Source organism: Oncorhynchus gorbuscha, linkage group LG03, assembly GCF_021184085.1.
Source record: "Oncorhynchus gorbuscha isolate QuinsamMale2020 ecotype Even-year linkage group LG03, OgorEven_v1.0, whole genome shotgun sequence".
Taxonomy (NCBI): Eukaryota; Metazoa; Chordata; class Actinopteri; order Salmoniformes; family Salmonidae; genus Oncorhynchus; species Oncorhynchus gorbuscha.
In genome coordinates this window covers 28,884,012-28,956,100 of record NC_060175.1, presented here as the reverse complement: position 1 = coordinate 28,956,100, position 72,089 = coordinate 28,884,012, and the positions used below count along the sequence as shown (strand labels likewise).

The following is a 72,089-nucleotide window of genomic DNA, read 5'->3' as shown; positions in this document are numbered from 1 at the left end:
CTGATACAGAGGCTGATACAGAGATAGATACAGAGGCTGATACAGAGGCTGATACACAGGTATATACAGAGGCTGATACAGAGGCTGATACAGAGGTAGCTTTACAGAGGTAGATACAGAGGTAGATACAGAGGCTGATACAGAGGCTGATACAGAGGCTGATACAGAGGTATATACAGAGGCGGATACAGAGGCTGATACAGAGGTATATACAGAGGCTGACACAGAGGCTGATACAGAGATAGATACAGAGGCTGATACAGAGGCTGATACATAGGTAGATACAGAGGCTGATACAGAGGCTGATACAGAGGTATATACAGAGGCTGATACAGAGGCTGATACAGTGGTAGTTACAGAGGTTGATACAGAGGCTGATACAGAGGTATATACAGAGGCTGATACAGAGGCTGATACAGAGATAGATACAGAGGCTGATACAGAGGCTGATACACAGGTATATACAGAGGCTGATACAGAGGCTGATACAGAGGTAGCTTTACAGAGGTAGATACAGAGGTAGATACAGAGGCTGATACAGAGGCTGATACAGAGGCTGATACAGAGGTATATACAGAGGCGGATACAGAGGCTGATACAGAGGTATATACAGAGGCTGACACAGAGGCTGATACAGAGATAGATACAGAGGCTGATACAGAGGCTGATACATAGGTAGATACAGAGGCTGATACAGAGGCTGATACAGAGGTATATACAGAGGCTGATACAGAGGCTGATACAGTGGTAGTTACAGAGGCTGATACAGAGGCTGATACAGAGGTATATACAGAGGCTGATACAGAGTCTGAAACAGAGGTAGATACAGAGGCTGATACAGAGGCTGTAACAGGCTTATACAGAGGTAGATATAGAGGCTGATACTGAGGCTGATTCAGAGGCTGATTGAGAGGGTAGCTACAGAGGCTGATACAAAGTCAAGTATGCACGTGTTTTTTCTAAGATGTGCGTGTTGTCACTTTATAAATCATGAGAGGTAGAAATGCTACAAACATGCTGAGAAGGGGAAAATAACGTATTCTCAGTGAGATCTAGCAAGACATAAAGAAAGACAGAAGTGAAGCTATAGCCAGAAAGGGAAATGGAAAAATAGAAAGAGAAAGAAATTAAGCCTAAGTAACAGAAACAAAAACTCTAAAGTCCTGTTTATATCTGGTGTTAACTTTGTCCTGATCTTGTCCACATTCTGATAGTGGCCATATTTAAACAGGTGCAGACGATTAAAATATGCATTGGGATCTGATCTTCCTGACCACCTCGGGAGGTAGACAGGAGATAATGGGGACAAATGGGAGACACCTGGTGGAGGTGGAGACAAGCACAAGACAGGTGAAACAGATCAGGGTGTGACATGTAGAGCTTGATGATGAAGATTTTTTTTAATCCAAAATTATACTTTTGTTACATTGTTTGGTAGTTCAGCTGGTTAGCTAGCACTCAGTCTCATTGAACACAAAAAATAGCTAACACTAGCTAGCCACTTAATATAACTTGTTTTCTCAAAATGTATGTTAGCTAAGTTAGCAATATTATGAATACAACTCAAAAAGCTGTCGACAACAGAATACGATTTGAAAGCACTAGTTAGCTCCAAAGTGGTTATTATAGCTTTTACTGCATGCTGACAAATTCTGAACCATTCAGTGGCTAACTACACTACAAACATAATTTTACCAAGTTCCCATGAAGCAAATGTAATGTCAGTCCACCATAACATACCCAAGTTTCCTTATTAGCAAGGGGTAGTCTGTATTTAATTTATTTGTGTATTAGAAACACAGTTTGGGATAATTGTGGGGGGATTTCGCCAGTGGTTGAATGGAGAATAGGTCTTCCCAGGAAAATGTTGTGCGAGATTGCAACATTAATCAAGGGCGGCGGAGGGTCAATTGGTGGAATAAGCTTCCATTTCAACTTTTACTGTAGGTGGAGTGGTTCATCTCAATAGACCTCCATCCCCACCTTCATTCTCTCCTTTTCTTCTGTACCCTCTACTAAAGTTTGATTTGATTTGACAATCTTTGTCAATGTATAAACAGCTTATTCAGAAGCTGGTGCTCATTCAGAAGTCCCCGAGACACGAATTATATATCCAGGGCCCATCCAGCCCACTGTGATAAAGATTAAGCCAGCAATACTAGCAGGTACTAGGTTAACATTATCGCTAACATTGTAAGAACACTAAGGAACCAAAATCACACAGGGAATCACAATGCACATCACTTGTTTTGTTAATGTTGTTGTCAGTCAGTCACGACACCACCTCACACCTCAGGTACCCATGCCCCACGGATCCCCATTACCCTCCCCATGTCCCTCCCTATCGACCTGAGAGTGTTTTTGTGTGTCCACTTTACGTTATAGAGACATTAGACCTCCTCCCTCCTTCTCTGTGAACTTGCTCTCCTGCTCTCTCCTCTTTGGCACAGGGCTCCACATGAATAAATGTCTCCATATCTCAGAGTGACAGCGTGCCGACCCCTACTGCGAGGGAAGCCGAGCGTGACCCCCCCAGCCAGGGCCCCAGCAGGGTGCCCATTATCAAACGCAGGCAGCTGTCCCTCACTACGGCTGCCCTAATCCTGCCTGACATTTTTTAGAGTCAAATGTTACACAACACAACCAATACGAGAGGAAAATAACAAATTAATCTTTCAGAAGGACCCTATCAGGAAAAAACAAAATGTAATTCTATCAATGTGGTTTTGGGTGACTTTCCTATGGTTGATTAGGAAAGGGCATCTATTTTTCTGGATTGGCACGAATGCTACAGTACGTTACACCATTAAATTAGGATGTGGTTATACATGTACAGATGCACTAGGGGGTTTCATGCAAACTCTGGGCATTAGTTCCTGTATGGATTTAAGCATCAACATTTAATGGTATATTTGGATGGTTGTTATTTTACAGTAGCTGAATACAGTAACAACCACTTAATATGAATTTTGAGGCGTAAGAACAAATCTTCCTCCTCTTCAGATTTTCATTATCACAATCTTCATCATCACCATCACCACCACCAACACCACCACTTTAAATTGAATTCAACATGTCATGATAAATGAAAATATAAAGAAAAATTTGAGGGGAGATTTGTGGAGTTGTGTGTGGCATGTGTCTGGTCTGGGGCTCGATCGTGAACCTGGCTGGTGATTTAGCTCCAATCAAAGGAAAAAGAGGTGGAAAGTGTGAGGAGGTGGGTCGGGCTGAATGTGTCAGACAGGGATCTCCCCTGAGAGGGCACGCCAGTCACGTAATCAGAGAAGCAGACCTGTCGAAACAAGGAAGCGGGTGAGGTGAGACGGGGTGAATCTTGGTGTTATGTAAAAGACACTTCGGATCACCCTGGCGTCTCCCGAGGCCTGCCAGACGAATGGGGCCTTTTCCGGATTAGGGCTGGATCAGAGTGGGTCTCTGGGCCTGTCTCCTGGACAAGAAGAGTATGGCGGAGTTACCATGCCAATGAGGTCAGCTTGGTGCTCTGCTAGCTACGACAAGCCCAAGGACAGGGCAGAGAGAGGGTGCCAGGCCAGCCAAACCTACTGTAGCCTAGCCCAGCCCGCCCCCAGGCACCTGTGTGTGTGTGTGTGTGTGTGTGTGTGTGTGTGTGTGTGTGTGTGTGTGTGTGTGTGTGTGTGTGTGTGTGTGTGTGTGTGTGTGTGTGTGTGTGTGTGTGTGTGTGTGTGTGTGTGTGTGTGTGTGTGTGTGTGTGTGTGTGTGTGTGTGTGTTGTCTAGCATACAGCAAAGGATTACCCTCAGGGTGTCCGACAGCAGTGCTAATCTGGAATAATCTGCAGACTAGTTTGTGCTGTACAACACACAGGGAATCAACAAGAGCTGAGTGGTTTAGTGTTACACACCGCTGAGTGATACCCAAACAGAGCATCAGGGCGTAATCAGCCCAGTCAAATACCAATAAATAAAATCCCTATATGTCCCTGTGGTGGCCACCCGGACTAAACCCTAGTACACTGAATGAAATAGTTTAGATTCGTGAGGATCTCAGGTCAGCAAAATTAAGTAGATTTAGATTGCATGGTAGATGTTTGTTTTATTTTGTTCGGTTAGGTTAGTATGTGTGAAAACACAGCAAAGTACAATATGGGTGACAGATGTGTCTGAAAGCCTTATGGGTGTGTGTGTGTGTGTGTGTGTGTGTGTGTGTGTGTGTGTGTGTGTGTGTGTGTGTGTGTGTGTGTGTGTGTGTGTGTGTGTGTGTGTGTGTGTGTGTGTGTGTGTGTGTGTGTGTGTGTGTGTGTGTGTGTGTGTGTGTGTGTGTGTGTGTGTGTGTGTGTGTGTGTGTGTGCGTGTGTGTGTGTCAGCGTCTGTGTGGACAGGACATACATACATAAGCATGTGCAAATGGGTTGTCCACCTTCATTCTCCCCCCTATTCATCTGGACCCCCAGTGGAGAGACTGGCAGGCAAGCTACCAATTAGTGCCAATTGTCATTGAGGCAGCTTGGTGAGGCTGCCGACTGACTAGGCCAACAACTGGCCTGGGACAGACTGGTGGGCCTTCTGTCTGCTACTCACCAAGCCAACTCCCTGGCCCTGCCTTCTACCTTGGGTGTGTTCAGAGTTACAAGGTTGTGTCATTTCTGTCATTTGAAATGACACAATGTCCCATGGGTTGTAGATGTATAACATGATGTCAAGTGTGATCAAATGCACATCCTTTAGTGGGGTGCAGGGCCCCAAAAAATAATAAATAGAGCGTGCACACTCATAAGGTGCAGGATCTAAACATGATTTGTTTGTGAATAAAGGTAGGCTGTCGAGGTGATGAGTGTGTGAGCTCTATTCCCTTTATAACATGTTTGAACACTTTTTAGTATTTACAACAACCCTGTCTGTTCTACTTGGTGTGTGTTCAGAGGCGCAAAAGTATTTTTCCTTTGAATAACATTTCAGAACACTTGTCAACATCCAACACATTTGCCATTCATTCCAGTTTCATGTATGTGTCACGGATGTTTGGACTGTGTGGTGGCTGCCTGTGATAGTTAGTGATCTGGTCCATAAAATACAATCACTCCTCCATCGGCCCTTTTTAACTTCAACCATGCATCAGTGCAGACAGCTAGCACTGTTTTAATTCTATAAGTCACATGAACTGCAATAGTGAAAATCCATGTTTACGTCCCAAATGGCACTCTACTTCCAGAGTGCACTACCTTTCACCGGAACCCTAGGGAAGCTCTGGTCAAAAGTAACTCCCACGTAAACTGTCCATAAATGCAGATCCCTCGTTCTACACTGATGATCTCCTGTTTCACACAGGGTGAGTATTGCTGCACCACTCATATTAATGTGACTCATTAGCATAAAATGTGTGTGCACTCTGCCGGCCTCCACTCATTATACAGCATTTCTCTCCATTGACCATCTCCTGGAATTACCTCGATCTGCTTAATTGTGTATATATGATATTGCATGCTCTCCCCCCTCCTCTCCACCAAAAGGAAGGGAAAGTGGATACCTAGTCAGTTGCACAACTGAAATGTGTCTTACACATTTAACCCAACCCTCTGAATTAGAGAGGTGCGGGGGGCTGTGCTAATCGACATCGGTTACTGGCCCAACGCTCTTAACGGCTAGGATCCCTGCCGACCCCGATCCAATGACTCCACCTCCAATGATTGTCAAACTACTCAGGTTTGCTGATGACACCACCCTAGTCGGTCTCATCTCTGACGACGATGAATTTGTGGAAAGGTTGACCGCCTGGTGCTGTCGCAACAACTTGGAACTCAACACAGTCTAAACCGTGGTTATGGTGGTTGACTACAGGAAATGCCCCTTACCATCTCTCCCCCCCGAGATTGATGGCTCAGCTGTCAGCACGGCCAAGTCATTCAAATTCCTGGGCAGCATCTCTCACAACATCACAGCGGTCACCAAGAAGGATCACCAGAGGATGCACTATCTGCACCAGCTGAGAAAACTCAAACTCTCCCTAACAATACTTGTTCGGTTCTACACGTCTATCATTGAGTCCATTCTTACCTCTTCTATCACCATTTGGTTTGAATCTGTGTCTGCCTGCTACAAGTGCAAACTGCAGCTCATCGTCTGGTCATCAGAGAAGGTCATTGGCTGTCACCTGCCCTCCATCAAGGACCTGCACGCCTCCATGACAAAGAAGTGTGCATGTAAGTTCATCGCAGACCGTGCCCACCCCGGACACCGCTTATTTCAAAGACTCTGCTCTGGCAGACGTTTTAGGTTCATCAAAACCGCCCGCCACCTGAACAGTTTCTTCCCACATGCTGTGGTCCTCATCAACTGGCCATCGGGCTCACAGGGATTAAGTGACTGCATTGGGCAGATTACTGCACCCTGTCATCAAAGACCTCAATACTAATCTGCACCACAGGAGACTGCTAAGGGGAGGACGGCTCATAATAATGTCTGGATTGGAGCAAATGGAATGGCATTAAACACATGGAAAGCATGTGCTTGATCTATTCAATACCATTCCACTAAATCCGCTCCAGCCATTACCACGAGCTCGTCCTCCCCAATTAAAGTGCCACCAACCTCTTGTGATCTGCACGAGGTACAACACTGTATATATTTGCTTCAGCAGCATCCCTCCATCTGCTTATACTTTACCCTTCAAAAGTTTGTGGTCACTTAGAAATGTCCTTGTTTTCCATGAAAACATACATGAAATTAGTTGCAAAATAAATAGGAAATATATTCAAGATGTTGACAAGGTTATACATAATGATTTTTAATTGAAATAATAATTGTGTCCAAACTTTGCTTTCATCAAAAAAATCCTTCATTTGCAGCAATTACAGCCCTGCAGACCATTGACATTCTAGTTATCAATTTGTTGAGGTAATCTGAAGAGATTTCACCCCATGTTTCCTGAAGCACCTCCCACAAGCTGGATTGGCTTGATGGGTACTTCTTACATACCATACGGTCAAGCTGCTCCCACAACAGCTCAATTATCATGGCACAAGGCGAGACCCAAATGAAGACACAGGAGGCAGATAGTTGGTCTTACAATGTTTGTTAATCCAAAGAGGTAGGCAAGATAATGGTCATGGACAGGCAAAAAGGTCCAAACCAGGTCCAGGAGTTACAGAGTGGCAGACAGGCTCATGGTCAAGGCAGGCAGAATGGTCAGGCAGGCGGGTACAAAGTCCAGAAACAGGCAAGGGTCAAAACCGGGAGGACTAGAAAAAGGAGAGTGCAAAAGTAGGAGAACAGGAAAAACACTGGTTGACTTGGAAACATACAAGACGAACTGGCACAGAGAGACAGGAAACACCGGGATAAATACACTGTGGAAAATAAGCGACACCTGGAGGGGGTGGAGACAATCACAAGGACAGGTGAAACAAATCAGTGCGTGACATCAATAGGGTTTAGATCCGGTGACTGTGCTAGTCACTCCATTATAGACAGCTGACTACTTATTTTTTTTATAAATATATTTTTTAAACTTCTTATGAGCAGTAGTGTCCCACCTGACCAACATATGGTGAAATTGCAGTGTGCGAAATTCAAACTACAGAATTATCAATATTTAACTGTCATAAAATCACAAGTGTAATACAGTGTAATACATCAAAATAAAGCTTAACTTCTTGTTAATCCAGCCACTGTGTCAGATTTCAAAAAGGCTTTATGGCAAAAGCACACCAAGCGATTATCTGAGGACAGCGCCCTGCATAGAGCAGCCAGAGCTGCCAGTCTGCATGGAGCAGCCAGAGCTGTCAGCCTGCATGGAGCAGCCAGAGCTGTCAGCCTGCATGGAGCAGCCTGAGCTGTCAGTCTGCATGGAGCAGCCTGAGCTGTCAGCCTGCATGGAGCAGCCAGAGCTGTCAGTCTGCATGGAGCAGCCAGAGCTGTCAGCCTGCATGGAGCAGCCAGAGCTGTCAGCCTGCATGGAGCAGCCTGAGCTGTCAGTCTGCATGGAGCAGCCTGAGCTGTCAGCCTGCATGGAGCAGCCAGAGCTGTCAGTCTGCATGGAGCAGCCTGAGCTGCCAATCTACATGGAGCAGCCAGAGCTGTCAGTCTGCACAAAGCTGCCAGTCTGCATGGAGCAGCCTGAGCTGTCAATCTGCATGGAGCAGCCAGAGCTGCCAGTCTACATGGAGCAGCCAGAGCTGTCATTCTGCACAAAGCTGCCATTCTGCATGGAGCAGCCAGAGCTGTCAGTCTGCATGGAGCAGCCAGAGCTGTCAGTCTGCATGGAGCAGCCAGAGCAGCTAGATCCGCCAGTCAGCCATGATCTTCCAGATCTGCCAGTCAACCAGACTCTTCCAGATCTGCCAGTCAACCAGAATCTTCCAGATCCGCCAGCCAGCCAGGATCTACCGGAGCCAACTACCTGCCTGAGCTTCATCTCAGTACTGGGCTTCCTCTCAGTACTGGGCTTCCTCTCAGTACTGGGCTTCTCGTCAGTACTGGGCTTCCCCTCAGTCCCGGGCTTCCCCTCAGTCCCGGGCTTCCCCTCAGTCCCGAGCTGCCCCTCAGTCCCGAGCTTCCCCTCAGTCCCGAGCTTCCCCTCAGTCCCGAGCTTCCCCTCAGTCCCGAGCTGCCTCAGTCCCGAGCTGCCCCTCAGTCCCGAGCTGCCCCTCAGTCCCGAGCTGCCCCTCAGTCACGACCTGCCCCTCAGGCCAGTGGGGTTCTGGGTGAGGACTATTAGGCCATGGTCGGCGGCGAGGGTGGATTATCCCAGGACGCGTAGGGGAGGAACTATGACATTAATGGGTTGGGGTCCACGTCCCGAGCCGGAGCCGCCACCATGGACAGACGCCCACCCGGACCCTCTCTATGGTTGTGAGGTGTGTCCGGGAGTCGTGTGTTTCGTATTGGGGTTTTGTAGGCATTGGGATTGCGGCTGAGTAGGGGTGTAGCATAGGTTTGGCTGCCTGAGGCGGTTCTCAATCAGAGTCAGGTGATTCTCGTTGTCTCTGATTGGGAACCATATTTAGGTAGCCGGGGTTTCACTGTGTATTTTGTGGGTGATTGTTCCTGTCTCTGTGTAGTTGTTCACCAGACAGGCTGTATAGGTTTTCACGTTCCGTTTGTTGTTTTTGTATATATATAGTTATTTCATGTATCGTTTATTCTTTATTAAAGAACATGAGTAACCACCACGCTGCATTTTGTTCTGCTTCTCCTTCAACAGACGAACGCCGTTACACACAGTATCCAAAGAAGGGAGGTGTGTAGAGGTGGATCAGAAAATCACCAGCAACAAGAGCAACATCATTGATATATACAGAAAAACGAGTCGGCCTGAGAATTGAACCCTGTGGCACCCCCATAGAGACTGCCAGAGGTCCGGCCCTCCGATTTGACAGACTGAACTCTAGTTCAGGTCTAGTCCAAGTTGCTGTGGGGGGTGCAGAGCTCTTGGCCAGGATAGGGGTAGCCAGGTGTTAAGCATGTCTTTCTGCCCCTGAACAGGCAGTTAACCCACTGTTCCCAGGCCGTCATTGAAAATAAGAATTTGTTCTTAACTGACTTGCCTGGTTAAATAAAGGTAACATTTTTAAAATGAAATGGCCGGCAATAGAAAAATGCTTATTTAAATTCTCGATTATCATAGATTTATCAGTGGTGACAGTGTTTCCTAGCCTCAGTGCAGCGGGCAGCCATTCTCCATGGACTTCACAGTGTCCCAAAACTTTTTGGAATTAGTACTACAGGATGTAAATTTTTGCTTGAGAAAGCTAGCCTTTGCTTTCCTAACTGACTGTGTATATAGGTTCCTGACTTCCCTGAAAAGTTACATATCGCGGGGGCTATTCGATGCTAATACGATACTCCACAGGATGTTTTTGTGCCGGTCAAGGGCAGTCAGGTCTGGAGTGAACCAAAGGCTATATCTGTTCTTAGTTCTACATGCTTATTTAGGATGGTGAGGGAAACACTTTTAAAGAACAACCAGGCATCCTCTACTGACGGAATGAGGTCAATATCTTTCCAGGACACCTGCATTGTTTGCTGTTTGGGGTTTTAGGCTGGGTTTCTGTACAGCACTTTGAGATATCAGCTGATGTACGAAGGGCTATATAAATACATTTGATTTGATTTTGATTTGATTTGAGGCCAGGTCGATTAGAAAGGCCTGCTCGATTAAGTTTTTTTTCGGAAGCGTTTGACAGTGATGAGTGGTGGTCGTTTGACCGCGGACCTATTACGGACACAGGCAATGAGGCAGTGATCGCTGAGATCCTGGTTGAAGAAGGCAGAGGTGTATTTAGAGGGCAAGTTGGGCAGGATGATATCTATGAGGGTGCCAATGTTTACGAATTTAGGGTTGTACCTGGTAGGTTTCTTGATAATTTGTGTGAGAATGAAGGCATCTATCTAAAATAGTAGGATGGCCGGGGTGTTAAGCATATCTCAGTTTAGGTCACCTAACAGCAAGTGCTCTGAAGACATATGGTGTCCAGGGCACCACTGGTGGCTGAGGGGGGTCTACAACAAGCGGCAACAGTGAGAGACTTATTTCTGTAAAGGTGGATTTTTAAAAGTAGAAGCTCGAACTGTTTGGGCACAGACCTGGATAGTATAACAGAACTCTGCAGGCTATCTCTGCAGTAGATTGTAACTCCGCCCCCTTTGGCAGTGCTATCTTGATGGAAAATGTTGTAGTTGGATAATTTTTGGTGGCCTTCCTAAGCCAGGATTCAGACATGGCAAAAACATCAGGGTTGGCGGAGTGTGCTAAAGCAGTGAATAAAACAAACTTAAGGTGGAGGCTTCTGATGTTAACATGCATGAAATTACATATTCCATCCAGTTTGCTTTATTTTTGTAATAGATTACATTAGATCGTTCTTGAATAAGTTCCTTAAGTTCTTTATGTTTTTCCTCAAACTTATTTTGTATCTCTGTTCTATTGTTTTTATTGCTATCTACCTGCACTATTAGTTCATGGATTTCCCTTGTTAGTCTGGCCTCTTTAGCCAGAAACTGCTTTTTTTAAATGATTGATTCATTTTGAATTGAATGACCTGTGAAGGTAGATTTAAAGGTATCCCAATCAATAGGTGGATTTTCTGTTCCTATATTATACTTGAAAAATTCAGTTGTAAATTATTTTGTCTAAGTTAAAGATAAGTTGTCTTCCAGTAAACTTTGATTAAATTTCCAATATCCCCATCCACGTGAAAATGTATAAGAGTTATGTGAAGGACAATTAGATGATGATGCGATCGCATTCTGTCTCCTATTGAAACTTTTTTAACCTTTGATGCAAGAGAGAAAGAGACAAGAAAGTAGTCAAAACAACTGGCTTGAGTCTCCTCCATGTATATCTCACTAGGTCAGGATATTAAACCTCCTCCATGTATATCTCACTAGGTCAGGATATTAAACCTCCTCCATGTATATCTCACTAGGTCAGGATATTAAACCTCCTCCATGTATATCTCACTAGGTCAGGATATTAAACCTCCTCCATGTATATCTCACTAGGTCAGGATATTAAACCTCCTCCATGTATATCTCACTAGGTCAGGATATTAAACCTCCTCCATGTATATCTCACTAGGTCAGGATATTAAACCTCCTCCATGTATATCTCACTAGGTCAGGATATTAAACCTCCTCCATGTATATCTCACTAGGTCAGGATATTAAACCTCCTCCATGTATATCTCACTAGGTCAGGATATTAAACCTCCTCCATGTATATCTCACTAGGTCAGGATATTAAACCTCCTCCATGTATATCTCACTAGGTCAGGATATTAAACCTCCTCCATGTATATCTCACTAGGTCAGGATTTTTTTTGTCTCCAAATATCCACTATTTCTGATGTGTCCATAATATTTGTGATTTCCTTAAGGGCACGGTGATGATAGTTTGTAGAGTGATTTACTTTACGGTTCATTGAGGTACTTAACACTGTGTTATAGTTTCCTACCACAATGATTTGATCTTTTGTTGCCTGTAGGTTGAATAAATTGGTATAAATATTTTCAAAGAAGTATGGATCATCCTGATTTGGACCATATAGATTAATGAGCCAAATCTCTTTTTCGTATTCCACTTTCATATTCAAAAAGATCCCCCTTCCTTGTGAATCATTCCTGACTATTTGCACATTCAGATGGAAATGTTTGTTAATTAATATCATCACACCTTTTGAGTTCGTTTGACACACAGTATAGAGAGAGTACATTTTCATAGAGAACAAAGCAATTCCTTCCACCTCACAGAACTTGAGATACAAAGAAATTTCATGTTCAGGAGAAAGTATAAAAGGTCGGTGAAGAATCCAGCTACGAACTGGTCCGTTTGTCACAACTTGGGGAAGCTCATGGGAGACGGTGTGGCCACATTACCATAACATGGTTTATAATAGCCTCATGTTTATATGTGTGTGTGTGTGTGTGTGTGTGTGTGTGTGTGTGTGTGTGTGTGTGTGTGTGTGTGTGTGTGTGTGTGTGTGTGTGTGTGTGTGTGTGTGTGTGTGTGTGTGTGTGTGTGTGTGTGTGTGTGTGTGTGTGTGTGTGTGTGTGTGTGTGTGTGTGTGTGTGTGTGTGTGTGTGTGTGTGTGGCTTCACAGTGCAAGGACATGCTGCCAAACTGGTGTTTGGGGAGCTAAAAGGAAAGACGTGTGTTTGCATGCAGGGCCGTTTCCACATGTATGAGGGACACTCACTCTGTAAGGTCAGTACCATATCAGTAGGTCAGTACCATATCACAGCGATCAGTAACAATGAAAAAAGTGTTAACGCACATCCCAATTTGCACAAATAGATGAAAAATAACAGCTGTTACTGTCCACTCAGGGAGCAAATATTACTACCAAGACACACACAATATAAGGAACTTCCTCATTCCTCATCAACCCTCACCCTTCCCCTGGTCATTTCTCAATCATGCACTAATCAAGCGTCACCCCTCCTCAGTGTGTGTATATATATATATATATATATATATATATATATATATATATATATATATATATATATATATATATATATATATATATAGATATAGATATAGATATAGATATATATAGACAGGTGTTCCCAAGGGTTTGACTGGTATGTATATATATATATAAGTTTGTGTAATATATACGTTTGTGTAGGTGTGTCCAAGGGTTTGACTGGTATGTATATATATATATATATATATATATATATATATATATACACACCTACTAATTCAAGGGTTTTCCTTTATTTTTTATTATTTTCTATATTGTAGAATAATACTGAAGACTTCAAAACTTTGAAATAACATGTATGGAATCATGTCGTAACCAAAAAAGTGCTAAACAAATGAAAATGCATTTTATATGTGAGATTCTTCAAAGTAGCCATCCTTGCCTTGATGACAACTTTGCACACTCTTGGCATTCTCTGAACCAGCTTCATGAGGTAAACACCTGCAATGCATTTCAATTAACAGGTGTGCCTTGTTAAAAGTAAATGTGCATAATTTCTTTCCTACTTAATGCATTTGAGCCAATCAGTAGTGTTGCGACAAGGAAGGGGTGGTATACAGAAGATAGCCATATTTGGTAAAAGACCAAGTCCATATTGTGGCAAGAACAGCTCAAAAACAAGAGTCCATCATTACTTTAAGACATGAAGGTCAGACAATGCAGAACATTTCAAGATCTTTGAAAGTATCTTCAAGTGCAGTTGCAAAAACCACCAAGTACTATGATGAAACTGGCTCTCATGAGGACTGCCACAGGAAAGGAAGACCCAGAGTTACCTCTGCTACAGAGGATAAGTTCATTAGAGTAACCAGCCTCAGACATTGCAGCCCAAATAAATGCTTCACAGAGTTCAAGTAACAGACACATCTCAACATCAGCTCTTCAGAGGAGACTGTGTGAATCAGGCCTTCGTGGTTGAATTACTGCAAAGAAACGACTACAAAAGGACACCAATAAGAAGATGAGACTTGCTTGGGCCAAGAAACACAAGCAATGGACATTAAACCGAGGGAAATCTTTCCTTTAGTCTGATGAGTCCAAATTAGATTTTTGGTTCGAAGCGCCTTGTAAGACGCAGAGTAGGTGAACGGATGATCACCGCATGTGTGGTTCCCACCGTGAAGCATGGAGGAGGAGGTATGATGTGTGGGGGTGCTTTGCTGGTGACACTGTCAGTGATTTATTTAGAATTCAAGGCACACTTAACCAGCATGGCTACCACAGCGTTCTGCAGCGATACTCTACCCCATTTGGTTTGCACTTAGTGGGACTATCATTTGTTTTTCAACAGGACAATGACCCAACACACATGCAGGCTGTGTAAGGACTATTTGACTAAGAAGGAGAGTGATGGAGTGCTGCATCAGATGACCTGGCCTTCACAATCACCTGACCTCAACCAAATTGAGATGGTTTGGGCTGAGTCGGACCGCAGAGTGAATGAAAAGCAGCCAACAAGTGCTCAGCATATGTGGGAACTCTTTCAAGACTGTTGGAAAAGCATTCCAGGTGAAGCTAGTTGAGAGAATGCCAAGAGTGTGCAAATCTGTCATCAAGGCAAAGGGTGGCTACTTTGAAGAATCTCAAATATAAATGTAACGGGTGTCGTCGTCGGATGAGAAGGAATCGGACCAAAGCGCAGCGTAGAAAGTGTTCATGACTTTTATTTAACTGAACACTGAAACAAAAAGAACAAAGTGCAAACCGGAACAGTTCTGTCAGGTGCAGAAAACACTAAACAAAAAACAACTACCCACAAAACATAGGTGGGAAAAAGCTACCTAAGTGTGGTTCCCAATCAGAGACAACGATACATAGTCAGCTGTCCCTAATTGAGAACCATACCCGGCCAAAACAAAGAAATACAAAACATAGAAAAGGGAACAGAATGCCCACCCCAAATCACACCCTGACCAAACCAAAATAGAGCCATAAAAAGCTCTCTAAGGTCAGGGCGTGACAATAAAATATGTTTGAATTAGTTTAACACTTTTTTGGTTTCTACAGGATTCCAAATATGTTATTTAATAGTGTTGATGTGTTCACTATTATTATACAATGTAGAAAATAGTAAAAATAAAGAAAAACCCTTGAATGAATAGGTGTGTTCAAACTTTTGAGTGGTACTGAACAAAAATATAAATGCAACATACAACAATTTCAAAGACTTGACTGAGTTACAGTTCATATAAGGAAATCAGTCAATTGAAATAAATTCATTAGGCCCTAATCTATGGATTTCACATGACTGGGAATACAGTTATGCATCTGTTGGTCACAAAAAAGTAGGGGCGTGGATCAGAAAACCAGTCAGTATCTGATGTGACCACCATTTGTCTGATGCAGCGTGACAAATCTGCTTCACATAGAGTTGATCAGGCTATTGATTGTGGCCCGTGGAATGTTGTCCCACTCTGCTTCAATGGGTGTGCGCAGTTGCTGGAAATTGTCGGGAACTGGAACACGCTGTCGTACACGTCCATCCAGAACATCCCAAACATGCCCAATGGGTGACATGTCTGGTGAGGATGCAGGCCATGGAAGAACTGGGACATTTTCAGCTTCCAATAATTGTGTACAGATCCTAGCGACATGGGGCTGTGCATTATCATGCTGAAACATTGTGATGGCGGTGGATGAATGGCACGACAATGGGCCTCAGGATCTCGTTACGGTATCTCTGCGCATTCAAATTGCCATCGATAAAATGCAATTGTGTTCGTTGTCCGTAGCTTATGCCTGCCCATACCATAACCCCACCGCCACCATGGGGCACTCTGTTCACAATGGTAACATCAGTAAACTGCTCACCAACACAACGCCATTGAAACCGAGATTCATCCGTAAATAGCACACTTCAGCCATCGAAGGAGAGCATTTGCCTTCCGACAGATGTCGGCAAAATGAGTTCTGTTCTAGGCCGAACAGGCCGTGGCTCAGGTCCTTGATGATCTTCTTGGCCTTCCTGTGACACTGGGTACTGTAGATGTCCTGGAGGGCAGGCACTGTGCCCCCAGTGATGCGTTGGGCTGACCTCACCACCCTCTGGAGAGCCCTGCGGTTGCGGTCGGTGCAATTGCCGTACTAGGCGGTGATACAACCCAACAGAACGCTCTCGATGGTGCATGAGGGTCTTAGGTGCCAAGCTAAATTTCTTCAGCGTCCTGAGGTTAAAGAGGCGCTGTTGCGCCCTCTTCACCACACTGTCTATGTAGAAGGACCATTTCAGGTCCTCAGTGATGTGCACGCAGAGGAACTTGAATTTTTTCCCCTCTCCACTTTGATGTGGATGAGGGTATGCTCTCTCTGCTGTCTCCTGTAGTCCACAATCACCTCCTCGTTTACAATCAAGAGAGAGGTTATTTTACACCATTCTGCCAGGGCTCTCACCTCAGCCCTGTAGGCTGTCTCGTCGTTGTTGGTAATCAGGGCTACCATTGGTTGTGTCATCAGCAAACTTAATGATAACGTGCGTGGCTATGCAGTCATGGATGAACAGAGTACAAGAGGGAGCTGAGCATGCACCCTGTGGGTCCACCGTGTTGAGGATCAGCGTGGTAGAGCAGTGGTTGTTGCCTACCTTCATCAACTTAGGGTTGGCCTGTCAGGAAGTCTAGGATCCAGTTGCACAGGGCATGGATCAGATCTAGGGCCCTGAGCTTGGAGGGAACTATGTGCAACTGGGTTTTTGACTGGACTTTACATGCTTATTCGACGCTAGCTACATGCTTTGTTATTGTGGACATCATGCATTTAGCTAGCTTGCTAATGTCGAGTAATAGTCGATCCGATGCTCCTGCCAATGTGAATAATCATTGTAATGTAGCCTACAGCTGAATGAGCCAAAAACTTATGCAAGTGCAGTTTTGATCATACTATACAGGCTTGTTAACATGCCTATTAGTATTTTAAATATAATAATAAATGACATTTAGCAGACGCTTTTATCCAAAGCGACTTATAGTCATGTGTGCATACATTCTACGTATGGGTGGTCCCGGGGATCGAACCCACAACCCTGGCGTTACAAGCGCCATGCTCTACCAACTGAGCTACCTTTATGGGTTTTCCATCTCAAATTGGTAGTTTTAGTTTATTCACTTCTTGATCAGAGTCTTGATCGAAAAGCCATGAGCAAAGTAGTCTCACGGAAGCTCTACCATTCCCGTAATGTTGTTTCAATATGGCTGTGTCCACATCTCTCTCAACTTGTGTGAGGCGCTCGAAAAACGTATAACATAATGTTCTAAAAGCATTTTCATAACATCACGTTCAACAAGGTAACCTAACAATGACATGTAAAACAATGTTGTTGGTTGATTTGAGTGTTTTAGTTCCACTTAAAATTGCACCACTTTTCTTTTCTTGAGGAGGAATGTTAGTGGAGGCTTGACAGAGTTCCTAATATGTATGCTTTATTGCAGGCCTTTAAATGGTATGATTCTAGAGCATTATTAGAGAAAAAAACGAATACAGGGGGAAACACTCTCACTCACAATTTAATATTATAATTTTAAGATTATAAGCATGACGTTTCATCCCACCAGGCCTTTATCAAGACCTTGAAAGGCTATGAGAAACAGTAGAACTTCACACTTTTCCACAACCACAGCTCTGCATTTGTTCATTAGATTAACAAACCTGCATGATGTTGACATGCTCTGCTACAAAGTGTTGACATGCTCTGCTCTCATGCATGTCAACATAATGTATGACTACTGTAGAGCATTGCTAGGCTATTACTGACTCTGTTCAGAGTGATGAGATTGTAGATAAGAGATTCCTCCTTTCGGATAGCTGACTGAGTCCATGGTTATGTGGTGGCAGAATTTGGGGTGAGCTGTTGTAACATCTCAAGGGATATGTTCTGTGTTGTGTTGCAACTTGTTTTGGGTTACCCCTATCATTTTCTCTCTCTCCTTGTCTCTCTCTCTCTCCTTGTCTCTCTCTCTCCTTGTCTCTCTCTCTCTCTGTCTCTCTTTCGTTCTCTTTCTCTCTCTCAGACAACCTTTCCTGTGCGGGTGTTTAAGCTCTTGGGGGTGGAGACCCTGATTGTGACCGATACAGCAGGCTCACTGGCAGACAGCTACCAGGTTGGGGACATCATTACATTTATGATCATCAAAGATCACATCAACTTCCCTGGCCTGGCTGGGCTCAATCCCCTCAATGGACCCAATGATGACAAGTGAGTGAGATCTTCTCGTCTAGGTCAGTGGTTCCCACTTTATAATGGGTCCTACTAACTAATTACCACAAACAACCTCAAACCTTGTTCACTTCCAGATAGATTATAGGTTCTAGCATGTTCCCAGATCTGTTTGTGTTCTCTTGCTAACAGTGCTAGATAGATTTGTCTATTTAAGTGGTTGGTGATTGTTGCCATGATAAGATATAATTTTTGTGCATTAGACTTTTATTACTTCATAAACAAGAAGGTCCCCACTTTAATTCATTCTAGTATGTAGTAGTAGGTGTTTTTATCTTCTCTCCTCTCCTCTTCTCCTCATAGGAATGAGCACAGCACCAGAGGTGGTGGTAGCCACACAATGTGGCATGAGGGTATTTGACGACACTGAGTCAGTCAACCACGGAGCTGTTCTGGAGGTCAGCAAACTGCGCTCGCAAATGCTGCAGACGCTGGTCACCGAGCTGGTCAGCCGGATGGACATCAACAACAACGCGGTCTGAACTGAAGAGAGCAAGACGATATGAGACACTGAAACCTGTCGACTTGTCAAGATGAAAACATTCCACAGACCAATGTTACGTCTGAAATGGCACAGTGTTCCCAATTCAGTGCACTACTTTTGACCAGAGCCCATGGCACACAATTTCCTATAAGTAGTACACTGTAGGGTGACATTTCAGATGCACAACAAGAATCTCAAGAGGATTTGTCAAAATCTTGCAGCTACTGGCCTATTATGCAAACATGGTGCCTAGGTCATTGTCTTGAATATTGTTTGGGTTAAATCAACAATAATCTCATCTGTTCAGTCTGTGAATATTGTACAAAATTGTGTAACTTTATACTGTCACTTGTATTTTGTGATATCACAACTGATGTTTATCTGTTGTATATTTTTTATTTGTTCTGTAAACAGGTTCGCTCAAATGGACAACTTTTACAACCTGTTATTTTTCAGCTGTATTAACTCATCTTTCTATCCACAATTGTGAGCTAATACTTGTTCACAGATAATAAGATAACACATATAAAAGTGGAAGATTATAATGCATGAGGAAACATGATGTATTACAAATCAAGGTCACATATTCCAGCAGTAGCATGCCAGCAGCATACCACCCTGCATTTGCTGGTTTGCTTCTGAAGCTAAACAGGGTTGGTCCTGGTAAGTCTCTGGATGGGAGACCAGATGGTGCTGCAAGTGGTGTTGGTCGGCCAGTAGGAGGCACTCTTTCTTCTGGTATAAAACTATACCAATGCCCCAGGGCAGTGATTGGGGACATTGCCCTGTGTAGGGTGCTGTCTTTTGGATGGGATGTTAAACGGGTGTCCTGACTCTCTGAGGTCATTAAAGATCCCATGGCACTCATTTTAAGAGTAGGGGTGTTAACCCCGGTGTCCTGGCTAAATTCATAATCTGCCCCTCAAACCATCACGGTCACCGAATAATCCCCAGTTTACAATTGGCTCATTCATCCCCCTCTTCTCCCCTGTAACTATTCCCCAGGTCGTTGCTGCAAATGAGAACGTGTTCTCAGTTAATTTACCTGGGAAAATAAAGAATAAATAAGATTTTATAGATGTGCACATTTATATTTAAGATATTGCAGAGTGCTGCTTTTAATTCATGTAAAATGCAATCTGTATTTTAATTGTATTGTTACTCAACTTTTGTCGGATATTGAGTACGGATTGCACCGACATTCTGCGATGTTTTACCACATTAAAATACCTATTATGGAAGAATTGTGTTATCTCATTTCAGAGAAGTGCAAATCGCTGTGTCACACCAACTTGCTAAATTTGTATTTACTATTTTTGTTTCAAAATAAATGGTTGAACAAGAATGTAGACTAAATGCAAGCTACAAATGAATACAGACAAAATATTGCCTGCTACGTATTGTAACGACCCTGGGTTTATAAACCCGGAAATCGAGCACGCTTTTGCTGCACAGTCGATAGGGCGCCGGACCTCGGGCTCGAAAGTCGTGGGTTCGAGACCTGCTCCCTGCTGTTTCATTACAGTCTGTTTATCTCTCGGATCCGCGCTCAGTGTAGCCTTTTTGGTTACCCAAATTCGAATCCAGAATGTTTCGTCCATAGCTTCGTCCATGTTCCAGTAGGTGGCGGTCTTTTTCGTCGTCGATGTGGTTGCTATGACGAAGAGAAGCGTTACAGAACATTCCGGAGTAACTTTTATGTTATGCAGCTAGACTACAGATACATTTGCAAGGTTGCAAGTCGTATTTATATTTCAAAAGTTAGAATGACTTATTATACTCCAAGTTCAGCTTTGGAATCAATTTATTACGACGTATTGATGTAAAAACATAATGAATGTACTGCCAAACCATCTTGTCAAGTCACTGAAGGAAGATTTCAAGAAATTGGTAAGTTCATTGTCATGATGATGAGCACACACACATTATATATATATACACATACATACATACATATATATACATACATACATACATACATACATACATACATACATACATACATACATACATACATACATACATACATACATACATACATACATACATACATACATACATACATACATACATACATACATACATACATACATACATACATACATACATACATACATACATACATACAAGATAGAGACAGAACCATAGATAGACAGACAGAGAGGCAGACAGACGGACATAAGTCACACACACAATACATAGTAGTAATATCTGTTTAGGATTACAGCAAATGGGAGAGATGCAACAGGAGCAAGACAGAGCCCCCTCCCTGGGTGATTCTGCCCCCACTGCACAACAAGACTACTGGCTCACCAAGCGAGCGTTATCCAGCGACAGGGAGAGAGGAGAGTGGGACCTCCTCTGCCACCCATAACTTTTTTCCAACAACCGACAAGCCAGGTAAGCTATGAACTCATCTTTGAATGTAAAATATGTTAAATTGAGGAGATTAGGTTGACATGCTGGAATGAAAAGATTCACTGAATGAAAATCCAGCTTCATATGATGCAGAAGGCATAAATTGTCAATGGGAAATGAACTAAAATGGTTGACTTCATGTTTTGCCTTTGACAGGGAAGTCTCACCCCAACACTGGCCATGAAGAGTCCACTGCGTCATCTATGGGACGACTCTCTCGACGGAGGAGGAACGAAAGAGTGAAGCTGGACCCCATCACTTTGAAGAAACAAGAAAATATCAAAACACTGAACGTATTTATAGGCTATATCACAAGACATTAAATAAGTGATCAGTAAAATCCTCAGCTCTTGAATAGTAGACGTTCCTGTCATCATGTTGAGTCGATAGCCACAGTCAACCACTAGAGGGTGCAATACGCCATAAGAAATAATCCATGGCAGTAATCGATTTAGACCAGCTGTATCAAAATTATTACATGGACGGAATAGTTTCTGCTAGTTTTTATTATTTCCTTTTAATTTGTGTCCAATTAAGACAACCAGGTGAGGGGAGTTCCTAACTAATTAGTGACTTTAATTGATCAATCAAGTACAAGGGAGGCGTGATTTAGAGACACGTTATAAAGTGTGCACCAGACCACAAGATCTACACTTAAAACACAATACTGCATAAATAGGAAAGGTATTTAATTTGACATGTAAATAAACAAATAACAACCACTTTCAGTTGCTGATTATGTCGAGGAAGAAGGCCCTAGTGGAGCTGGAGAAGCACTGTGCATTGCTGCAGGAGAGCAATGTCCGTATGGCCGGGGAGATCGACAGCACAGACAGACAGTCAGTGTCCAGTGCCAGGGAATTCCTCATCAGGCATGACAAATTAGGGGTGAGTACATAGAATCTATGTCATTCTATTCCTCTATATCTGCTCTATTGATGACAGGTCACACTTGTGTTCTAGTACTCACGCAAATAGATTGGGCAAGCATCTCACTGTCTATTCTACTGCACTCGTATGTAACTGTATTCTCTAGATATGATAGAACTACAGAAGTACCAAGTATACTGTAGATATGATAGAAGAACAGTTTTTGTCCTGGCACTACAGAGCTGATTCAAATAACCAACACATCATCAAGCTTTGATTATTTGAAACAGCTGTGTAGTACTAGGGCAAAAAACAAAAATTGCACACTTTGGGGTCCCCAGGGCTGAGTTTTGGAAACGCTTAGTTAGGCTATAGAACACCATCAGCTGTAACAGTCAGTTAGACTATAGAACACCATCAGCTGTAACAGTCAGTTAGACTATAGAACACCATCAGCTGTAACAGTCAGTTAGACTATAGATCACCATCAGCTGTAACAGTCAGTTAGATTATAGATCACCATCAGCTGTAATAGTCAGTTAGACTATAGAACACCATCAGCTGTAACAGTCAGTTAGACTATAGATCACCACACCATCAGCTGTAATGGTCAGGTAGGCTATAGACCACCATCAGCTGTAACGGTCAGTTAGACTATAGATCACCATCAGCTGTAACGGCAAGTTAGACTATAGAATACCATCAGCTGTAACGGTCAGTTATACTATAGATCACCATCAGCTGTAACGGTCAGTTAGACTATAGATCACCATCAGCTGTAACGGTCAGTTAGACTATAGATCACCATCAGCTGTAATGGTCAGTTAGACTATAGAATACCATCAGCTGTAACGGTCAGTTAGACTATAGATCACCATCAGCTGTAACGGTCAGTTAGACTATAGATCACCATCAGCTGTAACGGTCGGGTAGGCGATAACAGTGTGAGCACCTTTCTTTATGTTATCTCAGAACCTGATATTCTCCTTGAGAAGTTAAGACGTACTAAGACTCTTGTAATGTAGTAAACCAATACCACCATTTGTACCATTACACTGCCGATTTTGCAGGTTTTCCTACTTACAATGCATGTAGAGGTCTGTAATTTTTTATCATAGGTACACTTCAACTGTGAGAGACGGAATCTTTAAAAAAATCCAGAAAATCACATTGTATGATTTTTAAGTAATTCATTTGCATTTTATTACATGACATACGTATTTGATATATCAGAAAAGCAGAACTTAATATTTGGTACAGAAACCTTTGTTTGCAATCCTTCAGGTTTCGGGGCTGTCGCTGGGCAATACGGACTTTCAGCTCCCTCCAAAGATTTTCTATTGGGTTCAGGTCTGGAGACTGGCTAGGCCACTCCAGGACGTAGGAAAACCTGCAAAATCGTCAGTGTATCAAATACTTGTTCTCCCCACTGTAGAAGCATATTATTGGTACCCTGAATAAATAAAGTCTACCCTGTTTCTCCGTAAGAGTTCTATAGCTGCATTCAACAGCTGGAGCCACAGTCAGATGGAGCAGGCCAAGACAGAGCTCCAGGAGGCTGAGACTGCTGCAAAGAACAAACTTTCGGGTAAGTGGTGATATTATAAATAATGTAAAATGCAGAGGCAACAAAGTTAAGTTTTTATTCATTGAGATGACTTTGGCAGAGTGAGAATTATAAATCAAAAGCAAATATAGTAGTACAGTAAATCAAGTGTGCTTGTAAATTATGAATACTCTTTTGTTTTACAGTAAATGTGCCTGTGAATGTCGATATTAAATATTATTGTTGTGTGTATGTGTGTGTGTGTGTGCATGTGTGACAGTGCAAGGAAAATCTGGTCGATTGGTGTTTGGGAACTCAAAAGGGAAGACGTGTTTGCATGCAGGGCCGTTCCCTCATTTATGATGGAAGTGTCTGTGGGTAAGCCCCTGGTGTGTTACCTTGCCAGGTCTCCATGAGCAGCTGAGGGGGGTGAAGGCAGAGCTGGTGAACGCCCAGGCGGAGCTCCACACCCTGAAGACCTACAAGGATAAAGAGTACCCCGTCAAGGCCCTGCGCATTGCAGAGATAAAGAGAGAGATTGAGAAACTCAAAGAGACACAGCAGGTCAACAGGTCTCTCTCAATGGCAACTTCCTCCAATAGAACGCAATAGGCTGTAGTCTCATATGTTGTGTGCTGTTCATTCCTGTGATTCCAGGATGAGAATGAGGACGTGAACTTGCTGTGCCAGACAGAGATTGTGTACCTGGAGAGACGATCCCAACACGAAGAGCAGGAAGTCCTCTCTGTCATAGCTAAGGTAGGATAGGATTTACTTCATTGTTCCTCAGGGAAAATTGGACACACAGCACTGCTGTTATCTATTATCACACACTCGGCACAAACATAATTCATAGGATACAAAGGTATATAGTTCTTTGTGGATGAATGACTCTCACTTGCCGCTAAAATGTTTTATACAAACATTCAGTAAGTATCAGCATAGGTCTATTTCTGAAGCGTATCTGGATTATAGGTGAAAATAACAGTGGAGGTTTTTTGTAATGATCTAAAGTCAAACTTTATTGGCAGGGGTAGATGTTGACACCATTTGTCATGGCTTTACTCCTTTCTCTCTGTTTTCAGCAAAATGTTTCATATATTCCCTGTGTCGTCAAACTGATGGCCGCACATAATCAGACGATAAAAAAAGAAATTGGAATCCACAAAAAGGTTTGGTAAATAATTATGAAAAGTTCTACCAATTTGATACTTCAACTTGTCATAATGGACTCACTCTAACTCCATACAGGTCATCATGTGAAAATAACCCAATTTTTTATTTTTACCATGGCATTATCGGAAAATGACTAATTGAAAAGGTATTGTTTTCTTCCTTTCTGTGTCACTCACTCATGCTTTCAACATTTCAGGAAATTGCGGAGCTGGAAGATAAGAACAGAGAGCTGATCAAGAGTGTCCAGGAACTGCAAATATCACGGACCAACATCAGGAAAGACATCTTTCAAGACGTTTTCCCCAAATCAGATAAGTATGTCAAGGTGATGGTAGGCACTTTACTGTACACTGCTGCTCTTAATAGGTTGTGTGATATCACCATTCCATGCCATGAGGGTGGGCACTTTAGACAATCTGGCTTTGGAAAAGGTTCTTGAGGGGGACTTTAAAACACCCATCATTAACCTTTCCTGAAGACACATTGTCTAAAGTGCATCTCTGAAACTAAAACAATTACTAATGATAATTTACTTGCCTTCTTTTCTTTAAGAAACTATTACCAAAGAGTAGTACATTGACAACTCTAGGCAAAGAGTAGTACATTGACAACTCTAGGCAAAGAGTAGTACATTGACAACTCTAGGCAAAGAGTAGTACATTGACAACTCTAGGCAAAGAGTAGTACATTGACAACTCTAGGCAAAGAGTAGTACATTGACAACTCTAGGCAAAGAGTAGTACATTGACAACTCTAGGCAAAGAGTAGTACATTGACAACGCTAGGCAAAGAGTAGTACATTGACAACGCTAGGCAAAGAGTAGTACATTGACAACTCTAGGCAAAGAGTAGTACATTGACAACTCTAGGCAAAAAGTAGTACATTGACAACTCTAGGCAAAGAGTAGTACATTGACAACTCTAGGCAAAGAGTAGTACATTGACAACTCTAGGCAAAGAGTTTGACAATGTCATAATACCAACCATATATTGTCAATACCCACTGAACTGTTGGCTTGTTTATCTATCTGACATCTTATCAGTGTCACAAAACCATCTAGACAGAACTAATAGACATGTGACAGGAATTTAACCTCTTTCTTGTTCCATCAAAATCGATGTCTCGGAAAGAGTAATGGGGTATCACCATCTAATATTACCCAGGGTTGAAAACAGACTTGTAGCGCCATCTTAAATTTAAATGAAGAAGCACAGCAGAGCGGAGTGAATCCCAGTCTGACATTAAAGGTTAATAAGGTGCTCAAATGTCCCCCCAGCCTGTTCCAAAGCAAGATGACACTCCACGCTGTAGACCATGAAAATCCCTCATACCTACAACTCATCAAATATTCAACCATAAAATGTTCCCCTCTGGGGAATACATTCATTTCACGTGACATTTTATACAAGGGAGATTTAATGTTGAATTAGGGTATTGCCGTAATTACAATGTTTTTGGAAAACCTCCTGAATCTCACTTAGCAATGACAACTTTTTAGCACTGACGTGTTTTAAGCCTAAAATAGGTTTACTATAAATATGAAGTTGAACTGTAAATGCAGATGTTCTAATTGGAATTAGCTGTATTGCCTCCGAGTGATTTAAACTCATAATTATCCAGGCTGGTAAATAGTGAGTCCGCACAGATACAACTGATTTCTCTTACTCTAGTCACTTTTGAGGAGAAAGTATGTTTATTTAAACTGACCTGTTTTTTTCCCTTCTTCTGTGATATGATACAGTCTTCCATAGGGAAACGGCTGCCAGCTTGTTTATTCTGTATTTCAGAATCACTTATGGCAATGGGAGATGTTACTTTCCAATCATTTGTTCTCATTCAGATAGGCCATTTTTAGGATGGAAAATGTAGGTCTTAAACTTCAGAATTGAAGTGGCCTACAGTACATCTGTCATAGGATGTCAATTGGGGAACACACTTGATGTGCATGTACTGTATCATTTTGTGTGCAATGTTTATTGTTTATTTGTTCATTTGGATTGTAGGTATCCATCAAGAATAGCCCATACTTAATCATCACTTCATTTCTGAAGGGTACTTTGTAATGGCATCAAAATACTTATGGCATTAAGCCTTCACAAGTAATTAACATTTCCAAATGTATACTAAGTTTGTACATAAGGAAAAGGTGTTCAGTGTGCATTAAGGTTCTAAATGTGTGTCCTGTTCATTCCAGATGCACCCCGGATATGGAGGTGACCTTAAACATCCCTCGTGAGGAGTGGCTCCCCATTTAGATGTGTGACAGACTAGGAGAGGCATGACTTGTGTGTCGCTCGGCTGCATTTAAACCTGCTGGGCTCTTCTTGGCACAACCCCAGAATGTCTGTTATACTGAGTGCCCATCTTCTCCTACTACAGTGCCCAATCTTCTTAAACCAAGTTCTGCATTGTAATACCAGTCAACTGGGGCCAATAAACATTTGTGAACATTTCTAATAAATACCTCCATGGTTCAATTTCAAATCCTTTGCATATTCTTTCTTCTCTTTTTTTTGTGCAGTGGAATCATATGCAATTGTATCAAAACCTCTCCAATGAGTATATAATATGTTTATTGGTGTGGTTTCATTCAGCTATTATTGATAGTCTATAATTGCCAGTTGAATGTAATTTACTGCCCATTATCACATTCTTCAATGTGCCGGTCCACAGAAAATCCTGTTTAATATTTAGAATATGTTCTGTTGTTTGCTTTTTTTCTCCACAGTAAGTGCCCCAGTGAGACTAACCACTTCAAACCCTCCCTTTCTTTACAAATCTCCTCAGACCCTGTAACTAGTTTTGGGAAGTCCCTGACTGTAATTTACTTAAGTGTGGGAAAGAAGCTGGCATTCAGTGCAAGGCCTTCATCTGGCCATCGTACGGCCGACTGGTTTGATTACTTATTTTTTTCAGTTGGAAAACATTCAGCCAAGCCTCAGAAAATACAACTTCCTGGGAAGGAGCTCTGGTCTGTGGCTAGGGGTGTGAACTCTGCCCACACAGTGTTAGGACAGAACTGATTTACAGATGTGTGTGTGTGTGTGTACTGCTTTACTCAAACAAACTATGCAGCATACAGCATACAAGTGCTTTTAGTGGAGACTGGGCTCACTTTGAAGATATTTCTGTACTTTATAAAGAGTTCAACACTGGGGCTTGACTTGACAAATCTAAACAGAATACTCTACCAATAGACAGGGAGGTAAGGATAAAACACATCCTGTCCCCATATTTCGGTATTTAGGTGGGGACTCTAGATTTCTTTCACACTCCTATTATTTGATTTCTTTAGCCCGCTCTAGAGCTTAAAATAGTTAAGCTATTAACACGAAACCAACTTCCAAATTTCCAGACTGCCCAAACTCGGATTGCTTGAAAATATTATTGATAGTATTTCTACTTTTTGAACTGTAACAATATTAAATGAGCTCCCAATGCATTTCAATGGCAAAAAAAGGCCCATAGACTTGAATGGTAAACCTCCCCAAGATTCTAGACCTATATCCTCCTACACCGTTTAAGTTATCAACACCAAACCAAAGTAGATATGTTCAGACTGCCCCAACTTAGATTGTTTGTCAAAGGATATTTGATACTATGTATACTTTTGGAACTATAACCATTTTTTTGTAATGTGCATAAATTAACATGGGTTTGAATGAGAACCATAGGAATACAGTGGTTGCTATCAAAATGGTCCTGCTCCTTGGTCAATTAAACTAGAATACCAACTATAAAACATTCAGGCAATCCAAACTTCAATTACTCTAAAAACCTTTATGAACTACGTAAAACAAAATGCATAAAATGTAATGAAATAAGTCACCAACAGTAATTCTTGGACCGTTCAAGCTAGAGACACCAAAACAACTTCTGGCTATCCTATCTTATCGATCGATTCTTCACAAGCTAGCAAGCCCACCACATTTTCTCCAGGAAATGTACTTTTATAGTATTATTTGATTTATTTAACCCACTCTAGCACTTAAAACGATTTAAGTTATTAACATGAAACCAACTACCAAATGTCCAGACTGCCCCAATTCGGATTGCTTGATAAAATATTTTTGACAGCATTTATACTTTTGGAACTATATCAATATTTAAATGAGCACCCAATGCATTTCAATGGCAAAAGAAAAGCCCATAGACTTCAATGGTAAAAAAATAAATAAGAAATGTTCAGGCTATCCTAACTTGATTTTTTGGTTTACGTTTATCAATTATAACTTTATACATTTGCATTAAATAACTCACCAACAGTAACGCTTGTACCGTTCAACCTAGAGACACCAAACCAACATTCACATATTCAGGCTATCCCAACTTCAAATGATTTAAAACATTTATCAACTATAACTATATTACTGTAGATTTGCATAAAATAACTCACCAATAGTAACTCTTGAACCATAGAGACCCCAAACCAACGTTCTCATATTCAGGCTATGCTAACTTCAAAGCTATAACTTTATACATATACATATATTAGCATAATTTAACTACCAACAGTGACTTTTGAATTGTATAAGCTAGAGACACTAAACCATATTTGACATGTTCAGGCTATCCTGTCCAATAAATCAATACATTTTTACATCTACCTACTTTTCAACTATAACCAGTCACTACCATTACTACTGTAGTCACTACCACTATTATAACTTATTTCACAACAATAAATACTTTCAAACAAGCTAGGAAGCACACCATATTTTCTTCATGAAATGTAATTTTCTAGATGTGTATATAAAGCAGTGGTTGCCCTGTGTGGGCAATGTGCAAACATTAAAGGAACCTTTTAAGTATGTCTGCACTGTGGAGGTCAACATTGTGGTAAGAGAGAACACTAACAGTTTAGAACAGGAAGTGACTTACTTCACGTCATGTAGTCGGGGTGTGTTCTTCAATGAGATTAAAGTGAACTCGCACACGGGAAAAGTTACAGCAGCAATGAGGAAATTAAATGAGGGTTGATTCGAAGCACGCGCATCATCAAAGGACCTGCTCCGCTGAAAACACGCAGCGTGTTCAAGCGCGCATTGCCTACATGCGTTTAGCGGGATTTACTGCACGGGTGAGTATCTATCCATTGGTGGAAAAATAAATTTGCCTAATTAACATACGCCATATCCATTTCGCCAACAACTTGTTGGACTGTAAGTGCAATAGCTTTTCACGAAAACTTTGGTTCATGACAGCAAAAACATTATATTGAAATTATTAAACCGCCGGCCGTCCCTATTACATTATTTAGTTGTTGACTGACAAAGTTAGTGGTGCGTCGAGTTTTCAAATATTTGAAGTAGGCTACGCTATGGCTACGTCTTAGTGTTATCACTGGAGGTGATCTGAAACATTGGCTCTGAATGCCTTTGAACGTGTGTGTGTGTGTGTGTGTGTGTGTGTGTGTGTGTGTGTGTGTGTGTGTGTGTGTGTGTGTGTGTGTGTGTGTGTGTGTGTGTGTGTGTGTGTGTGTGTGTGCGTGCGTGCGTGCGTGCGTGCGTGCGTGCGTGTGTGAGACGGAGAGGGAGACAGAGAGAGGAAAGAGAGACAGAAAGATGCGAGTAGAAGAACAGAGAGAGCGACCCCTGATTCCACTCTTAAATTTTTAACAGGGTTGTGGAACTTTGCAGGCTGTTGCCATGACTCCAGTGTATACTGTTACAATGTCCCATCAGCTATTCTATACAAGTGTAGCAAAACTGATTGAAACATTGGAAGCTTGTCTTGTTACAAGAACAGAATGACAGCTCGCACACGGCTCTCCGACGCGCGAAAACTTTACTAGGCTATGGTGTAGTCTGTGCTTTGCTCTGAAATGGAGAATACTGGACACAATTAGAAGATTCATGGCTACAGTTGTGAGTAAATGAAAGACAATGTTATGTTTCAGTGCTATTTTCACTCCAGTAGGCTATGTGCTATTTTTTGTTCTATAGTAAATTATGACTTTATCACCTGATTATGCTGCATACTCTATTCTTCTTTTTAAGGAATGTTCTTTGCCTTTTCGCCAAGATGACACATACCCAGAGAGAGGGGAAAGAGACTTTGCGGAGAAGGGCAAGTACTCCTATCCCTGCCTCTCATCAGCCGGGGCCGAGAGACAGAGACCCGCCAGCCGACCTCCATCACCCTCCGCTCTGCCAGTCTGCCTCATACCATCCAGGAGACAAGTCTCTCCACTGCCGCGCCAATTGGTCTTCTGATGACTCAGACAATGACTCGGATGGCTCGGGAGCAGAATGTTTATACCGCGTTGTTTTGCTAGGAGACCATGGTGTTGGAAAGTCGAGTCTTGCCAATATCTTTGCTGGCATACAGGAGAAGGATGCTCACGACCATACAGGAGGTGGGTTTTTTACTATGCACAATTCCAATAATTATTACAAGGCTATTTATGGTGTGTATAGCCTACTATCACAACTATTAAGTCGTTGTTTTGTCAATCTCTTATCAGTAACCTAAAATAAATTCCTTTTCTCCTAATTAAAATCCACTAATGACTAATTGGTTATTAAATTAGTTAATTCCATCTCTTTAACAATGACTTTCAGTAATTGTCTCTGACATTGCCGTATCCCTGATAACCTTGGCTAACCGGTCACAACTACATTTATGGAACTCCTATAACTGGCACATGTAGAAGTGAGTGACCTCAAAGCGTTGATTGGCAGCTTGTATTGACCCATGCATTTGGACATCCAGCTGTGATGTGGTTTGTGGAGGTTGTCCTTTTAAAATACCAATTTCTCTATAGTTCTCAATTTCATAATAGTGCTAAGAATATTTAGAAAACAAATGAATAATGAAACTTTTTGGTCATGCATGATAGGGTAGCCTAGACAGACAGTGGCTTCATTCGTTTGTGAGAGGTTCATGTTGTTGTGACCTGTGTGTGTCGAGTCATTGCTGATGGCCGTGGATGGGAGTGACTGGCTGAATATGCATCCCAAATGGCACCCTATTTTCCTTTAATGGTGCACTACTTTTTTGACCATAGGGCTCTGGTCAAAAGTAGTACACTATAAAGGGAATAGGGTTCCATTTGGGATGCAGCCTAGCTGAATGTTATGAGTCGCCCTGTTGTTGTGGAGAGACCCATCAGCTGTCAGAAGGGCTGTGTGTCAGGGAGACCCGCTGGGACAGGACATCGTTTGACTGACACCGCCACCCACGACCCTGTTCTGTTTGGTCATTTCTCAAACGATGTATCCCAAATTGCATCCTATTCCCTACATAGTGCATAGTGTCCTACTTTTGACCAGATCCCTGGGCCCTGTTCAAAAGTAGTGAACTAAATAGGACAGGGTTCCCCAACTGCCAGCCCGCGGGCGATTTTATTTGCCCCCCTGCAAAGTTGTTCCAACATAAAAGACTGTAAAAACACCTGCACATCAGCACCAAGTGATTTTAATTTTGGAAATCTGTTCCAAGTATTCCCACACATAGTAGAGAGATATGTTATCGTATACAAATGTAAGCAAGGCTTGAAATTATTATGTTTTGTTCAAATGTTATATCTGTTTGGGCTTCTTGAGGTCGATTTGCAGTCTACAAATGATTTGTAATTATGTTCCGGCCCCCTGAAATAGGGAATAGCCTCAGTGGTTGTTTTCAATGAGCTACATTTTGAGACGCTCTGATAAACTGGGAATGGAATTATTATAATGTTTGCAATTGGAATATGCACTGACTGGGCCCAGTGCATCTCTGTGGTTACTGATATGGTCACATTGGCTGCATTTACACAGGCAGCCAAATTGAAATATTTTTTCCACTAATTGCTCTTTTGACCAATCACCTCAGATCTTTTCACATTAGATATTTTCAGAGTAGATCTGATTGATCAAAAGACCAATTAGTGAAAAAAAATATTTGAATTGGGCTGCCTGTGTAAACGCAGCCTAAGATATTCTGATGTAAAGTTTATTTTACTGGAAATAATTCCTGAGGTGATGTGGGGACATGTATTTCCATAACCTCATAATTTAGATAGATATAGCCTGTGTTTTTCCAAAAGATTAGAGGAAAACCTTTTCAAAATCTTTGTACTGTACATGTATTTTGCCAAATGCCAAAGCATGTGCAGACACAGCCAGACAGAAGATGGGAACTCCTACTGGAGAGAGGTATTGTAAGGAGATGGAATTCCTAAAGAGGCTATCCCAAACAGGACAGAGATTAATGATAAGAAGCAGAGAGGGGTTGCCCCTGTCTGTTCTAGTGAGCGAGAGAGGGGGTGGATGTGTGGGCTCAGCTCTCTTGTTTATCTTTGCTGGATGGTGAGGTTAGGTTCAGGTTCTGCTGACATGGCAGTTGTGTGTGTGTGTGTCCCAGCTCTTCAGAAAGATAAGGGCTCCCCTATGACACCTCCCCACCCCCACCCACTCTGACATCTGTTTTCAGCCTGTCACTGACTGGTGGTGTTGTTGTTATTTTTAGTGTCTTGTCACTTAGCTTGTCACACTGGCAGCAACTGAGCTGTTCTTCAAGTGGACTCCTTGGTTAGTTTAGAGCTGGTGTGATGAATGGCAAGTGTTTTATGAGGACAGAACAGCATTACGAGGAGATTACAACTCATGCCAATGTAGGCATATTACTAGACATATTACTTGATTGCTTGTTTAAAGGTTTCGACCTATATTGTAACTTCAACTCAACGACCTCAACTTCTAAAAGGTTTGCCGGACCATTTGTCATTGTCTTGTGCGGGCGGCTTTTACAATAAGGTTAGAGCTGAACATGGAAAATGTAACAAGCTCACTCTTGGCCAAAGTGTGTTTTAGTCTCCCTGTCATGACGGCAAGGAGGATCTCATCAGACTAAACAAGACATGGCTCAATGATTTTTTCCACATCAAAAATTCCATGTCATGACATGGTAGTGGATGTATAATAACTCCATGGTCATGAGATGGTAGTGGAAGTGTAATAACTCCATGGTCATGATATGGTAGTGGAAGTTTAATAACTCCATGGTCATAGTGGAAGTGTAATAACTCCATGGTCATGAGATGGTAGTGGAAGTGTAATAACTCCATGGTCATGAGATGGTAGTGGAAGTTTAATAACTCCATGGTCATGAGATGGTAGTGGAAGTGTAATAACTCCATGGTCATGAGATGGTAGTGGAAGTGTAATAACTCCATGGTCATGAGATGGTAGTGGAAGTGTAATAACTCCATGGTCATGAGATGGTAGTGGAAGTTTAATAACTCCATGGTCATAGTGGAAGTGTAATAACTCCATGGTCATGATATGGTAGTGGAAGTTTAATAACTCCATGGTCATAGTGGAAGTGTAATAACTCCATGGTCATGAGATGGTAGTGGAAGTTTAATAACACCATGGTCATGAGATGGTAGTGGAAGTGTAATAACTCCATGGTCATGAGATGGTAGTGGAAGTGTAATAACTCCATGGTCATGAGATGGTAGTGGAAGTGTAATAACTCCATGGTCATGAGATGGTAGTGGAAGTGTAATAACTCCATGGTCATAGTGGAAGTGTGACAACTTCATGGTCATGAGATGGTAGTGGAAGTGTAATAACTCCATAGCCATGAGATGGTAGTGGAAGTGTAATAACTCTATAGCCATGAGCTGGTAGTGGAAGTGTAATAACTCCATAGCCATGAGATGGTAGTGGAAGTGTAATAACTCCATGGTCATGAGATGGTAGTGGAAGTGTAATAACTCCATAGCCATGAAATGGTAGTGGAAGTGTAATAACTCTATAGCCATGAGCTGGTAGTGGAAGTGTAATAACTCCATAGCCATGAGATGGTATTGGAAGTGTAATAACTCCATAGCCATGAGATGGTAGTGGAAGTGTAATAACTCCATAGCCATGAGATGGTAGTGGAAGTGTAATAACTCCATAGCCATGAGATGGTAGTGGAAGTGTAATAACTCCATAGCCATGAGATGGTAGTGGAAGTGTAATAACTCCATAGCCATGAGCTGGTAGTGGAAGTGTAATAACTCCATAGCCATGAGATGGTAGTGGAAGTGTAATAACTCCATAGCCATGAGATGGTAGTGGAAGTGTAATAACTCCATAGCCATGAGATGGTAGTGGAAGTGTAATAACTCCATAGCCATGAGATGGTAGTGGAAGTGTAATAACTCCATAGCCATGAGATGGTAGTGGAAGTGTAATAACTCCATAGCCATGAGATGGTAGTGGAAGTGTAATAACTCCATAGCCATGAGCTGGTAGTGGAAGTGTAATAAATCCATGGTCATAGTGGAAGTGTAATAACTCCATGGTCATGAGATGGTAGTGGAATGTGTAATAACTCCATGGTCATGAGCTGGTAGTAGAAGTGTAATAACTCCATGGTCATAGTGGAATGTGTAATAACTCCATGGTCATGAGCTGGTAGTGGAAGTGTAATAACTCCATGGTCATAGTGGAAGTGTAATAACTCCATGATCATGAGATGGTAGTGAAAGTGTAATAACTCCATAGCACCTTTTATAGGTAGTAGGGATAAACACATCAGTAGAGTTCTTGGATGTCAAATATATTTGACCAACTTTACAAAACACCTTCATATTTTAGTTACTAAAGACAGATAAGCTTAAAATGGCCTAAATGATTCATCATAAGAAAATCTTATTCAGCTCACTGATATACATGTGTATGCTCCCATGTGGTTTATTGACAGCAGTCTACAAGGTGTCAAGCCTTAGGTCTCCATCAGGTTTCCATTCATAAAGAACAAGCCCAGATTATTTATTTATATATATATATACAGTGCCTTGCGAAAGTATTCGGCCCCCTTGAACTTTGCGACCTTTTGCCATATTTCAGGCTTCAAACATAAAGATATAAAACTGTTTTTTTTGTGAAGAATCATGAAGTGGAACGACATTTATTGGATATTTCAAACTTATTTAACAAATCAAAAACTGAAAAATTGGGTGTGAAAAATTATTCAGCCCCCTTACGTTAATACTTTGTAGCGCCAACTTTTGCTGCGATTACAGCTGTAAGTCGCTTGGGGTATGTCTCTATCAGTTTTGCACATCGAGAGACTGAAATCTTTTCCCATTCCTCCTTGCAAAACAGCTCGAGCTCAGTGAGGTTGGATAGAGAGCATTTGTGAACAGCAGTTTTCAGTTCTTTCCACAGATTCTCGATTGGATTCAGGTCTGGACTTTGACTTGGCCATTCTAACACCTGGATATGTTTATTTTTGAACCATTCCATTGTAGATTTTGCTTTATGTTTTGGATCATTGTCTTGTTGGAAGACAAATCTCCGTTCCAGTCTCAGGTCTTTTGCAGACTCCATCAGGTTTTCTTCCAGAATGGTCCTGTATTTGGCTCCATCCATCCATCTTCCCATCAATTTTAACCATCTTCCCTGTCCCTGCTGAAGAAAAGCAGGCCCAAACCATGATGCTGCCACCACCATGTTTGACAGTGGGGATGGTGTGTTCAGGGTGATGAGCTGTGTTGCTTTTACGCCAAACATAACGTTTTGCATTGTTGCCAAAAAGTTCCATTTTGGTTTCATCTGACCAGAGCACCTTCTTCCACATGTTTGGTGTGTCTCCCAGGTGGCTTGTGGCAAACTTTAAACGACACTTTTTATGGATATCTTTAAGAAATGGCTTTCTTCTTGCCACTCTTCCATAAAGGCCAGATTTGTGCAATATACGACTGATTGTTGTCCTATGGACAGAGTCTCCCACCTCAGCTGTATGTGGTGGGTGATTCTGTAACGGTGTTCTTCGTTTGTAGAAAGAGAGTCGGACCGAAATGCAGCGTGGTGGTTACTAATGACTTTAATAGAAAAAGTGATACATGAAATAACGATACAAAATACAAAACAACAAACGGAACGTGAAACCTAATTACAGCCTATCTGGTGAAACTACAGAGAGACAGGAACAAATCACCCATGAAATACAAAGCGAAATTCAGGCTACCTAAATACGGTTCCCAATCAGAGACAACGAGAATCACCTGACTGATTGAGAACCGCCTCAGGCAGCCAAGCCTATACAACACCCCTAATCAGCCCAAATACTACAAACCCCAATACGAAAATACAATAACATAAACCCATGTCACACCCTGGCCTGACCAAATATATAACGAAAACACAAAATACAATGACCAAGGCGTGACACTGTAGATCTCTGCAGTTCATCCAGAGTGATCATGGGCCTATTGGCTGCATCTCTAATCAGTCTTCTCCTTGTATGAGCTGAAAGTTTAGAGGGACGGCCAGGTCTTGGTAGATTTGCAGTGGTCTGATACTCCTTCCATTTAAATATTATCGCTTGCACAGTGCTCTTTGGGATGTTTAAAGCTTGGGAAATATTTTTGTATCCAAATCCGGCTTTAAACTTCTTCACAACAGTATCTCGGACCTGCCTGGTGTGTTCCTTGTTCTTCATGATGCTCTCTGCGCTTTTAACGGACCTCTGAGACTATCACAGTGCAGGTGCATTTATACGGAGACTTGATTACACACAGGTGGATTGTATTTATCGTCATTAGTAATTTAGGTCAACATTGGATCATTCAGAGATCCTCACTGAACTTCTGGAGAGAGTTTGCTGCACTGAAAGTAAAGGGGCTGAATAATTTTGCATGCCCAATTTTTCAGTTTTTGATTTGTTAAAAAAGTTTGAAATATCCAATAAATGTCGTTCCACTTCATGATTGTGTCCCACTTTGTAATGAACTTCGTCTGTTGTTTGTAGAAAGTCAGACCGAAATGCAGCGTGTAGGTTACTCATGACTTTTAATAAAGCTAATACGGTACATGAAATAACGAAGAAGAAAACAACAAACGAATGACACTAATACAGCCTATCTGGTGACTAACACTAAGACAGGTACAATCACCCACGACAACAACGCGCACTCAAGCTACCTAAATACGGTTCCCAATCCGAGACAACTAGAAACAGCTGACTCCAATTAGGAATCGCCTCAGGCAGCCAAGCCTAACTAGACACACCCCTAATAATACACACTCCCAATTAATACAAACCCTAATACGAAAATACAACATATAAACCCATGTCACACCCTGGCCTACCCAAACATATAACAAAAACACAAGATACAATGACCAAGGCGTGACAGAACCCCCCTAAGGTGCGGACTCCGGGACGCACCTCAAGAGCATAGGGAGGGTCTGGGTGGGCGTCTGTCCATGGTGGCGGTTCTGGCTCGGGACGTGGACCCCACTCCATCAATGTCCTAGTTCCTCCCCTTCGCGTCCTAGGATAATCCACCTTCTCCGCCGACCATGGCCTAATAGTCCTCACCCTGATCCCCACATAACTGAGGGGCAGCTCGGGACCGAGGGGCAGCTCGGGACAGAGGGGCAGCTCGGGACAGAGGGGCAGCTCGGGACAGAGGGGCAGCTCGGGACAGAGGGGCAGCTCAGGATAGAGGGGCAACTCCGGATAGAGGGGCAACTCCGGATAGAGGGGCAACTCCGGATAGAGGGGCAACTCCGGATAGAGGGGCAACTCGGGATAGAGGGGCAGCCCGGGACAGAGGGGCAGCCCGGGACCGAAGCAGCCCGGTACTGAGGGGAAGCCCGGTACTGAGGGGAAGCCCGGTACTGAGGGGAAGCCCGGTACTGAGAGGGAGCCCAGTACAGAGAGGGAGCCTAGTACTGAGAGGAAGCTCAGTACTGAGAGGAAGCTCAGGCAGGTAGTAGGCTCCGGTAAATCCTGGCTGGCTGGTGGACCTGGCTGATTATAGTTGTCTGGCCGATCTAGAAGATCTTGGTAGACTGGCACTTCTGGCGGATCCTGGCAGACTGGCACTTCTGGCGGATCCTGGCAGACTGGTGACGCTGGGCCAACTGGCGGCGCTGGGCAGACAGGAGACTCCGGCAGCGCAGGAGAGGAGAAAGGCTCTGGCTGCGCTGAACAGGCGGGAGACTCCGATAGCGCAGGAGAAGAGAACAGCTCTGGTTGCGCTAAACAAGCGGGAGACTCCGGCAGCGCAGGAGGGGAGAAAAGCACTGGCTGCGCTGAACAGGCGAGGCGCACTGGAGGCCTGGTGCATGGTGCTGGAACTGGTGGTACTGGCGCGAGGACACGCACAGGAAGCCTGGTGCGGGGAGCTGCTACCGGAGGACTGGTGTGTAGAGGTGGCTCTGGATAGACCGGACCGTGCAGGCGCACTGGAGCTCTTGAGCACCGAGCCTGCCCAAGTTTACCTGGCTCGATGCCCACTCTAGCCCGGCCAATAGGAAGGGCTGGTATGAGTCGCAGCTGGCTCTGCACCCGCACTGGAAACACCGTGCGCTCCATAGCATAACACGGTGCCTGCCCGGTCTCTCTAGCCCAACGGTGAGCACAGGGAGTATGCGCAGGTTTCCTACCTGGCATAACTATTCTCCCTTCTAGCTCCACCCCAATAATTGTTTTGGGCTGTTTTTCCGGTTTCCAACCGCGTCGCCGTGCTGCCTCCTCATACATATGCCTCTCCGCTTTAGCTGCCTCTATTTCCTCCTTGGGACGGCGATATTCTCCCGGCTGCTCCCAGGGTCCTTAACCGTCTAATTCCTCCTCCCATGTCCAAATCTCCAAATGATGCATTCTCTCCCATTGCAACTGCTCTTCACGATTAACAGGGAGAGTAGGCTCAGGTCTGTTTCCTGACTCAGCCACTCTCTCTCTGCGCTTTCCCCTGTTACCTTCAGTTTTCGCTCTGTATAGCAATGCTTTCCTTCTCGATTCCATCCGTGTATAGCCCTCTTCGCATTGCTGGAGGGAATCCCAGGCGGGCTCTTGCACTCGCTCTGGGTCGGCTGCCCACCTGTCGATTTCTTCCCACGTCGTATAATCCCTGCTTCTGCCGTCCATATCGTCCTCCTTTAGCTCCTGCCAGTTCACACGCTGCTCGGTCTGTGAATCGTGGTGGGTGATTCTGTAATGAACTTCGTCTGTTGTTTGTAGAAAGACAGACCGAAATGCAGCGTGTAGGTTACTCATGACTTTTAATAAAGCTAATACGGTACATGAAATAACGAAGAAGAAAACAACAAACGAATGACACTAATACAGCCTATCTGGTGACTAACACTAAGACAGGTACAATCACCCACGACAACAACGCGCACTCAAGCTACCTAAATACGGTTCCCAATCCGAGACAACTAGAAACAGCTGACTCCAATTAGGAATTGCCTCAGGCAGCCAAGCCTAACTAGACACACCCCTAATAATACACACTCCCAATTAATACAAACCCTAATACGAAAATACAACATATAAACCCATGTCACACCCTGGCCTACCCAAACATATAACAAAAACACAAGATACAATGACCAAGGCGTGACACACTTGCTGTTGATTCTTCACAAAAAAATACAGTTTTATATCTTTATGTTTGAAGCCTGAAATGTGGCAAAAGTTCAAGGGGGCCGAATACTTTCGCAAGGCACTGTATATATATATATATATATATAATCTGGGCTTGTTCTTTATGTGTGTGTGTGTGTATCTCATATATAGAGAGATATTTCCAAATGACTTCACACCTGCTGACTGCAACCAATTGTAGACATATAGTAGTAGGAGGTGGTATGTAAAAATCCTTTCTGTATCTACAACAAGATGTAGGGGTGGTTTCCCAGACACAGACTAAGCCTAGCCCTGGACTAAAAAGCATGTTCAACTGAGAATTTCCATTGAAATTGATGTTTAGTCTCGTTCGTTTAGTTATGTCTGGGTAACCGTCCCTAAGAGTTGTATTTGAATGTTAGCAAAAGTAGCAGTCCAACTAGGTTACAATTTGTACACTACAGTGGCAAGAAAAAGTATGTGAACCCTTTGGAATTATCTGGATTTTTACATAAATTGGTTCTAAAATTAGATCTGATCTTCATCTATGTCACAACGACAGCCAAACACAGTCTGCTTAAAATAATAACACACACATTATTGTACTTTTCTCATCTATATTGAATACATAATTGAAACATTCACAGTATATGTTGGGAAAAGTATGTGAACCCGTAGGCTAATGACTTCTCCAAAAGCTAATTGGAGTCAGGAGTCAGCTAACCGGGAGTACAATCATTGAGACGAGATTGGAGATGTTGGTTAGTGTCACGACTCCGACCGAAGGACACTCCCCTTCCCGTTCGGGTGGCGCTCGGTGGTCGTCGTCGCCGGCCTACTAGCTGCTACTGATTATTTCCTCCCCCTCCTTATGTGTTGATTGAGTGCACCTGTTTTGAATTAGGTAGTAGGCTTTATTAGTCAGCCGGCCCGCAGAGTTCCTTGTGCGGGATTGATTATTGTGACCATCTGTTTTAGTGTACTTGTGTGCACGTCTATGGGTTTTGTGTTTTTCCCATTTTGTGGGTTTTCCCTAGACCATTTAAGTCCCCCTGTTAGGGGGCATTTGTGTGTTCATTACGCCCTGTGTGTTCATGAGGGTTGGCTTATGTTCACCGTTTGTCGGTGCATTAAAATAGCACTCACCTGAACTCTCTGCTTCCTGCGCTTGACTCCTCACCCATTACACTCAGATCGTTACAGTTAGAGCTGTCCTGCCCTATAAAAAAACACTCACAAAATGTTTGTTTGCTATTCAAAAGAGGCATTGCCTGATGTGAACCATGCCTCAAACAAAAGAGATCTCAGAAGACCCAAGATTAAGAGTTGTTGACTTGCATAAAGCTGGAAAGGGTTACAAAAGTACGTCTAAAAGCCTTGATGTTCATCAGTCCACGGTAAGACAAATTGTCTATAAATGGAGAAAGTTCACCACTGTTGCTACTCTGCCTAGGAGTGGCCGTCCTGCAAAGATGACTGCAAGATCATGGTGCAGAATGCTTAATAAGGTTAAGAAGAATCTTAGAGTGTCAGCTAAAGACTTAATTAAATCTCTGGAACATGCTAACATCTCTGTTTACGGGTCTACGATACGTAAAACACTAAACAAGAATGGTGTTCATGGGAGGACACCACGGAAGAAGCCATTGCTATCCAAAAAAAAAACATTGATGCACGTCTGAAGTTCGCAAAAGAGCATCTGAATGTTCCACAGAGTTACTGGCAAAATATTCTGTGGACAGATTAAAGTAAAGTTGAGTTGTTTGGAAGGAACACACAACACTGTGTGGAGAAAAAAAGGCCCAGCACACCAACATCAAAACCTCATCCCAACTGTAACCTATAATGGAGGGAGCATCATGGTTTGGAGCTGCTTTGTTGCCTCAGGGCCTGGACAGCTTGCTATCATCGAAGAAAAAATAAATTCCCAAGTTTATCAAGACATTTTGCAGGAGAATGTAAGGCTATATGTCCACCAGTTGAAGCTCAACAGATGTTGGGTGATGCAACAGGACAACGACCCAAAACACAGAAGTAAATCAACAACAGAATGGCTTCAACAGAAGAAAATACACCTTCTGGAGTGGCCCAGTCAGTGTCCTGAACTCAACCCGATTTGAGATACTGTGGCATGACCTCAAGAGAGCGGTTCACACCAGATATCCCAAGAATATTTGTGAACTGAAACAGTTTTGTAAAGAGGAATAGTCCAAAATTCCTCCTGGCCATTGTGCAGGTCTGGTCTGCAACTACAGAAAACGTTTGGTTGAGGTTATGGCTGCCAAAGTAGGGTCGACCAGTTATTAAAATCAAGGGTTCACATACTTTTTCCACCTTATACTGTAAATGTTTACACGGTGTGTTCAATAAAGACGTAAAAACATATAATTGTTTGTGTGTTATTCGTTTAAGCAGACTGTGTTTGTCTATTGTTGTGACTTAGATGAAGATCAGATAAAATGTTATGACCAATTGATGCAGAAGTCTAGGTTATTCCAAAGGGTTCACATACTTTTTCTTGCCTATCCACCATCTGATGTAACTATTTCAACTCCTTTTTCTGTCTTCCTTTAGAACATTCCTTTAGAATGTTTTCCAACATTATTGAGGAATGTACAGTATGAAATAATAACATATTTTCTAATCTCTTTCCTGGCTATTGTTTGTTGGTTTAGAGGACACCTATGAGAAAACCATGACTGTGGATGGGGAGGAGACCATCCTCATCGTCATGGACACCTGGGAGAACGAGAAACAGGTACGACAATAACCATGAACCTGGTTTTGTCAACAAAAAATGGATTGCACAGTAGTGGCGAATATGATGTCTTCTTGCAACAAGACTCTTTTCAAAGTAAAAAAGGTGGAAAACATACAAATTTTAACAAGAAAAACAGGAAAAACCAAGTTCTATAACTTCATCTATTTAGTTTGTTTACCTTCAATATACATGGTGTATGGGGCCTCCCGAGTGGCCCATGGTCGAAGGCACTCCATCGCAGTGCTAGAGGCGTCACTACAGACCCCGGTTTGTTCCTTGACTGTGTCATAACCGGCTGTGATCGGGAGTCCCATAGGGCAGCGCAAAATTGGCCCAGCGTCGTCCGGGCTAGGGGAGGGTTTGGCCAAGGGGGCTTTACTTGGCTCATCACGCTCTAGCGACTCCTTGTGGCGTGCCGGGTGCCTGCAGGTTGACCTTGGTCGTCAGTTGAACAGTGTTTCCTCCGACACATTGGTGCAGTTGGCTTCTGGGTTAAGCGGGTGCGTGTTAAGAAGTACGGTTTCGGAGGACGCATGACTCGACCTTCGCCTCCCAAGCCCATTGGGCAGTTGCAGTGATAAGACCAGATCGAAATTGGAGAGAAAATGGGGGTAAAATTTCCCCAAAAATAAAAAGATACATGGTGTACAACCCACTGAACCATAAGCCTCCATTCTATTCTCTTCAAAACAACTATGATACCTAAAGGGTAACCCGACATTGTGGAAAAATATATGTGCTCTCTGTGTGCCTGTAGCAATACCCCATTGACTCACCCCCCAAAGTGGGGTGAATCCTGGTTGTGCTGGATTCAGTGAGTGGTGCATGGCTCCAGTGGTATGAGGCAAGCGTCTGTATGGGACACTGATGGCTGTGGGGCCTAATTACTCCAGTATTGATTACAGCTGGGGAGTGAAGCATGCAGGCCAGGCTGCGTGTTGACTTGTCTGTACCTGGTAAGAGGAGATATAAGGACATAATGATGTCTATAAGGACAGTGGTTTGACTGTGTTTAAGGGCACCAAGTGTTTCTTAGAGGCAGAAAGTCAGATAGATGTACTGTATGTTTGACCAATGACCATCCCTGGAAACCAGAGTTCTGTATTCACAAATACATAGAAATCCGCTTTTGTCCATCTGTCACAATTTGCATTTACCCTTTTTCGAATACGGAAGTTAAAACGTAATGTTGACCATCACTAATCTTTTAAATGGACAAGGTTATATTTGACATCAGGGTTGGCTTCAATGATAACATCAAAGAACACATGCTATATCAAAGTCCAGATCCTGGCGAGCCCCCAAATATGTCTATCGTTGGTGAATGTTGAACTTTATTTCTGTTGGATAACAGTTTTCATTTGTTTCTCTCAGGAGGAAGATCAGACGTGGGTCCAGGACTACTGTATGCAGGTGGGCAACGCCTACGTCATAGTTTACTCCATCACGGATCGCACCAGCTTCGAGAGTGCCTCCGAGTTACGCATCCAGCTGCGGCGCATACGGCAGGCCGAGAACATTCCCATCATCCTCGTGGGCAACAAAAGTGACCTGGTCCGCTCCAGAGAAGTGGCTGTAGAAGGTAACGTTGATTCCAATGATAATGATGTTATCATTTAAGCATCTCTCCACATCTTTTGAACAGTGATTTGATGACAGCCATTTAAGCAAAATGAGCAGCGCTCTGCTTATAATAGACAGTAAAATAGTTTGGCTTTACAACAGTTCGTGTTGCATTTTCTGTGGACTTCATAGTCAAAACTACAGAACATTGAAATCACATATCAAATGTTGCAGTCCACACGACAGACTGTGGACTGTTCATTTAACATTCCAAGAGTTGGATTTACAGCACACATCTCATACACTAACACTGTATTTAACAATGTCACTATAATTCTTGATGATTTGGTCATTGTTTTAATATTTAACCTGTTCTGCAGGTGAGAATAAGCTTGTCCTAATTCTGGAGCAATGGATCAAATGGATTTATGTTAGAAGTTTCACCTGATCCAGAGATTTTTGTTGTTGTATATTTCTAAATATGTGGGCATTGTGTATGATTGAATGTATGGCACAGAGTGCCCATGTCACTTGTTTTTCCCTGCAGCCACTTGCCTACCAATAGAGGACCAATGGAATGGAAACCTCTGCAAAACAAATGTATTGGTTGCCTTGTGTGGCTTCTTTATTTATTTTAAATTGTCAGACCAAGTTGTCAGACCCAGACATTAAACTAATGTCGACCTCTCACACTTAAACACCTCTCGTTTGACCCTTTCTTCCTCTGTGCTCTGCTCTTTCCTAGAGGGTCGTGCGTGCGCTGTGGTGTTCGACTGCAAATTCATAGAGACATCTGCTTCGCTCCACCACAACGTTCACGAGCTCTTCGAGGGCATCGTCCGGCAGATTCGCCTGCGGCGAGACAGCAAGGAGACCAACGAGCGCCGGCGCTCCGTCTACAAGCGTAAGGAGAGCCTCACCAAGAAGGCCCGCCGCTTTCTAGACCGCCTGGTGGCCAAGAACAACAAGAAGATGGCGCTGAAGGTTCGCGCCAAGTCTTGCCACGACCTGGCCGTGCTGTAATGGCTGCTGTGTGGCGTGCAACAAGTGGTTCACGCCGTCAGTGGTTGCAGACTCCAACGCTCCTCTTTGCCCTAACAATCCCCTTGTGGTAAAGGGGAAGAACATTGTTTGTTATTTTCTATTTATTTCACCCATTAGAAGCAATTGGGTTGCGGAAATGTGAGGCAATTGAGACTTTTTGTTGCTATATCCCAGATTTTCTGAGAATGAGTTTGCTAAACATACACCTTATCAACTGTTTGCCTTACATCTAATTAAATAGATTCCTAGACCAGTGTATCCAGACACAGATCTGGCATTTAAACTCCTTTTTCTGTCTCTTTTTGAGAAGGTTTTCTAAGATTATTGAGGTATGAAATAATTATTTGAATGCACTGTATGATGTATTTTTGCCATGAGGAAAGCAATGTCCACAGTGGTACTTTATATAGATTTCACTGACTACTTGATTTCAAGGTTTTGCACTATGGGAGACAGTGATGTATTAGGAGGAATCAGTGGAGCTTCTTCTACAGCAAAGATGTTTCTCTCTACCAAGAGAGCTCAAGTCTGGTTTGAGACTGTTCTATCTGTGAGCCCATCAGTTCACAGCTAAATTACATGTGAATGCCGATCTTGTTTGGAAATCGACACCATCGTAAACTTTCCAAAAGGTTTATCCCATCCTCATCTTCCTTTACAAGCACCTCCTACACTGGAAGGACCAGTAGGGTGTTACAGTGAAACTGTCATGGACGCTTTTGAAGAGGCGTGGTCTGGTTGACCACTGTCAAGAAACACCTTTGTATGATGACATGGTCCTGAAGAGACCAAAGAAGTGTTGAGTTCTTCAATGTCAGTGTTTGTGCCCACGTTGGGCGGAGAGAGGTATAATAATCACTTTTGTACAAAATTATGTTTTGAGTTTGTAAATACAGTATGTCAAGGATTTTTATGCGGAAATAAAGCAGCAGGAAATGTATTACCACTTTACCATTGTCTGCACTGGAATTTAAGGTATGTTACATTTCTGTAAGCAATGCCTTCAGAGTATTATTAAAGGATCAAAATGAGCTATTTTTAAAAGCTTTTATAAAATATTTGAAAGAAATGAAAGAGATCGTTGCTAACCTGTGTGCCTCGTTTCTGCTTTCTCTTCATATTAGCTGAAGCAAAACCAGACTGAGCGATGTGAGCATAGACTCTTCAAAGGCTTGAAAGTACATGAGTGATTCTGGTGTAGCTTTCCATAAACCTGCTAAAGGAAACTCCTGGATGGGTAGAAACTCCTGTTTAGTATCAAATTCATGTCCAGACACAGACATGTTTGGAAAAATAAAGTTACAGAGGGTCAAAGATCATACCCCCAAGACATGCTAAACCTCTCACCATTACCAATAACACGGGAGGTTAGCATGTCTTGGGGGGAACCCATAGCTGATATGGCTAACTTTCTTAAACAAATGTGGTTTCTACTGACAATTGAAATGTACAAACTATGGTATAAGGGAACAATGAGCAGATAAGAGGCAATCCGTAATTTTGATTAAGTTATTAATGAGCGAGCTAAGATGGACGTAGTCAATATAACTATTGTTCAGCACTTTTGAAGTGTACAGCCACAGAATTCAGAACATGTGCCATTCTTACAGTATTCTCCCTGTACACCAAGTCAGAACCGTAGGTTAAATGAAGGGGGCATATAAGCAGACAATGAAAGCTCTTACAATATTTGAGGATGAAATTTCTCTAAAACAGGCTATAGGCTACATGTACATCACCAACTCAGAACAGTAGACTAAGTTATGAGGGGGAAAGGGACAAAATTATTAGGGTGAGGCACATGGGCTACTAACAGCTTACTACACAACATAAACGTAGTATTACTTTCTTAGCTACAGTATACATATCTCCCTGGCATAATTTATGCACCAGCTTACAATATATTTTTGGACTCATCTTGTTGTGCTGTGCTCACTTGAACAGGAAGGTGGCACGGAGGTCCTTCTTGTGGCAAAATGTTGTCATCAAATTGTGTCATTAACGTCTGGCATTCTCTGTATTTTGGTGCTTTCACGACAACTGGGAACTCTGGAAAAAAAACAATGAGAATCATGACGTCAGTGATTTCTGCCTGTAGATTGTCGTCATGATTAATGTTGATGACTGCTTGTCTAGATTGCTAGTATGATGCTGACATGATCAGTCCAATCAAAGCTACGGTAGCTATAACGTGATTTGATGTTATTTTATCTGTGGCCAATGACCTTGAGCCTTCTTGGATGGGCATTTCTAATGTAAATCTAAGGCAGCACCCAAGGGGCTTGAATGTTCTATCTCTCCCTGTAGAATTTGCTGTGATATAGTGTCCCCATAAGTGACAGAACACTGAGACAATCACGGCGCAACTAAAGAATACCAACCCCTATGCCCCTATGTTTTTCGACTGGCTGCCCCACCACTACAGAAAGCACTGAGCTTGGCTGAAACACCTGCATTTTGGAGTTGCCTTACTCAATTAAGCAAAACATAGTTTGTATACGGCTTTATTTACTCAATTAATACTTTAAAATAAACATTGTTTGCAAACTGATATGTGGTGCTTATTAATGCCAAAATAGCATGCAAAACAAGTATTTAATATATATATATTTATATATACAGTTCCAGTCAAAGGTTTGGACAGAGATATAAGTCTCTTCATTCAAGGGTTTTTCTTTATTTTTACTATTTTTCTACATTGTAGAATAATAGTGAAGACATAACAACTATGAAATAACACATATGGAATCATATAGTAACCAAAAAACTGTTAAACAAATCAAAATATATTTTAGATTCTTCAAAGTAGCCACCTTTTGCCTTGATGACAGCTTTGCACACTCTTGGCATTCTCTCAGCCAGCTTCATGAGGAATGCTTTTCCAACAGTCTTGAAGGAGTTCCCACATATGCTGAGACACTTGTTGGCTGCTTTTCCTTCACTCTGCGGTCCAACTCATCCCAAACCATCTCAATTGATTGTGAAGGCCAGGTCATCTAATGCAGCACTCCATCACTCTCCTTCTTGGTCAAATAGCCCTAAAAATGTAACAGTATAGTTTCCGTCCCTCTCCTCGCCCCTACCTGGGATCCAAACAGGGACCCTCTGCACACATAGACAACTGACACCCACAAAGCATCGTTACCCATCACGCCACGGCCCTTGCAGGGCAAGGGGAACAACTACTTCAAGGTCTCAGAGCAAGTGATGTCACCAATTGAAACGCTTTTAGAGCACACCACCGCTAACTAGCCAGCCATTTCACATCGGTTACACACAGCCTGGAGGTGTGTTGGGTCATTGTCCTGTTAAAAAATAAATGATAGTCCCACTAAGCGCAAACCAGATGGGATGGCTTATCGCTGCAGAACCAAATCAAATTTGGACTCAACAGACCAAAGGAAAGATTTCCACCAGTCTAATGTCCATTGCTTGTGTTTCTTGGCCCAAGCAAGTCCCTTCTTCTTATTTGTGTCCTTTACTAGTGGTTTCTTGCAGCAATTCGACCATGAAGGCCTGATTCACACAGTCTCTTCTGAACAGCTGATGTTGAGATGTGTCTGTTATTTGAACTCTGTGAAGCATTTATTTGGGCTGCAATCTGATTTGGGCTGCAATCTAATGGATTTATCCTCTGCAGCAGAGGTAACTCTTGGTCTTCCTTTCCTGTGGCAGTTCTCAAGAGAGCCAGTTTCATGATAACGCTTGATGGTTTTTGCGACTGGAAGAAACTTTAAAAGTTCTTGAAATTTTCTGAATTGATTGACCTTCATGTCTTAAAGTAATGATTGACTGTCATTTCTCTTTGCTTATTTGAGTGTTCTTGCCACAATATGGACTTGGTATTTTACCAAATAGGACTATCTTCTGTACACCAATCCTACCTTGTCTCAACACAACTGATTGGCTCAAACGCATTAAGAAGAAAATAAATTCCACAAATTAACTTCTTTACCTTTATTATTTAACTAGGGAAGTCAGTTAAGAACAAATTCTTATTTTCAATGACGGCCTAGCAACAGTGGGTTAACTGCCTGTGCAGGGGCAGAATGAAAGATTTGTACCTTGTCAGCTCAGGGATATGAACTTGCTACCTTTCGGTTACTAATCCAACGCTTGAAACACTAGGCTACCCTGCCACCCCTGTTAATTGTTGTTCCACCTCCTACATATGAATCTATGCTATCGTGCCCAGAAACCTGCTCCTTTTACTCTCTGTTCTGAACATGCTAGACGGCCAGTTCGTATAGTCTTTAGCCGTACCCTTATCCTACTTCTCCTCTGTTCCTCTGGTGATGTGGAGGTTAATCCAGGTCCTGCAGTGCCTAGCTCCACTCCCACCCCACAGGTGCTTTCATTTGTTGTCTTCTGTAAACGTAAAAGCCTTGGTTTCATGCATGTTAACATTAGAAGTCTACTCCCTAAGTTTGTTTTACTCACTGCTTTAGCACACTCTGCCAACCCAGATGTCTTAGCCGTGTCTGAATCCTGGCTTAGGAAAACCACCAAAAACCTTGAAATTTCCATTCCTAACTATAACGTTTTCCGCCAAGATAGAACTGCCAAAGGGGGCTGTGTTGCAATCTACTGCAGAGATAGCCTGCAGAGTTCTGTATTACTATCTAAGTCTGTATCCAAACAATTTGAGCTTCTACTTCTAAAAATTCACCTTTCCAGAAACAAGTCTCTCACTGTCTCTCACCCTCGATACCATATGTGAATTGATTGCCCCCCATCTATCTTCTGAGCTCGTGCTACTAGGTAACCTAAACTGGGACATGCTTTAACACCCCGGCCATCCTACAAATTAAGCTTGATGCCCTCATCTCACACAAATTATCAATGAACCTACCAGGTTCAACCCCAAATCAGTAAACACGGGCACTCTCATAGATGTTATCGTAACTAACTTTTCAATCAAGATCTCAGCGATCACTGCCTCATTGCCTGCATCCGTAATGGGTCTGCAACCAAACGACCACCCCTCATCACTGTCAAACACTCCCTGAAATATTTCTGCGAGCAGGCCTTTCTAATCGACCTGGCCGGGGTATCCTGGAATGACATTGACCTCATCCCGTCAGTAGATGATGCCTGGCTATTCTTTAAAAGTGCCTTCCTCACCATCTTAAATAAGCATGCCCCTCTCAAAAAATGTAGAACTAGGAATAGATATAGCCCTTGGTTCACTCCAGAACTGTCTGCCCTTGACCAGCACAAAAACATCCTGTGGCATTCTGCATTAGCATCGAATAGCCCCCGTGATAAGCAACTTTTCAGGGAAGTTAGGAACAAATATACACAGGCAGTTAGAAAAGCTAAGGCAAGCTTTTTCCAACAGAAATTTGCATCCTGTAGTACTAACTCAAAAATGTTCTGGGACACTGTAAAGTCCATGGAGAATAAGAGCACCTCATCCCAGCTGCCCACTGCTCTGAGGCTAGGAAACACTGTCACCACCGATAAATCCACTATAATTGAGAATTTCAATAAGCATTTTTCTACGGCTGGCCATGCTTTCCACTTGGCTACCCCTACCCCGGTCAACTGCCCGGCACCCTCCACAGCAGCCCGCCAAAGCCCCCACCATATCTCCTTTACCCAAAACCAGATGTTCTGAAAGAGCTGCAAAATCTGGACCCCTACAAATCAGCTGGGCTAGACAATCTGCACCCTCTCTTTCTAAACATATCTGCCAAAATTGTTGCAACCCCTATTACTAGCCTGTTCAACCTCTCTTTCGTATCGTCTGAGATTCCCAAAGATTGGAAAGCTGCTGCGGTCATCCCCCTCTTCAGATGGGCTGACACCCTAGACCCAAACTGCTACAGACCTATATCTATCCTACCCTGTCTTTCTAAGGTCTTCGAAAGCCAAGTTACTGACCATTTCGAATGCCACCATACCTTCTCCGCTATGCAATCTGGTTTCAGAGCTGGTCATGGGTGCACCTCAGCCACACTCAAGGTTCTAAACAACATCATAACCGCCATTGATAAGAGACATTACAGTGCAGCTGTATTCATCGACCTGGCCAAGGCTTTCGACTCTGTCAATCACAACATTCTTATTGGCAGACTCGACAGCCTTGATTTCTCAAATGATTGCCTCGCCTGGTTTACCAACTACTTCTCTGATAGAGTTCAGTGTGTCAAATCGGCGGGACTGTTGTCCGGTCCTCTGACAGTCTCTATGGGTGTGCCACAGGGTTCAATTCTCGGGCCGACTCTCTTGCTGCTGGTGTTGCTCTTGCTGCTGGTGATTCTCTGATCCACCTCTACGCAGACGACACCATTCTGTATTCTTCTGGCCCCTCCTTGGATACTGTGTTAACTATCCTCCAGACGAGCTTCAATGACATTACAACTCTCCTTCCGTGGCCTCCAACTGCTCTGAAACACAAATAAAACTAAATGCATGCTATTCAATCGATCACTGCCTGCACCTGCCCGCCCGTCCAGCATCACTACTCTGGATGGCTCTGACTTAGAATACGTGGACAACTACAAATACCTGGGTGTCTGGTTAGACTGTAAACACTCCTTACATACTCACATTAAGCATCTCCAATTCAAAATTAAATCTAGAATCAGCTTCCTATATCGCAACAAAGCATCCTTTACTTATGCTGCCAAACATACCCTCGTAAAACTGACCATCCTACCGATCCTCAACTTCGGTGATGTCATCTATAAAATAGCCTCCAATACCCTACTCAACAAACTGGATGCAGTCTATCACAGTGCCATCTGTTTTGTCACCAAAGCCCCATACACTACCCACCATTGCGACCTGTACGCTCTCGTTTGTTGGCCCTCGCTTCATACTCATCGCCAAATCCACTGGCTACAGGTTATCTACAAGTCTCTGCTAGGTAAAGCCCCGCCTTATCTCAGCTCACTGGTCACCATAGCAGCACCCACTCGTAGCACGCGCTCCAGCAGATATATCTCACTTGTCACCCCCAAAGCCAATTCCTCCTTTGGTCGTCTTTCCTTCCAGTTCTCTGCTGCCCATGACTGGAACGAATTGCAAAAATCTCTGAAGCTGGAGACTCACATCTCCCTCACTAACTTTAAGCACCAGCTGTCAGAGCAGCTTACAGATCACTGCACCTGTACATAGCCCATCTGTAAACAGCCCATTTACCTACCTCACCCCCATACTGGTATTTATTTATTTATTTATTTTGCTCCATTGCACCCCATTATCTCTACCTGCACATTCATATTCTGCCCATCTACCATTCCAGTGTTTAATTGCTATATTGTAATTACTTCGCCACCATGGCCTATTTATTTCCTTAACTTACCTCATTTGCACTCACTGTATATAAACTTTTTGTTTTCTTTTGTTCTACTGTATTACTGACTGTATGTTTTGTTTATTCCATGTGTAACTCTGTGTTGTTGTATGTGTCGAATTGCTACGCTTTATCTTGGCCAAGTCGCAGTTGCAAATGAGAACTTGTTCTAAAATAGCCTACCTGGTTAAATAAAGGTGAAATAAATAAATACAAATTGAAGTGCATTCCAGCTGACTACTTCATGAAGCTGGTTGAGATAATGCCAAGAGTGTGCAACACTATCATCAAAGCAAAGGATGGCCATTTTGAAGAATCTCAAATATAAAATATATTGATTTGTTTAACACTATTTTGGTTACTATATGATTCTATATGTGTTATTTCATAGTTTTGATGTCTTCACTATTATTCTACAATGTAGAAAATATTTTTTTTAATCTGAAAAAACCCTGAATGAGTAGGTATGTCCAAACATTTGACTGGTACTGTATAGAATTGTTTTAGCTAAACAGGTGGCTCTACCCCACCTGCCCTGAATGAAGGGTTGCCACTGATTAATGGTCCCCTCTTTGCTCCTATAACAGCCTCCACTCTTCTGGGAAGGCTTTCCACTAGCTCGGGCACTGATGTTAGGATTATAGGCCTGGCTCGCAGTCGGCGTTACAATTAATCCCAAAAGTGTTAGATGGGGTTGAGGTCAGGGCTCTGTGCAGGGCATTGTCATAATGAAACATAAAATGGCCTTCCCCAAATTGTTGCCACAAAGTTGCAAGCACAGAATCGTCTATAATGTCATTCTATGCTGTAGCGTTAAGATTTTCCCCTTAGTTCCTCACTGGAACTAAGGGGCCTAACCCGAACCATGAAAAACAGCTCCAGACAATTATTCCTCCTCCACCAAACTTTACAGTTGGCATTATGCATTTTGGCAGGTAGCATTCTCCTGGCATCTGCTAAACCCAGATTGGTCCATCGGATTGCCAGATGGTGAAGCGTGACTCATCACTCCAGAGAATGTGTTCTCCACTGCTCCAGAGTCTAATGGCAGCGAGCTTTACACCACTCCAGGAACAACATGCTAAAAGAGGGTTCTGATTGTAGTTATAGCAATGGCCTCATGTTATGGCAGCATTGATTGATTGGATCAACATATAAACTGATTTCTAGAAGGTTTGTTGAGATTAATCGCTATCTATATTGGGTGGCTCACAATACCTATAGATGTAAAGTAAAATCAGCATTACTATATAGTTAAATATGAAGCGATATGGTGACCACCCACTGTAGCAGCACTGAAAGAAACATTTTGAAAGTGCAAATTGTAGATGTCAAATCCCCCAAAAGCATTGCTACAAGTTATTTCATCACTCAAATGCAAATGGTTATCGGCCTACATGTCACGTCCTGTTACCCAAGGGTCATTGAACTATTTTGACTACCTTCTTCGAACTCAGTTTTCTATTCAGAAGAATGGCTCACTTGTTTTACCTCAATGATTGTCACGTCTCTGGCCTCTAGGTCACCAGGCTGCTCGTTATGGCGCACACCTGTCACCAGCGTACCCGCATGACACTCACCTGGACTCTAACACCTCCTTGATTTACCTGCCCTTTATATGTCACTCCCTTTGGTTTCTTCCCCAGGTGTCATTGTTTCTGTTTCTGTTCCAGTGTCATGTCTGTGCGTTGTTTGTGTTTCTTGTTTTGTATTCAGTTGCGTTTATTTATTAAAACACTCACTCCCTGAACTTGCTTCCCGTCTCTTGGCGCACATCGTTACAGTGATATACAAATGTACACTTTCTAAATGGCTCTTTACACTGTTGACAAACCTCAGCCATTTTAAATTCATTTTCACATAAGGTGCCAAACTCAACACATTTCACAGGAATGAGAAACAGTAGAACTTTAAATAGTCTGTGTGTGCATGCATGTCTGTGTGAGTGTGCCCACGTTATTGGAGACTGGGTCGCATGTGTTGAAACAGCCACTGTGTGTGTGTGGCGCTCCACGAGCAGCAGGCCAGGCAGGGGGCCAGGGCTGCATCAGGGACTGGCCTGACAGGGTTGGGTCAGCTCTTTCCACTCTCCCCTCCTGTCACAGAACAGCGCAGCCAGAGAGGGAGAAGGAGGAGGGGATGATGCAATGTGCTTATTGGCTTTGAGCTCAGTGCATTGATTTGGTCTGGGTAAAGGAAGGAATGCATTGCTCTACTGTGCACAACCCCTGAGGAACACACACATGCACAAGCATACACACACATAATCATGTAATTCCATTCATTTAGGTGGAGTTATTAAGCCAAGATGCCTAAATTGAATGAAACATTGGTGTCATTACACATTACTCATCATCTATGACTGATGTAATGGTTGTGGACAACTCACACTGTAATTAACAAACAAATCTGACATGTTTTTACTGTACTGTCTGTACTGTACTGTTCTGCAATCATCATGTAGAGTTTATTAGATCCAACCTCTTAATATAATTTTTAATGGATGAGTGACAGTGAGAATGGTCAGTCATCTGATAATCAACAATAATCAGAGTTTGGGCGACTCAGTCAGAGTCAGTCGACTAACATGCTGCATGCAGAGCACAGACAACAAAACAACAGAAAGCAGAGGGCAGAATGGAAAAAGTGAACAAGAGGGAGAGGAGAGGGGAGGTCCCGGGGGATACAGGAAGATGAACACTTTTGCACCAGTTGCGAGGCTGCTTCTTGTAACGTGTCAAGAATCTGCCGTCCTCCAGATGTGTCATATGTATACTGTCCAAATCCCCCAAAGAGATTTACATTTGCCCGGCCCTGCTTTCTGTTGAACAGCTAGCAGAGAGGAAGAGTGGGAATGGTAGAGGGAAGAGGGAGTGTGGGAGAAAGAGAGAGCAAGAGAGAACGAGGGAGAAAGAGAGGGGGAGAGAGAAGAGAAGGGAGCAAGAAAGACAGCAAGAGTGTGAGAGAGCAGGACAGAGAGGAGAGAGAGGGAGTTAATTACGGAAAGTTGGCAGCCAGCAGAGGAGTGAGCAACCAGCTGTGGCAGGATACAACGGAAAGAATGAGATTAAACCCAGAAAAATGCAGGGTAATAACAGTTGTTTTTTTCAAGACAAAAAAGATGAGTAATGATCATGCTCCTCATCCTCTGAAAATGTCATTTCCTCCCCTATCGTTTTGGCAAGATTGTCCAGAAGAGGAGACTGGTTGTAACATGGATAAAGAGCAGACTGGTTGGAACATGAGTACATCTTATCCGGTGTCCTGTGTGAATAAGTATGCTCTCTCTACCTTGCTGGTCATCTATGAACATTTAAACATCTTGGCCATTTTCTGTTATAATCTCCACCCGGCACAGCCAGAAGAGGACTGGCCACCCCTCATAGCCTGGTTCCTCTCTAGGTTTCTTCCTAGGTTCCGGCTTTTCTAGGGAGTTTTTCCAAGCCACCATGCTTCAACACTTGCATTGCTTGCTGTTTGGAGTTTTAGGCTGGGTTTCTGTACAGCACTTTGTGACATCAGCTGATGTGAGAAGGGCTTTATAATTGCATTTGATTGATACAGAGGAGACTGTTGTAACATGGATAAACAGTATACTAGTTGTAACATGGATACAGAGTATACTAGTTGTAACATGGATACAGAGTATACTAGTTGTAACATGGATAAAGAGTATACTAGTTGTAACGTGGATACAGAATATACTACTTGTAACATGGATACAGAGCAGACTGGTTGTAACATGGATAAAGAGTATACTAGTTGTACCATGGATAAAGAGAAGACTGGCTGTAACATGGATACAGAGTATACTAGTTGTAACATGGATACAGAGCAGCCTGGTTGTAACACGGATACAGAGTATACTAGTTGTAACATGGATAAAGAGTATACAGGTTGTAACATGGATACAGCGTATACTGGTTGTAACATGGATACAGAGAAGACTGCTTGTAACAGGGATACAGAGTATACTAGTTGTAACATGGATACAGAGAATACTGGTTGTAACATGGATACAGAGAATACTGGTTGTAACATGGATAAAGAGAATACTAGTTGTAACATGGATACAGACTATACTAGTTGTAACATGGAAAAAAGAGAAGACTGGTTGTAACATGGATACAGAGTATACTAGTTGTAACATGGATACAGAGAAGACTGGTTGTAACATGGATACAGAGCAGACTGGTTGTAACATGGATACAGAGTAAACTAGTTGTAACATGGTTACAGAGTATACTAGTTGTAACATGGATACAGACTATACTAGTTGTAACATGGATACAGAGTATACTAGTTGTAACATGGATACAGAGAATACTGGTTGTAACATGGATACATAGTATACTAGTTGTAACATGGATGTTACGGATACAGTTATCCTGTGTGTGTGTGTATCCTGTGTGTGTGTTTCTTTTCTCTCCTTCTCCACTCACAGGTGAAAATCATCACTCCCCAATCAGTCAACAATCAATCATCAATCAGAAGACACACCTCCTCCTCCTATTTCCTGACCTATCACAGTTCCTTCCCCATGGTTTAAAAACCCCATCATTTGTTTGTTCTAAAGCTCAGCTCAGCTCAGCTCAATCTCTAGCTCAATCTCTAGCTCAATCTCTAGCTCAATCTCTAGCTCAATCTCTCTGTAAATGCCATGTCTGTAGGTCTCTGTGTTTCACTCTCGCTTTGTATCTTAACCTCTCTTTTGTTTAAAGCACCTTCATAGCACTTTGTCATCACCTGTGAGTATTGTTTTTGTTTATGGTGTTTGTGTTTGATTGCTGGTGGGAAAAGGGGGAAACCAAGACAAGTCGCCCATGGGCATACACTACCCGTAGGTGAACTTTGTTAAATACACTAGTTAGAACTGGGCGGACCACCCACTGTATTTTTGGTTAGTTAGTTAGTTGTTGTTAAAGTAGGCTAGTCTAGCTTAGGGGTGTGTTTTTGTATATTTATTGTTTCTTTCCTTGGGTCCAGCTCAGCCCCTTTTCCTGCTCCCCCCATTACCGTGTGTTTATAAATAAACCTGGAGTTTGACGGTAGATTTCTGTTGTCGTGGTTATTTCGTTCACACTTTTACATTGTCACAATAATAATTTGCATGAGTTATGTTACGGGTCTCATTACCATCCCCCCTAGACTGTCGGGCCAAAAGGGATTCGTAACAATGGATAAAGAGTATACTAGTTGTAACATGGATAAAGAGTATACTAGTTGTAACATGGATAAAGAGTATACTAGTTGTAACATGGATACAGAGTATACTGGTTGTAACATGGATACAGATTATACTGGTTGTAACAGGGATACAGAGTATACTAGTTGTAACATGGATACAGAGGATACTGGTTGTAACATGGATACAGAGTATACTGGTTGGAACATGGATAAAGAGTATACTAGTTGTAACATGGGTACAGAGCAGACTGGTTGTAACATGGATACAGAACAGACTGGTTGTAACATGGATACAGAGTTAACGAGTTGTAACATGGATACAGAGTATACTAGTTGTAACATGGATACAGAGTATACTAGTTGTAACATGGATAAAGAGTATACTAGTTATAACATGGGTACAGAGAAGACTGGTTGTAACATGGATACAGAGTATACTAGATGTAACATGGATACAGAGAAGACTGGTTGTAAACATGGATACAGATTATACTAGTTGTAACATGGATACAGAGCAGACTGGTTGTAACATGGATAAAGAGTATACTAGTTGTAACATGGATAAAGAGTATACTAGTTGTAACATGGGTACAGAGCAGACTGGTTGTAACGTGGATACAGAACAGACTGGTTGTAACATGGATACAGAGTTAACGAGTTGTAACATGGATACATACTATACTAGTTGTAACATGGATACAGAGCATACTGGTTGTAACATGGATACAGAGAAGACTGGTTGTAACATGGATACAGAGTATACTAGTTGTAACATGGATACATAGTATACTGGTTGGAACATGGATACAGAGAAGACTGGTTGTAACAGGGATACAGAGAAGACTGGTTGTAACAGGGATACAGAGTATACTAGTTGTAACATGGATACAGATAATACTGGTTGTAACATGGATACAGAGTATTCTAGTTATAACATGGATACAGAGTATACTAGTTGTAACATGGATACAGAGTATACTAGTTGTAACATGGATACAGACTATTGTAGTTGTAACATGGATAAAGAGAAGACTGGTTGTAACATGGATACAGAGTATACTAGTTGTAACATGGATACAGAGAAGACTGGTTGTAACATGGATACAGATTATACTTGTTGTAACATGGATACAGAAAATACTGGTTGTAACATGGATACATAGTATACTAGTTTTAACATGGATAAAGAGTATACTAGGTGTAACATGGGTACAGAGCAGACTGGTTGTAACATGGATACAGAACAGACTGGTTGTAACATGGATACAGAGTTAACGAGTTGTAACATGGATACAGAGTTAACGAGTTGTAACATGGATACAGAGTATACTAGTTGTAACATGGGTACATAGTATACTAGTTGTAACATGGATACATAGTATACTAGTTGTAACATGGATAAAGAGAAGACTGGTTGTAACATGGATACAGAGTATACTTGTTGTAACATGGATGCAGAGCAGACTGGTTGTAACATGGACACAGAGTATACTAGTTGTACCATGGATAAAGAGAAGACTGGTTGTAACATGGATACAGAGAAGACTGGTTGTAACAATGATACAGATTATACTAGTTGTAATATGGATACAGATTATACTAGTTGTAACATGGACACAGATTATACTAGTTGTAACATGGACACAGATTATACTAGTTGTAACATGGATACAGAGCATACTGGTTGTAACATGGATACAGAGCAGACTGGTTGTAACAGGGATACAGAGAAGACTGGTTGTAACAGGGATACCGAGCAGACTGGTTGTAACATGGATACAGAGAAGACGTGTTGTAACATGGATACAGAGTATACTAGTTGTAAAATGGATACAGATAATACTGGTTGTAACATGGATACAGTTATAACATATACAGAGTATACTAGTTGTAACATGGATACAGAGTATACTAGTTGTAACATGGATACATAGTATACTAGTTTTAACATGGATAATAGTATACTAGTTGTAACATGGATAAAGAGAAGACTGGTTGTAACATGGATACAGAGTATACTTGTTGTAACATGGATGCAGAGCAGACTGGTTGTAACATGGACACAGAGTATACTAGTTGTACCATGGATAAAGAGAAGACTGGTTGTAACATGGATACAGAGAAGACTGGTTGTAACAATGATACAGATTATACTAGTTGTAATATGGATACAGATTATACTAGTTGTGACATGGACACAGATTATACTAGTTGTAACATGGACACAGATTATACTAGTTGTAACATGGATACAGAGCATACTGGTTGTAACATGGATACAGAGAAGACTGGTTGTAACAGGGATACAGAGAAGACTGGTAGTAACAGGGATACAGAGCAGACTGGTTGTAACATGGATACAGAGAAGACGTGTTGTAACATGGATACAGAGTATACTAGTTGTAAAATGGATACAGATAATACTGGTTGTAACATGGATACAGAGTATTCTAGTTATAACATGGATACAGAGTATACTAGTTGTAACATGGATACAGAGTATACTAGCTGTAACATGGATACAGATCAGACTAGTTGTAACATCGATAAAGAGTATACTAGTTGTAACATGGATACAGAGTATACTAGTTGTACCATGGATAAAGAGAAGACTGGTTGTAACATGGATACAGAGTTAACAAGTTGTAACATGGATACAGAGTATACTAGTTGTAACATGGGTACATAGTATACTAGTTGTAACATGGATACAGATTATACTAGTTGTAACATGGACACAGATTATACTAGTTGTAACATGGACACAGATTATACTAGTTGAAACATGGATACAGAGTATACTAGTTGTAACATGGATAAAGAGTATACTGGTTGTAACATGGATACAGAGTATACTAGTTGTAACATGGATAAAGAGTATACTAGTTGTAACATGGGTACAGAGCAGACTGGTTGTAACATGGATACAGAATATACTAGATGTAACATGGATACAGAGAAGACTGGTTGTAAACATGGATACAGATTATACTAGTTGTAACATGGATACAGAGCAGACTGGTTGTAACATGGATAAAGAGTATACGAGTTGGAACATGGATACAGAGAATACTAGTTGTACCATGGATACATAATATACTAGTTGTACCATGGATACAGAGCAGACTGGTTGTAACATGGATAAAGAGTATACTAGTTGTAACATGGATAAAGAGTATAGTAGTTGTAACATGGGTACAGAGCAGACTGGTTGTAACGTGAATACAGAACAGACTGGTTTTAAGATGGATACAGAGTTAACGAGTTGTAACATGGATACAGAGTATACTAGTTGTAACATGGGTACATAGTATACTAGTTGTAACATGGATACATAGTATACTACTTGTAACATGGATAAAGAGAAGACTGGTTGTAACATGGATACAGAGTATACTTGTTGTAACATGGATACAGAGTATACTAGTTGTACCATGGATAAAGAGAAGACTGGTTGTAACATGGATACAGAGTATACTAGTTGTAACATGGATACAGAGAAGACTGGTTGTAACAAGGATACAGATTATACTAGTTGTAATATGTATACAGATTATACTAGTTGTAACATGGACACAGATTATACTAGTTGTAACATGGACACAGATTATACTAGTTGTAACATGGATGCAGAGCATACTGGTTGTAACATGGATACAGAGCAGACTGGTTGTAACAGGGATACAGAGAAGACTGGTTGTAACATGGATACAGAGTATACTAGTTGTAAAATGGATACAGATAATACTGGTTGTAACATGGATACAGATTATACTAGTTGTAACATGGACACAGATTATACTAGTTGTAACATGGACACAGATTATACTAGTTGTAACATGGATGCAGAGCATACTGGTTGTAACATGGATACAGAGCAGACTGGTTGTAACATGGATACAGATTATACTTGTTGTAACATGGATACAGAAAATACTGGTTGTAACATGGATACATAGTATACTAGTTTTAACACAGATAAAGAGTATACTAGGTGTAACATGGGTACAGAGCAGACTGGTTGTAACATGGATACAGAACAGACTGGTTGTAACATGGATACAGAGTTAACGAGTTGTAACATGGATACAGAGTATACTAGTTGTAACATGGGTACATAGTATACTAGTTGTAACATGGATACATAGTATACTAGTTGTAACATGGATAAAGAGAAGACTGGTTGTAACATGGATACAGAGTATACTTGTTGTAACATGGATGCAGAGCAGACTGGTTGTAACATGGATACAGAGTATACTAGTTGTAACATGGATACAGAGTATACTAGTTGTACCATGGATAATGAGAAGACTGGTTGTAACATGGATACAGAGTATACTAGTTGTAACATGGATACAGATTAGACTGGTTGTAACAATGATACAGATTATACTAGTTGTAATATGGATACAGATTATACTAGTTGTAACATGGACACAGATTATACTAGTTGTAACATGGACACAGATTATTCTAGTTGTAACATGGATACAGAGTATACTAGTTGTAACATGGATGCAGAGCAGACTGGTTGTAACATGGGTACATAGTATACTAGTTGTAACATGGATACATAGTATACTAGTTGTAACATGGATAAAGAGAAGACTGGTTGTAACATGGATACAGAGTATACTAGTTGTAACATGGATGCAGAGCAGACTGGTTGTAACATGGATACAGAGTATACTAGTTGTAACATGGATGGATAGTTGTACCAGAGAAGACTGGTTGTAACATGGATACAGAGTTAACAAGTTGTAACATGGATACAGAGTATACTAGTTGTAACATGGATACATAGTATACTAGTTGTAACATGGATACAGATTATACTAGTTGTAACATGGACCCAGATTATACTAGTTGTAACATGGACACAGATTATACTAGTTGTACCATGGATACAGAATATACTAGTTGTACCATGGATACAGAGCAGACTGGTTGTAACCTGGATAAAGAGTATACGAGTTGTAACATGGATACAGAGAATACTAGTTGTACCATGGATAAAGAGAAGACTGGTTGTACCATGGATACGGAGTATACTAGTTGTAACATGGATACAGAGAAGACTGGTTGTAACAATGATACAGATTATACTAGTTGTAATATGTATACAGATTATACTAGTTGTAACATGGACACAGATTATACTAGTTGTAACATGGACACAGATTATACTAGTTGTAACATGGATACAGAGCATACTGGTTGTAACATGGATACAGAGCAGACTGGTTGTAACAGGGATACAGAGAAGACTGGTTGTAACAGGGATACAGAGCAGACTGGTTGTAACATGGATACAGAGAAGACTGGTTGTAACATGGATACAGAGTATACTAGTTGTAAAATGGATACAGATAATACTGGTTGTAACATGGATACAGAGTATTCTAGTTATAACATGGATACATAGTATACTAGTTGTAACATGGATAGAGTATACTAGTTGTAACATGGATACAGACTATAGTAGTTGTAACATGGATAAAGAGAAGACTGGTTGTAACATGGATACATATTATACTTGTTGTAACATGGATACATAAAATACTGGTTGTAACATGGATACATAGTATACTAGTTTTAACACGGATAAAGAGTATACTAGGTGTAACATGGGTACAGAGCAGACTGGTTGTAACATGGATACAGAACAGACTGGTTGTAACATGGATACAGAGTTAACGAGTTGTAACATGGATACAGAGTATACTAGTTGTAACATGGGTACATAGTATACTAGTTGTAACATGGATACATAGTATACTAGTTGTAACATGGATAAAGAGAAGACTGGTTGTAACATGGATACAGAGTATACTAGTTGTAAAATGGATACAGATAATACTGGTTGTAACATGGATACAGAGTATTCTAGTTATAACATGGATACAGAGTATACTAGTTGTAACATGGATACAGAGTATACTAGCTGTAACATGGATACAGATCAGACTGGTTGTAACATCGATAAAGAGTATACTAGTTGTAACATGGATACAGAGTATACTAGTTGTACCATGGATAAAGAGAAGACTGGTTGTAACATGGATACAGAGTTAACAAGTTGTAACATGGATACAGAGTATACTAGTTGTAACATGGGTACATAGTATACTAGTTGTAACATGGATACAGATTATACTAGTTGTAACATGGACACAGATTATACTAGTTGTAACATGGACACAGATTATACTAGTTGAAACATGGATACAGAGTATACTAGTTGTAACATGGATAAAGAGTATACTGGTTGTAACATGGATACAGAGTATACTAGTTGTAACATGGATAAAGAGTATACTAGTTGTAACATGGGTACAGAGCAGACTGGTTGTAACATGGATACAGAATATACTAGATGTAACATGGATACAGAGAAGACTGGTTGTAAACATGGATACAGATTATACTAGTTGTAACATGGATACAGAGCAGACTGGTTGTAACATGGATAAAGAGTATACGAGTTGGAACATGGATACAGAGAATACTAGTTGTACCATGGATACATAATATACTAGTTGTACCATGGATACAGAGCAGACTGGTTGTAACATGGATAAAGAGTATACTAGTTGTAACATGGATAAAGAGTATAGTAGTTGTAACATGGGTACAGAGCAGACTGGTTGTAACGTGAATACAGAACAGACTGGTTTTAAGATGGATACAGAGTTAACGAGTTGTAACATGGATACAGAGTATACTAGTTGTAACATGGGTACATAGTATACTAGTTGTAACATGGATACATAGTATACTACTTGTAACATGGATAAAGAGAAGACTGGTTGTAACATGGATACAGAGTATACTTGTTGTAACATGGATACAGAGTATACTAGTTGTACCATGGATAAAGAGAAGACTGGTTGTAACATGGATACAGAGTATACTAGTTGTAACATGGATACAGAGAAGACTGGTTGTAACAAGGATACAGATTATACTAGTTGTAATATGTATACAGATTATACTAGTTGTAACATGGACACAGATTATACTAGTTGTAACATGGACACAGATTATACTAGTTGTAACATGGATACAGAGCATACTGGTTGTAACATGGATACAGAGCAGACTGGTTGTAACAGGGATACAGAGAAGACTGGTTGTAACAGGGATACAGAGCAGACTGGTTGTAACATGGATACAGAGAAGACTGGTTGTAACATGGATACAGAGTATACTAGTTGTAAAATGGATACAGATAATACTGGTTGTAACATGGATACAGAGTATTCTAGTTATAACATGGATACATAGTATACTAGTTGTAACATGGATAGAGTATACTAGTTGTAACATGGATACAGACTATAGTAGTTGTAACATGGATAAAGAGAAGACTGGTTGTAACATGGATACAGATTATACTTGTTGTAACATGGATACAGAAAATACTGGTTGTAACATGGATACATAGTATACTAGTTTTAACACAGATAAAGAGTATACTAGATGTAACATGGGTACAGAGCAGACTGGTTGTAACATGGATACAGAACAGACTGGTTGTAACATGGATACAGAGTTAACGAGTTGTAACATGGATACAGAGTATACTAGTTGTAACATGGGTACATAGTATACTAGTTGTAACATGGATACATAGTATACTAGTTGTAACATGGATAAAGAGAAGACTGGTTGTAACATGGATACAGAGTATACTTGTTGTAACATGGATGCAGAGCAGACTGGTTGTAACATGGATACAGAGTATACTAGTTGTAACATGGATACAGAGTATACTAGTTGTACCATGGATAATGAGAAGACTGGTTGTAACATGGATACAGAGTATACTAGTTGTAACATGGATACAGATTAGACTGGTTGTAACAATGATACAGATTATACTAGTTGTAATATGGATACAGATTATACTAGTTGTAACATGGACACAGATTATACTAGTTGTAACATGGACACAGATTATTCTAGTTGTAACATGGATACAGAGTATACTAGTTGTAACATGGATACAGAGTATACTAGTTGTAACATGGATGCAGAGCAGACTGGTTGTAACATGGGTACATAGTATACTAGTTGTAACATGGATACATAGTATACTAGTTGTAACATGGATAAAGAGAAGACTGGTTGTAACATGGATACAGAGTATACGTGTTGTAACATGGATGCAGAGCAGACTGGTTGTAACATGGATACAGAGTATACTAGTTGTAACATGGATACAGAGTATACTAGTTGTACCATGGATAAAGAGAAGACTGGTTGTAACATGGATACAGAGTTAACAAGTTGTAACATGGATACAGAGTATACTAGTTGTAACATGGGTACATAGTATACTAGTTGTAACATGGATACAGATTATACTAGTTGTAACATGGACCCAGATTATACTAGTTGTAACATGGACACAGATTATACTAGTTGTACCATGGATACAGAATATACTAGTTGTACCATGGATACAGAGCAGACTGGTTGTAACCTGGATAAAGAGTATACGAGTTGTAACATGGATACAGAGAATACTAGTTGTACCATGGATAAAGAGAAGACTGGTTGTAACATGGATACGGAGTATACTAGTTGTAACATGGATACAGAGAAGACTGGTTGTAACATGGATACAGAGTATACTAGTTGTAAAATGGATACAGATAATACTGGTTGTAACATGGATACAGAGTATTCTAGTTATAACATGGATACATAGTATACTAGTTGTAACATGGATAGAGTATACTAGTTGTAACATGGATACAGACTATAGTAGTTGTAACATGGATAAAGAGAAGACTGGTTGTAACATGGATACATATTATACTTGTTGTAACATGGATACAGAAAATACTGGTTGTAACATGGATACATAGTATACTAGTTTTAACACGGATAAAGAGTATACTAGGTGTAACATGGGTACAGAGCAGACTGGTTGTAACATGGATACAGAACAGACTGGTTGTAACATGGATACAGAGTTAACGAGTTGTAACATGGATACAGAGTATACTAGTTGTAACATGGGTACATAGTATACTAGTTGTAACATGGATACATAGTATACTAGTTGTAACATGGATAAAGAGAAGACTGGTTGTAACATGGATACAGAGTATACTTGTTGTAACATGGATGCAGAGCAGACTGGTTGTAACGTGGATACAGAGTATACTAGTTGTAACATGGATACAGAGAAGACTGGTTGTAACAATGATACAGATTATACTAGTTGTAATATGTATACAGATTATACTAGTTGTAACATGGACACAGATTATACTAGTTGTAACATGGACACAGATTATACTAGTTGTAACATGGATACAGAGCATACTGGTTGTAACATGGATACAGAGCAGACTGGTTGTAACAGGGATACAGAGAAGACTGGTTGTAACAGGGATACAGAGCAGACTGGTTGTAACATGGATACAGAGAAGACTGGTTGTAACATGGATACAGAGTATACTAGTTGTAAAATGGATACAGATAATACTGGTTGTAACATGGATACAGAGTATTCTAGTTATAACATGGATACATAGTATACTAGTTGTAACATGGATAGAGTATACTAGTTGTAACATGGATACAGACTATAGTAGTTGTAACATGGATAAAGAGAAGACTGGTTGTAACATGGATACATATTATACTTGTTGTAACATGGATACATAAAATACTGGTTGTAACATGGATACATAGTATACTAGTTTTAACACGGATAAAGAGTATACTAGGTGTAACATGGGTACAGAGCAGACTGGTTGTAACATGGATACAGAACAGACTGGTTGTAACATGGATACAGAGTTAACGAGTTGTAACATGGATACAGAGTATACTAGTTGTAACATGGGTACATAGTATACTAGTTGTAACATGGATACATAGTATACTAGTTGTAACATGGATAAAGAGAAGACTGGTTGTAACATGGATACAGAGTATACTAGTTGTAACATGGATACAGAGTATACTAGCTGTAACATGGATACAGATCAGACTGGTTGTAACATCGATAAAGAGTATACTAGTTGTAACATGGATACAGAGTATACTAGTTGTACCATGGATAAAGAGAAGACTGGTTGTAACATGGATACAGAGTTAACAAGTTGTAACATGGATACAGAGTATACTAGTTGTAACATGGGTACATAGTATACTAGTTGTAACATGGATACAGATTATACTAGTTGTAACATGGACACAGATTATACTAGTTGTAACATGGACACAGATTATACTAGTTGAAACATGGATACAGAGTATACTAGTTGTAACATGGATAAAGAGTATACTGGTTGTAACATGGATACAGAGTATACTAGTTGTAACATGGATAAAGAGTATACTAGTTGTAACATGGGTACAGAGCAGACTGGTTGTAACATGGATACAGAATATACTAGATGTAACATGGATACAGAGAAGACTGGTTGTAAACATGGATACAGATTATACTAGTTGTAACATGGATACAGAGCAGACTGGTTGTAACATGGATAAAGAGTATACGAGTTGGAACATGGATACAGAGAATACTAGTTGTACCATGGATACATAATATACTAGTTGTACCATGGATACAGAGCAGACTGGTTGTAACATGGATAAAAGTATACTAGTTGTAACATGGATAAAGAGTATAGTAGTTGTAACATGGGTACAGAGCAGACTGGTTGTAACGTGAATACAGAACAGACTGGTTTTAAGATGGATACAGAGTTAACGAGTTGTAACATGGATACAGAGTATACTAGTTGTAACATGGGTACATAGTATACTAGTTGTAACATGGATACATAGTATACTACTTGTAACATGGATAAAGAGAAGACTGGTTGTAACATGGATACAGAGTATACTTGTTGTAACATGGATACAGAGTATACTAGTTGTACCATGGATAAAAGAAGACTGGTTGTAACATGGATACAGAGTATACTAGTTGTAACATGGATACAGAGAAGACTGGTTGTAACAAGGATACAGATTATACTAGTTGTAATATGTATACAGATTATACTAGTTGTAACATGGACACAGATTATACTAGTTGTAACATGGACACAGATTATACTAGTTGTAACATGGATACAGAGCATACTGGTTGTAACATGGATACAGAGCAGACTGGTTGTAACAGGGATACAGAGAAGACTGGTTGTAACAGGGATACAGAGCAGACTGGTTGTAACATGGATACAGAGAAGACTGGTTGTAACATGGATACAGAGTATACTAGTTGTAAAATGGATACAGATAATACTGGTTGTAACATGGATACAGAGTATTCTAGTTATAACATGGATACATAGTATACTAGTTGTAACATGGATAGAGTATACTAGTTGTAACATGGATACAGACTATAGTAGTTGTAACATGGATAAAAGAAGACTGGTTGTAACATGGATACAGATTATACTTGTTGTAACATGGATACAGAAAATACTGGTTGTAACATGGATACATAGTATACTAGTTTTAACACAGATAAAGAGTATACTAGATGTAACATGGGTACAGAGCAGACTGGTTGTAACATGGATACAGAACAGACTGGTTGTAACATGGATACAGAGTTAACGAGTTGTAACATGGATACAGAGTATACTAGTTGTAACATGGGTACATAGTATACTAGTTGTAACATGGATACATAGTATACTAGTTGTAACATGGATAAAGAGAAGACTGGTTGTAACATGGATACAGAGTATACTTGTTGTAACATGGATGCAGAGCAGACTGGTTGTAACATGGATACAGAGTATACTAGTTGTAACATGGATACAGAGTATACTAGTTGTACCATGGATAATGAGAAGACTGGTTGTAACATGGATACAGAGTATACTAGTTGTAACATGGATACAGATTAGACTGGTTGTAACAATGATACAGATTATACTAGTTGTAATATGGATACAGATTATACTAGTTGTAACATGGACACAGATTATACTAGTTGTAACATGGACACAGATTATTCTAGTTGTAACATGGATACAGAGTATACTAGTTGTAACATGGATACAGAGTATACTAGTTGTAACATGGATGCAGAGCAGACTGGTTGTAACATGGGTACATAGTATACTAGTTGTAACATGGATACATAGTATACTAGTTGTAACATGGATAAAGAGAAGACTGGTTGTAACATGGATACAGAGTATACGTGTTGTAACATGGATGCAGAGCAGACTGGTTGTAACATGGATACAGAGTATACTAGTTGTAACATGGATACAGAGTATACTAGTTGTACCATGGATAAAGAGAAGACTGGTTGTAACATGGATACAGAGTTAACAAGTTGTAACATGGATACAGAGTATACTAGTTGTAACATGGGTACATAGTATACTAGTTGTAACATGGATACAGATTATACTAGTTGTAACATGGACCCAGATTATACTAGTTGTAACATGGACACAGATTATACTAGTTGTACCATGGATACAGAATATACTAGTTGTACCATGGATACAGAGCAGACTGGTTGTAACCTGGATAAAGAGTATACGAGTTGTAACATGGATACAGAGAATACTAGTTGTACCATGGATAAAGAGAAGACTGGTTGTAACATGGATACGGAGTATACTAGTTGTAACATGGATACAGAGAAGACTGGTTGTAACATGGATACAGAGTATACTAGTTGTAAAATGGATACAGATAATACTGGTTGTAACATGGATACAGAGTATTCTAGTTATAACATGGATACATAGTATACTAGTTGTAACATGGATAGAGTATACTAGTTGTAACATGGATACAGACTATAGTAGTTGTAACATGGATAAAGAGAAGACTGGTTGTAACATGGATACATATTATACTTGTTGTAACATGGATACAGAAAATACTGGTTGTAACATGGATACATAGTATACTAGTTTTAACACGGATAAAGAGTATACTAGGTGTAACATGGGTACAGAGCAGACTGGTTGTAACATGGATACAGAACAGACTGGTTGTAACATGGATACAGAGTTAACGAGTTGTAACATGGATACAGAGTATACTAGTTGTAACATGGGTACATAGTATACTAGTTGTAACATGGATACATAGTATACTAGTTGTAACATGGATAAAGAGAAGACTGGTTGTAACATGGATACAGAGTATACTTGTTGTAACATGGATGCAGAGCAGACTGGTTGTAACGTGGATACAGAGTATACTAGTTGTAACATGGATACAGAGAAGACTGGTTGTAACAATGATACAGATTATACTAGTTGTAATATGTATACAGATTATACTAGTTGTAACATGGACACAGATTATACTAGTTGTAACATGGACACAGATTATACTAGTTGTAACATGGATACAGAGCATACTGGTTGTAACATGGATACAGAGCAGACTGGTTGTAACAGGGATACAGAGAAGACTGGTTGTAACAGGGATACAGAGCAGACTGGTTGTAACATGGATACAGAGAAGACTGGTTGTAACATGGATACAGAGTATACTAGTTGTAAAATGGATACAGATAATACTGGTTGTAACATGGATACAGAGTATTCTAGTTATAACATGGATACATAGTATACTAGTTGTAACATGGATAGAGTATACTAGTTGTAACATGGATACAGACTATAGTAGTTGTAACATGGATAAAGAGAAGACTGGTTGTAACATGGATACATATTATACTTGTTGTAACATGGATACATAAAATACTGGTTGTAACATGGATACATAGTATACTAGTTTTAACACGGATAAAGAGTATACTAGGTGTAACATGGGTACAGAGCAGACTGGTTGTAACATGGATACAGAACAGACTGGTTGTAACATGGATACAGAGTTAACGAGTTGTAACATGGATACAGAGTATACTAGTTGTAACATGGGTACATAGTATACTAGTTGTAACATGGATACATAGTATACTAGTTGTAACATGGATAAAGAGAAGACTGGTTGTAACATGGATACAGAGTATACTAGTTGTAAAATGGATACAGATAATACTGGTTGTAACATGGATACAGAGTATTCTAGTTATAACATGGATACAGAGTATACTAGTTGTAACATGGGTACATAGTATACTAGTTGTAACATGGATACAGATTATACTAGTTGTAACATGGACCCAGATTATACTAGTTGTAACATGGACACAGATTATACTAGTTGTACCATGGATACAG

At 41.2% G+C, this 72,089-nt stretch overlaps 2 protein-coding genes and 1 long non-coding RNA gene across 5 annotated transcripts; 2 read left to right on the top strand and 1 right to left on the bottom strand.

Annotated features, from left to right (window-relative positions):
• The first annotated feature begins 20,098 nt into the window (after nucleotides 1–20,098).
• On the top strand, nucleotides 20,099–27,157 carry lg03h20orf96 (linkage group 03 C20orf96 homolog). 2 transcript variants are annotated; one of them, XM_046341807.1, is made up of 10 exons: nucleotides 20,099–20,552; nucleotides 20,882–21,062; nucleotides 21,237–21,373; nucleotides 21,810–21,968; nucleotides 23,439–23,538; nucleotides 23,903–24,060; nucleotides 24,154–24,255; nucleotides 24,582–24,668; nucleotides 24,869–24,987; nucleotides 26,868–27,157. In XM_046341807.1, exons 1-10 carry the CDS (start codon nucleotides 20,496–20,498, stop codon nucleotides 26,926–26,928), a joined length of 1,161 nt encoding a protein of 386 aa, XP_046197763.1. In that variant the 5' UTR covers nucleotides 20,099–20,495; the 3' UTR covers nucleotides 26,929–27,157. The 2 variants fall into 2 exon arrangements, with proteins under 2 accessions (XP_046197763.1, XP_046197769.1); XM_046341813.1 differs by having other exon boundaries at nucleotides 24,869–24,997.
• Nucleotides 23,288–30,946, bottom strand: LOC124030510. Its single transcript, XR_006837978.1, has 4 exons — nucleotides 30,709–30,946; nucleotides 23,895–23,975; nucleotides 23,423–23,517; nucleotides 23,288–23,340 (listed from the first exon to the last, which is right to left on the bottom strand). It is a non-coding gene; the product is annotated as an uncharacterized LOC124030510 (long non-coding RNA).
• On the top strand, nucleotides 29,578–46,469 carry LOC124030490 (GTP-binding protein REM 1-like). Of its 2 annotated transcripts, none has more exons than XM_046341821.1 (5): nucleotides 29,578–29,753; nucleotides 30,673–31,031; nucleotides 42,694–42,776; nucleotides 44,154–44,361; nucleotides 45,088–46,469. In XM_046341821.1, the coding sequence occupies exons 2-5, from the start codon at nucleotides 30,698–30,700 to the stop codon at nucleotides 45,363–45,365; spliced, it is 903 nt and encodes a 300-aa protein (XP_046197777.1). In that variant the 5' UTR covers nucleotides 29,578–29,753; nucleotides 30,673–30,697; the 3' UTR covers nucleotides 45,366–46,469. The 2 variants fall into 2 exon arrangements, with proteins under 2 accessions (XP_046197777.1, XP_046197782.1); XM_046341826.1 differs by lacking the exon at nucleotides 29,578–29,753 and adding an exon at nucleotides 30,256–30,540.
• The last annotated feature ends 25,620 nt before the right edge of the window (nucleotides 46,470–72,089 follow it).

Excerpts from the sequence above, each read along its gene's own strand:
- LOC124030490 (XM_046341821.1), top strand. The coding sequence starts at position 30,698 with ATGACACATACCCAGAGAGAGGGGAAAGAGACTTTGCGGAGAAGGGCA. Across the intron at positions 31,032-42,693 it reads TGCTCACGACCATACAGGAG|AGGACACCTATGAGAAAACC; the intron begins GTGGGTTTTTTA and ends TTGTTGGTTTAG. Across the intron at positions 42,777-44,153 it reads CCTGGGAGAACGAGAAACAG|GAGGAAGATCAGACGTGGGT; the intron begins GTACGACAATAA and ends TGTTTCTCTCAG.
- lg03h20orf96 (XM_046341807.1), top strand. The coding sequence starts at position 20,496 with ATGAATGTACTGCCAAACCATCTTGTCAAGTCACTGAAGGAAGATTTC. Across the intron at positions 21,063-21,236 it reads TCCAACAACCGACAAGCCAG|GGAAGTCTCACCCCAACACT; the intron begins GTAAGCTATGAA and ends TGCCTTTGACAG. Across the intron at positions 21,969-23,438 it reads TCAGGCATGACAAATTAGGG|AGTTCTATAGCTGCATTCAA; the intron begins GTGAGTACATAG and ends TTTCTCCGTAAG.